The sequence below is a fragment of the Panicum virgatum genome, chromosome 6K, assembly GCF_016808335.1.
Source record: "Panicum virgatum strain AP13 chromosome 6K, P.virgatum_v5, whole genome shotgun sequence".
Taxonomy (NCBI): domain Eukaryota; kingdom Viridiplantae; phylum Streptophyta; class Magnoliopsida; order Poales; family Poaceae; genus Panicum; species Panicum virgatum.
In genome coordinates, this window is record NC_053141.1 from 17,304,472 (window position 1) to 17,375,432 (window position 70,961).

The window sequence follows — 70,961 nt, forward strand, 5'->3', positions numbered from 1 at the left end:
ACACACTAGATTAGTTAGATGCAGGTTTGAAAACCAAAAGAAAGTATGCATGCATGCGAGGTATGAATGCAACATGACGTCTCCTCACATCGTGAGCACGCCTTAACGTTCTAGCACTCACTTACGACCCGCAACAACCGCATTGTCCAGCAGCGCTACAACCCACCTACTAGCGCTCAGGACAATGGGTGATTCTCACCCTCTCAACCCCGGTAAAAAGGCTTAAAAGGTTTCCAGAGGGTGAAAGGGTTTTCCTACGCTCCCATTACTCATGCAGACAAGAGAGGTTAAGCACATCTTAATTAAACAAGTGAAGCAATAAGGGAGAATTAGCTCTAAGACAAGGAAGAAAGGTAGCATTCCATCTTAAGTTCAAATTTTTTTAACAAAAGTAAATCTTAGTTCAAGTAGTCAAATTTTATTTGACTCTCAACCCACTAAGCCAATTTTAGGTTCACTTCATGAAACCTCAGCTCTGATACCCGTTGTGAGAACCGTCCAATTTGATACTATTTTAAACGAACCGCCAGTCATTATCATCCAGATGAGAGTTAACACGTACTTGCCGGAGAGCGTGCCACGTGTTATCCCACATCTAGAGACACGAATAACCGACACGTCATTCATCCAAAATAATATCAAATCCGGTAGTCCCGGTATGTGCTCCAACATACGCCCAGAATCAGCATATGCACATACCGTTTACAATCGAATACATCGCCAAAAAAAATCCACAAAGAGCAGTTTTATATTATCAGAGTTCACGACTTAATATTACAAGTTCAATATAGATGGGTTTCAAACTTCTCTTACAAGCCTTGGGCTCATGAAAGTCATTTTAAACAGAAACATAAAGTTTATTGCATTTACATTCTCTCACGTAGCTCAATTACGGTAAAGACTTACTAAAGTAATGACGCCTTGCTCAAGGACATCATTACAGCCACCATGACCTATTCTTCCCCTGCGTTTGGATCAGCGGGGTAGGAGTGGTCGAACACCACTTCTGACTCACCTGCAACTAGGTTTAGAAAGCACCCTGAGTACAAAAGGTACTCCGCAAGACTTACGCGATTAAATAAACAAAGATCATGCAAGGCTCAAGTAAAAGCTTTAAGGTTAAGTATTTAATGCAGAAGCAATAGCTCTCTACACTATCACCTATCAGAATTAATTAACATTGCCCAAACCCCTAAACAATTTTAGTACATTAAGAGTATACAAAATAATGAGGCACAGAGGTGCCATGAACCATTTCCAACATAACCGAAACTTTCTACGAAGAGTTCAACGGACAAAGAGCTTGCTCATAACCGAGAGCGCGTCAATTCGAATTGATTATAACCTTGCAAGGTTGTACTACTTTACCCACATGATGCGAGGACCATGCGACTCACCCAACCGGCCAAAGTTGAATAAGGGGGTACTCGCGTCAACCGTTCCCAACATGGCTCGATCATTGAAATCTTCACACCTAGCTTACACGTAGAGACTTAGTTTCCACCGGGGACATCTCTAAACTTTCCTACTCGTGGGTCCACCCAGGGACACCTCTAAGCCTCTCTGCATAGCCCTTGGCCACGTATCTAGGACTGTACATCAATGATCAAGTCAAGGAAGGTAATTAGCTTATCCGTTCCAATATATTGGATATGTGGTAGCACGAAAAGGTGCTCAAAGCCGACGTCATCCACGGACGGTCCTTAACCGATCCAAGCGGACCTGCCTAAGTGACTCCATTCACTAGGCCCTACCATTCCGCTTGAATCTCGATACTACCAAACTCGTAACAACCTAACCGAACCCGTGTGATCAAGGATTATCGGTAAATGTGATCCTCCAAACCTTTCCTGTCTAGCGAGCAATAGGAGTACTCTAAGCAGGGCTAAGCATCTAGTCAATTTAAGTAATTAACTATTTAACTAGTGCCAAGGATATGAATAACAAATCAAGGATGGATTATGCATAAAGATAGGTATAAAAATGCAATACATACATAATATATATAACCCAACTTTACCCGGTGAGATAGCTAAACTAAATCAGATTAAATAGGTGCAAGGAATATGCTTAGCTGCTTGCCTGGGTTAGCTTCGGACTCGACCATTGTAAGGAACATGGCACCATTTATGCCATTTCAAGTGATTTTGGTGATCAAATGACAACACAACACTTGGACTAATATGATTGTTAAGATGATCATTCTCAGGCTTTTAGGTTCAAGTGATGACAAAGAGAAAGAGAAGATAGGCGTAGCAAGGCACCGGTTGAACCGACGGTCCAAAATAGGGCATCGGTGCAATGGCCGTCCTTTGTACCAGAGACGATGTCAAGTGCCCAGAAGAAGTTTCTTCAGCACCGGTTAAACCGACGGCGCATCGGTGCATACCACCGGTGTAATGACGTCAGCATCCAGGAGAAGATTCTTTCAGCACCGGTTGAACCGGTGAGGCATCGGTGCATTGCATCGGTTCAACCGGTGGTCTCTGCGTCAGCTGTCAGGACTTCAACGGCTACTTCATGTTGTGAGTGACCGGATGAACCGACGCTACCCCACCAAGAGGCATCGGTTCTTCCGGTGATACGCAGATTTTCAGCTAACCGTTGGAGCAACGGCTACAAGACTTGGTGGCCTATATATATGCCTCACCCCGTCCATTTGAAGTGTGCTGGAGTTGCTGAACATCCCAAACACACCCAAGAACATCTCCAACCACCATAGAGCTTCATTGTACATCATATAGGCTTAAGTACACTTGTGAGAGTGCTTATTGCTTGTAATAGGGATTAGTTCTTGCGAGAGCTCCCTTGAGAGAAGTCTTGCTGCGGCAAGCAACTTGTGATCCGTCGTGTGACCCTCCGTCTTGGTGTGGAGTGGCAACGACACTTTGTGCGGGGGAAGAGGAGGCCCCCTCCTTGGTGGAGAAGCTCCATAGTGGATTTCGGCCGGGTGACCGAGAGAGACGGTGGCGGTGCACTAGACTCGGTGTCTTGTGTGCACTTGCCTTTGCTTGCCGGCATCGCCTTGGTGGCGTAGTGCAAGACGGTGATCGGAAGAGCCTCGGTGTCCCGTGGACGTAGGCGTTTGTGCCGAACCACGTTACATGACCGTGTCTACTCGGGAGTTTGCATCCCTCTTGCACTTACCTCTTTACTTACCTTATTACGTTTCCGCATTTACTCTTTCTTGTGTGCCTTTACTTTCCTAGTTAGTTTGATTAGGATTGGCTATAGGTTGCAAGTTTTTAGGGGTAAGTAGAGAGTTGCATAGATAAACCTTAGTCATAACTAGCATGTGTAGGACGTGTTAGGTTTATCTTATGCAATTAGATTGAGCCCTAGGTTAAAAAGCGATTAGCGACCCTATTCACCCCCTCCCCCTCTAGGGTCGGACACCCCGGTGATCCTTACAACCATGAACGGGACTCCAGGCTTAGGCTCGGCGGACTCGGCAGGCTCCACGGGTTCGTTGTCCGACGGTTCGGTCACTAAAATGCATGAATGCGATGCAAGAATTAAGAAATGAACTTAACAACAAGCATAAATCATGAAACAATTTGAGCATGCAGAAGACATTGCAAATAACTCATGAAAATTGGTTTTGCAGCAAAAGCATTTTCCTATAAGTAAACATAAATAAATGAGTTTTCAGCCACTCTAAACAAGGTAAATCAGAAAAGGAATACAAACTGAACTAAAAAAATCCAAGAAAATTATCTTAGATACTAGGCAAGAAAACAAAGCTAAAAAAACTAATTTTTCCATTTTATCACTTTCCAGCAAGAAGTTCTAAATTAACCCATTTTCAGACAAAGCATATGAAAACAAACTAAAACTTTGATAAACAGCAAGAAAGAATGTGAACAAGTCACACCACTGAAATCTACACCTCACAGGGATTCTAACACAATTTAGTTTGAGATTTTTCTAGCAATACACAAATAAATAAGCATTAAACTCACTTTTGCAAGATAAAATTATAAATAAATCTACAACAAAGTAACATGCAAAACAATATTTTTCTTGAGTATATCTCAGCTAGAGGAATCTAACAAAACAAGTTTCATAATTTTTGGAGCTACGCATGAATTTCTAGAGGTTTTACAAATTTGCAGACAATAAAACCTAAGAAAAACCCTAGCAAAATGCTAGGTATACCCGGGCCTGGCCAGCCCAGAGGCCGACAGGCCGGGCCCACTGGCCAGCGTCCAACCAGGCCGGGTCAAGGCGAGTCCCGCGCCTTGACCCGCTCGTGGGCGCGACCACGGCGTCGCGCACCGCGTGCGCGCGCACGTCGCACATGGCGACGGCGGCGGCGCAAGGCGGCGCCGGCGTGGCAGGGCCGGAGACAGGCCGAGGGTGCGCGACAGCGTGGAGGGAACGGCGGCGAGCCCTATCGGCGGCGGCACAGGCGAGGGGCGGCGACGAGGCGGCGTCCCGGCGGCGCTGGGCGGCTGCGGGCGGAGGCGAGCGGCGGCGGCCCTGCGCAAGCGAACGAGGAGGCCGGGTGAGGGGCGAAATCGGAGGAGGAGGGTGAGAGGGAGCTGCTCCCACGAGGAATCGGCGAGGGGCTCACCATGGATGGCGAATCGCGGCGGCGGGCGGCGAGCAGAGCTCGGGGCGGCGCCGGTAGTGGAGGTGAAGGGCTAGGGTTTGGGGCGGGGAGCGAGGCCGGTTGTGAGTAGATAAGGAAAGGGCGCTGAGAGGAGGGAGGGGTTGGTACGGAAGCCAGGGATGGCTGGCGTGTGGCACGGATGCCGGGGTTGACCGGCGGCGACTCGTGCGCGCGACGCGCGGAGGAAAACAGAGAGAGAGGAGGAGGAAGAGGCTGACAGGTGGGGCCTGGTGGGGATTTTTATTTTCTTTTCCTTTTTTTTCCAGGGCTGTGACAACTGGCCTGCCTGCCATGCTTGCTTGCTTGCTTGCTGGCCGGCCGGGAGTGCTACTCGTCATAGGGTGCTAGTGGAAGGGGCCTGGAGGTTGGGGACAAGAGGAAACAGGGGAATTAACAGGCCATTTTCTTCCATAGCTTCAACAGAGACATATACTTGCGATTTCTATCTGATATATGCTTCGATGTGATAATGCAGGGAGGAAGATGGAACCCTGGATGTTCCAGATGCTTGGAAGCAATGGTGGTGGCAGCCATGATCTGGAAATGCTTGGAACCAATGCTAGGGGCAGCCATGATGTGGAAGTGGTTGATACTCAATATCTCAATATGGTAGCCCACAAGAGGAACAAGTTTTCAGAGAGGCTGCAGTTGTTGAAGCTAGAACTGGTGTGAAAGGTAACAAGAAGAGATCTAAAAATTTTAGCGTTAAGGAGGACAATCTGCTGGTGGCAGCATGGTTAGAAATTAGCATGGATGCATTACAAGGTATTAATCAACCTCGTGCAACTTACTGGCAAAGAATTCATGAGCACTACCACTTGCCCAAGGATTTCGAGACTGACTGTAATTGTGGTTCTCTTGCTCATCGTTGTGGTATCATTCTAGAAGCAGTTGGACCATAGACTGGATTGTCCGAAAAATAATTGTTGAACAACCTCCACGCTCCGCCCAATCAATCACGATAGATATATTGATGACCAACGACAAAGTCACCCCGTCTTGGAGCACTTGTACCCTCATACTGCATCTGAGCTATGTGCAGTGCCGAAAGGATCAGTTCATCATCGTCATCCGACGACAATGAGGAGGAGTCTAAACGAAAGGGAGAGCTCATTACAGCAAAAGAACAGAGAATGGTTTGGTGTGGGAGCCAGGGGTATAGACATCCATATATATATATATATATATATATGTAAGAAATCTAGCCGTTTGAATACTAGCCATTGTGAATAGTGTCATCCGAAATATTGCCGTTCGAAAATAGGGCATTCAAAATAGGGTCGTTCAAAAACAAGTCATTTCATCATCACCCAACCCCCTAAAGTACCGATTCGAATTAGGCTGTGTCCACCAAGCAAAATGGCCCCGCTGAGGAGGCTAACCCTTCTACACCCAGAGAATTGTACCCACATTTACTAGTCCATCAAAATCTACGACTGAGATTCATCCCATGATGGTCCAATCCAGATCAATGGCCAGAATTGCTGGGATCATCCCGACTCAACGCAACCCCCTGCTGCCCCGCCTCCCTCTCCAGCGTACACCATGCGACAGCACCCATCGGTCGCGGTTCGAACCCGCTCTCGCTCTGGAGCACAGTTCCTTTCTTTTTTTTGTCCCCTCCTGTCACTTCGTTTTTTTTCCTCCCATCACGCGTGCGCGCTAGGGCCACTGCCCCTTCATCTTCCTGCGGTCCTGCCGAGGGGCAGACAACAGCACCGCTGCCGAAAGCCCCCCCCCCCCCCCGGCCGCTGTCTGCCTGGACTACGCCCGCCGCCGGCACCGTCTCCCCCAGCACCCGCGCCACCAACGTCTACCCCCTTCGTCATCTGCCCCCCCCACCCTATGACTTAGGGCTGGCAGCAAGAGTAGGGCGGCAGCAGGAGGAGCTGCGGTAGCGGTGGCTCAGGTGAGCCCGACGAGAGCGCCTCCTCCTCCTTGTGTTACTTCACCCGCGAGCTGAATCACCCAAGGGTCACACGCTCACCCTCCCCCGGTCTTCATGGTCTCGATTGGAATCCCTAGGTTTGGATTACTCTGATTCGGTGTTGTGGTGGCTTTCTATTTCTGCAGTGTGATCACAGAGGTGATGCTCAGCACCAGCATCGATAAATTCTTCATAGCGATGGAGGCCCTCATCAGGAGAGTGGTGAGACCGCCTTTTACTTTGGTTATGTGGCCCCATTTCTCGATTCCGAAGCTTCAAAGTTCATAGGATTGGTTATTTGCTATGATGTGCACCCTTTAGGCTGTTTATTCTTTCCTCCATTTGGTTGTGTTGACTATGCATAGGATTTGGATTTGGTTCATTTAATTCAATCAATTGACTAACCAAGAAGTTGCAAACATGCTTAAATTACTTCAGTCACTTTTGGTTTAACAATTACCAAGTTTTTTGGCTTTTATGTTACTACAACAAGTTAATTCAGAATCCTAAAATCCTGCAAATTGATTTCAATTTTTTTATATTATTACATCAAGTTCTTGTTTAACTCCCGAATTATGTGCACTATAGGGGCATGGTTCTGATGGGATGCTATTTTTTGAGGATGCACTTTTTCCCTGAAGGATTGTAGACCTTTTGCCTATCTGGTCTTTTTGAGGTCACAAAGCTAAGGTGTCGGTTGTATTGAATAGCAGACTAGGTGCCTGGAATTGTAGTAATATCATTTACTACTTTAAGCTACTAGCAAAATCTGTTCTTTGATTTGATTGCTTCAAACTTTTTGTTTGTACTCTTTTGAGCTCCTAGCTACTGAATATTGATTTCTTTGTGCCTTTTTGCATGTCCAGTTGATCTCTACCACTCTGCGATTCTGTCTTGCATTGCTGACCTAGATCTCTAGGGGCTCTTCACTTCACTTCCTGCTGGATTTGAACCTGGGACCTGTGTCAATGTTAGTGGGACTAATATGTCAAGTCAATTCAATCTCATGATTTCCTACCTTGGTCTCAAGAATGAAGAAATAAAATTCCAATTGGGGGCAATGATCAACAAAGATGTCTGAGATAAGCACTTTTGAGGAATCAGGGCTGCTGTTGTCATTTAAGTGGAATGCTATGTCCTCTCTTGGAAACCTTTTCAACTATGCTCAAATGGTTTTGTTCTTGGATGCTCATGCCATTTTTCATGGATGATAACCAGGACAGCTCCACTTATCTGAATAGGTCGATCTGGTGATAAGAGAAGGTGCGGATACAGTTATATGATCAAGCAAAGGCGAAGCTGAGCCCACTCAAATATTTTACTGCTACCCACACAGTACCTTATGTAATTTGTTTCTTTAGTTGAATATGTTTTTGCAACGTGTTTTTTTGTCTAACCTTTTTGCTAAAATAGTTTCCTTTTCTTACACCTGCCTAACTTCATGTAGTTACCTTCTACCTTGCTGCAATATCAGTGCTTCTCCTGCATGAAAATACTTTCACTTACCTTATTTTATCTAAAATTTCTTGCAATGATTTTTTGAGTTATGTTTAGGACCTGGGTGAGTTTGGACTCTGAAGGCATTGTGCTTTTGGCAATTACCAGTAACCTTTGGGCCATCAGAACTATTATGTCTGTGTTGTGTTGGTCCATTCTGGCAGTTCTATACATTCCTTTGTTTATTCAATTTTCTTTCCCACTTGTGTCTGTTTATCTTCCTTTTGTACTGTTCTTCAGCGCCAGTGGATCGAATGCCCCATAGATCTATTGCTTTTTAGAATCCCTGAATTGTTGTTACCTTTGGTGTTTTGCTCAATTTGCTGCAAAACTAGGATGGCTTGTACCATTACAAGTAACCAGTTTTGCAACTAATTGCTGTCATTTCTGCCGATCCTACTTAAAAAGTTCATTTGCTCAATTTGCTGCAAAACTAGGATCATGTATTGTTTGGTGTACGTCTGAATTTTGTTCGTGGCGTTAGCACGGGCACCTTACTATCAACATAATAACTATGTACTTTGTGTCAAACATATATTTCACAATTTGGACTATGGATAATATATTGTTTGGTGCACATCTGAAATTTGTTCGTGGCATTAGCACGGACACCTTACTAGTAAAATATAGTGGTTCGAAATATAGCCGTTGGAAATAAATCGTGCTAAAATAAATTGGTAATTCAAAATAATCCTCGTGGTAGTTACTTCATATGAATAAAAAATTAGGGAGTTGGAGACACAGGAGTAACTGTGAGAGGTCTGTTGGAGTTGATTGTGAAATAGAAGAGAGAAATACAATGAAAGACTCTCATATGGGTAGAATAGGAGGCCAAAAGTAGGAGTTGGATTGGTGTGTGCTTATTTGACTACTGCTCATCGCTGACATTATTTAGTACAACTGTACTTGGTGCGTGCTTGCTGCAAATAAATGTTTTAGACTTTTAGTGGATGCCCTGTGTTTAAATTGTGCCTATCAAATTGATGAACTGCTTCATTTGAATTTCATGCGACGTACGTACCTGTCGGTGGATGAGAAGATCGTGATTCGTGGAAGACCAAAAACAATAAAGGCCCAGTAGATCGTATTCACGGTGGTTTGATTTGGAGATTAGAATCTTCAGATAAAGGACTTCCGTTTGTTCTTCGGGTTGTTGTCCGCACTCGTCGTACTCTAAATTCATCACATAAAAAAATATTTTATTTTATTCATCAATATTTTTTTATATTCAGTTCTTCCACAGCCATTCAGCCTCTATATTTCTCTTCTATATCAACTAATAGCTGCGGGACCCACACTTTAATTTTTTTTTATCTCTTTGTTTTTACCCCTGCCCCCTCCCTTCCATTCTCTCTCCTCTGTCCGTCACCCTCTGCTCCTCTTCCATCTCGGCACTCGCCGCCGCCCCCTGGATCTCAGCGCTCGCCGCCGCCCCTGGAGCTCGCAGTCGCGCCTCGCGACGGCAAGGTGGAGTCAGGCGGCGGCGGGCATCACGGCGGCTCCCTCCCTCCCCGGCTCCGCGCCCCCGCGGCCCTGGGCGGACTCCGCGCTGCCGCGGCCCTCCCTCTCCTGGATCCGACGCTGGAGGAGTAGTTGCGGCGGCCACGAGCTAGCCCAGCTCCTCTGCTCCCCCACCTCCGCCGCAGCCCCAGGTCCCTCTGTCCCTATCCCCTGCACGCGGGAGCAGCCAGCGAGCCGCGAGCCACGCGCGCGGTGGGCGCCCCTGCTCCTCTCCCACGCCGGTCGCGCCCTTCCTTCTCGTGCCACGGCCACGCCGCGCGCTGCCGGTCGCCCTCCTTCGGCCACGCTGCTCGCGGAGGAGACGGATACAGTGAGGAGGCAGGGGTGCAAGCATCCGTGGGCGTGACGAAGGTGGAGAAAGTCGGCGGATCTCGGCTTGCTGGCGGCGGCGCGGCCCCGGTCGGTCCCGGCAGATCTTGGGAAGCTGCTCGAGTCCGGCGGCGGATTGAGCGCGGACGGCAGGGAGTCCCGAGCGTAGGCGCCGCAGCTCGTCCCCGACAGCGGGCCTCAACGACGCAAAGACAAATGGTGGTTGGGCCCGACGGACGCATACCGTTTCCTGGGGATTGAGATCCGCTGCAGTTGGCGTGGCTGACTTTGAGCCACTGCATGTGGGGCCCACTAGCGCTGGGGTCCGCTGGCAGTGACCCAATGTCAGCAGCCTCAACGTCAGCTGATCCGGTTCCGTTTCCTGGACTGACGTTGAATATTGCGGACGGGGGCTGATACTTTGCTTTGGCGCTCGTTTCCCAGTACGCCAGTGCAGCCTTTTTTCCTGTAAACCGGTGCATATGGCCTCAGACGTTGCGCAGCAGCGCCCGGACTGAATTCAGTTCCACTAACACGTCAGCGTCACGCTTCTCAGCCACATGGCTGGCTATGGTTGACTGGTTGCCACCGGCGCCAGTCAGTTCCCAATTTCCAAACCAGCAACCGCAACATTTAGATGGGCCTGTTTAGTTTTTTACATGTAAACTTAAAAAAACCGTAAACGCATTAAAGTGAAACCGTATCTTACTAATTTGAAGTACTAAATAAAGTCTATTTACAAAACTTTTTGCATGGATGGGTTGTAAATCGCGAGACGATTCTAATGAGCCTACTTAATCCATGATTTGCAACAGTGATGCTACAGTAACCCTCCGCTAATTATTGATTAAATATGGATTAATTAGCATCATTAGATTCGTCTCGCTATTTACAACCCATCTATGCAAAAAGTTTTACAAATAGACTTTATTTAATACTTCAAATGCTATGTTTATACCTTTACAAAATTTTGCAAAATGAACTAAACACACCCATAGTCAAACAGAAAAAATTTATGCGCCCTACTGACGTACACTGTGGCCGCTCTACTGACGTGCAGATGTGGTTCTGGAGAGCACAGGGAGAAATCCTTGCCCGGCTTCAAGCCGGCCGGCAATGGTGCCGCTTGTTGCGCCGCTATTCTCCTTGGAGACTTTGTCGATGTGCTGTTATACCTGCAGGTCCGTGGATTTTAGGTGATACGGGAAACCGTTTGAGAAGATTCTTGTTTGGCTTTACGCTGGCATCGACATTGGTGACACTTCTTGGTGCCACTCCCTCCCTGGAGGCGATGCCGACTTCTCATCACACCTATGCGCCAGAAGGAGGTTTCTGTGAAAATGAAAGGGCAAGCAATTGATGATCCGGACATCAAGTTTCTAAGCAGACGAAATGTGACAGATTGAAGCTACATGAAGACGTTGCAAGATTGAAACGGGAATGAAGAAGAAGATTGAAGCTTAGTCTTCTAGTTTTCTTTCTTGGTTTTATAGTTTTCTTTCTTGTATTTGTGAAACTCCTCGTTCGAGGTTCAGAGTCTGAAAACTCTTTATAACTCTTTTTTACTGTAGTCATTCACATATGGATGATAATGCCAGAACTTTTCCATAACCTAAAAAAAAATGGCATCTGCATTTGCCTTTTCAGGCTGGACAGCTAGTTTTTCTGAAGAAGTATCAACAAAAGGTGAAACTAACTGAACCAACTGAATGGCTATCTTCTTTCCCAGTTTTGTAGCCCTCGGCCGCTGTCTACACCGGTTGTTGCGGCCGTCAAGGACGGCGATGATGACAACGGCTTACTTTCCTCTCCTCTTCTTCGCCTTTGCGCCCTAACCAACTGTCTAACACACCCTAACTTCCCTTGATTGTTTTTAATGCTTGTGCTAAGTGTCGTCAACCACGGTTTAGGGGATCATTTGAGCTTCAGCATTCACCATTAACATTCCTGCTGTTTGGTCTCTCTCGCCAGTTCTTAATTTTCAGGGAAACAAGTAGAGGAGTCACTCTTCCATGCTGAAATGTTTAATTGCTAACCACTAGGCTTGTTTTTCCTCTAATATGAAACATTATCGTAGAAGGCCAAAACAGAAGGAATCAATTTTCAGACTTTTGTGCAACAAAGCAGACAGTACCACCTGCATAAGGGTCAGCTGCCATACTTGTCAGTTTGAGCTCTGCTGGAGCTTTATCTGCTAAAATATCTACCTTCAGTCTCAAAATTTTAATTTCAGGGGAACAGACAGAACCACAGTAACGGGGAATCCTCGTAACATTAGGATACCATCCGGAAAATTTTTATTTGCTAGCATGTTCTGAGCTTTGTTTTTCCTCTGAAAATGACACCTCTCGCAGAACGCCAAAACAGAAAGAATCAAAATTTCAAATGTATGTACAACAAGGCAGACAGTACTCCCCTTCATACGGACCAGGAATCAGGATACTTGCATTGTCAGCTTCAGCACTGCAGGAGCTCTATCTGCTCCTACATTTTTCTCTTCCATCTCAACCGAGCCTTCGGCGAAGATTGGCTCTACAGACCAAAACAAACCAAATGGTGTAATTTAATTCAGTGAATGGATTAGCGTACGTGGTTTACGGCATCATCAGTACATGATTCCAACCTTTTATGTTAACATTATCTAAGGACTTGTCAGACAGCTCCAAAGAAGAAACAATCGGGTGAGCGTGCAACGGAAGCAGCCGATGCTGAAGCCTTCGCATCGTTTCAGCTTTTCCGCCAGCGAAGCTGGCAAAAGCAGATAGAACAGAAACAAATATGAAACATCATTACTGTTAGAAGCGACGGCGAACAAAACGATTAAAAATAGAAAGATTAAATCGTAGAAAGACACGAGGATTTAACGTGGAAAACCCCTCCAATGCGAAGAGTAAAAACCACGGGCGCTAGCCAGTAAGAACTTTACTATATCGGGTGTTTGTGTACAACGCCTAGCGGTGGCTTACAAGAGGAATAATAGGATTGATGTTCTCCGGTGAAGCCTATGAGTTAGATATATAAAAGAGTCACGTGGTCTCCTCAACTTCTACTATCAATGTGGGATTAAAAATTTGCACAACATGGGCCTCAATGGCCAAGCCCAAATTCCAACAATCTCCCATCAGAATTTGGATCACAATATAACATATTCCACCTTGAGACAAATTTCTTCTTGTAGCATATCAAAATCATCACCTGAACACAACAAAGAACAGAACTTCTGGCGCCAAATAGCCTCTTGGGCTAAACTGTTAAACCAACTAAGCTTGAGCAAAACTCAAACTTAACTACAGGAACTGGTTTAGTCATCATATCAGCTGGATTATCATGAGTACTGATCTTACATACCTTCAATTTACCTTATGAAATAACGTCACGAACATAATGGTACTTGACATCAATATGCTTTGTCCTTTCATGAAACATCTGATCTTTAGTGGGGCAAATAACACTTTGACTGTCACAGAATAGATCAATGCAAGAATCAACTCCACACAGCTCAGCAAACAAACCTTTCAGCCAAACTGACTCCTTGCACGCTTCAGCAATAGCCATATATTCTGCTTCTGTGGTAGACATAGCAACAACAGGCTGCAAAGTAGCCTTCCAACTCACAGCACAACTGCTAACAGTGAACACATAACCTGTGAGTGACCTGCGCCTATCCAAATCAGCAGCATAATCTGAATCCACATAACCAATGAGTCCCTGATCAGTTCTCCCAAACTTCAAATAAGAATCTGTTGTTCCTCTGAGGTACCTGAAAATCCACTGAACTGCCTTCCAGTGTTCTTTACCAGGATTAGACATGTATCTGCTAACCAAACTCATAGCATATGATAAATCTGGGCGAGAGCAAACCATGACATACATCAAAGAACCAATAGCACTAGAATATGTGACTTTTGACATGTATTCAGCATCCTCCTCAGAATTAGGGCACTGAGCAGCTGACAATATAAAGTGAGGTGCAATAGGAGTACTAACTGGCTTTGAATCATGCATATTGAAATGCTGAAAAACCTTGTTAATGTAATTATGCTGACTAAGAAATAATAAACCAGATTTTCTGTCTCTAGTAATCTCCATACCTAGAATTTTTTTAGCAACACCAAGATCCTTCATATCAAATTCACTACTCAACAATTTATTTACTGTAGTGATTTCTTTTCTGCTCTTGGCAGCAATAAGCATGTCATCAACATATAACAGCAAGTACATATGTGATTGCTCAACAGTCTTAATGTAAACACAGCTATCATATTCAGATCTTTTAAAACCATGTAACAACATAAATGAATCAAACCTCATATACCACTGACGAGGAGACTGTTTCAAACCATACAAGGACTTCTTTAATTTGCAAACATAATTCTCTTTGCCTGGCACTATGAATCCTTCTGGCTGATCCATGTAAATTTCTTCCTCAAGCTCTCCATGCAAAAATACAGTCTTCATATCTAACTGCTCAAGCTCAAGATCATGCATAGCAACAATACTAAAAAAAAGACCGAATTGAGCTATACTTCACAACTGGAGAGAACACATCATTATAGTCAACACCAGGAATCTGACTGAAGCCCTTTGCAACAAACCTTACCTTAAATCTTGGAGGCTCACTAGAAGACAAACCCTCCTTTCTCTTGAAGACCCATTTGCAGTGAACAGTTTTTTTTTTCTCAGGCAAGCTTACAATCTCCCATGTGCCATTCTTCTCAAGAGACTGCATCTCCTCCTGCATAGCTGAGATCCACTTCTCCTTATCAACAGAATCAATGGCTTCAGAATATGTTGCTGGCTCACTAGCATCCTCCACCTGTTCAGCACAACTCAAAGCATAATAAGTCGGATTACACTCCTCAATTAAACGGTTTGGAGGTCCACAACTCCTCTTTGATCTGCGAAGAGCAATAGGTAAATCTACATCCTCCTCATGCTGCAAATCAGACTGTGAAACTGGAGCTGAGTGCTGAACAGTATCAAGAACACTATTTGAAATATCATTACCAACAATTTTATTTTTCTGGTCATCCATAAGCTCCACCTGCACACTAACTTGTGACTGCAATTTCTCAACTAAAGCATCATCTGTGGACAAACTATCAGTAAACATCACAGATTCATTGAAAACAACACTTCTGCTCATGAAAGTCTTTCTAGTTTCAGGATTCCACAATTTATATCCTTTGACTCCCGAACCATAACCAAGAAACAGACATTTAATAGTTCTAGGCTCTAATTTTTCATTATCAACATGAGCATAAGCAGTGCAGCCAAAAACTCTCAAGTGTGAATAATCTGCAGGTGTGCCAGACCATACCTCAATAGGAGTCTTCTTATTGAGTGGAATAGAAGGCGATCTATTGATCAAATAACATGCTATATTAGCAGCCTCAGCCCAAAAACGCTTGTTCATATGGGCATTGAAAAGCATGCAACGAGCCTTCGAGATGATAGTCCTGTTCATACGCTCGGCCACACCATTCTGCTGAGGAGTGTATGGTATGGTGTGATGCCTAACAATGCCTTCTTTTCTGCAATAATCATCAAAAGCATCCGAACAGAACTCTCCACCATTATCAGTTCGAAGCACCTTGACCTTCTTCTCAGTTTGCCTTTCTATCATAACTTTCCATTCTATAAAAGCAGCAAAAGTATCATCTTTCCTTTTCAGAAAATAAGGCCAGACTCTTCTAGAGTAATCATCAATAATGGTAAGCATATATCGAGTACCACCATATGAAGTCTTACGTGAAGGACCCCACAAATCAGCATGAACATAATCAAGTGTACCTTTTGTGGTATGAACAGAGGTATTGAATTTGACCCTCTTATGCTTACCAAATACACAATGCTCACAAAACTTCTTGCCACTCAGAATGCAGCCATCCAGCAGGTTTCTCTTCATCAATTCTGCCATACCGAGTTCACTCATGTGTCCAAGACGCATATGCCAAAGGTCAGTCTTACTAGGTTCAGCATTAGCAACATTAGCAGCAGAAACAGAACCATGCAAAGTACAACCTCTGAGAACATATAAATTTGAAGGATTGAGATCACCCAACAAACATACAAGAGAACCTTTAGATACCTTCACAACTCCACCTGAACCGGTGTATTTGAGTCCTTCTTTATCAAGTGTGCTCAACGAGATCAGATTTCTTTTCATCCCTGGTATGTGCCTTACATTCTTCAGTATGCGAACCATGCCATCATGGGTCTTGATCTGAACAGAGCTAATGCCAATAATCTCATACGGGTTATCATCTCCCATGCGCACAAAATCACAGTTCTGCAAAGACTCATAGGAACTGAACCAATCTCTATTAGTGCAGATATGAAAAGAACATGCAGAATCAAGAATCCACTCATCATGACCAGCAACACAACCAGCAAAGACAACCAAACAATCTGACTCAGAGTTTTCACCAGCAGAAGCAACACTAGCCTTACCATCAGATTTATTTTTCTTCTTCTTCTTATTCTGTAATTTCCAGCAATCCTCAATCATATGAGATTTCTTCTTGCAATACTTACAGAATTTCTTCTTGGGACCTTTGGACTGGGAGCGGCCTCTACCATCATTGCTCTTGCCACGATCGTTATTATCACTTGAGGATCTTTGCTCTGATCTGCCTCTGACATGCAAAGTGTCGCCCCTAGAGGACGAGCCATCTATCTGCACCATGCCCTTTCATCTTCTCCTTAGACTGGAGTGCCTCACAAACTTCCGCAAGGGTTAGTTCATCACGGCTTAATAGTATGGTGTCACGGAAACTTGCATAAGGACTTAACAAAGAGCATAATAAAAGAAGACCTAAGTCCTCATCTTCATACTTAACCTCCATCGACCCTAGGTCAGCAATGATCTCCTTGAAGACAGATAGGTGACCTATCACCGAATCACCCTCCTGCATCTTAAGCGTGTACAGCTTCAACTTCATATGCAATTTACTGGTAAGATCCTTCGACATGCAGATCGATTCCAGTTTTAGCCACAATTCTGCAGCAGTCTTTTCCTGCAGCACTTCTTGTAGAATATCATTAGATAGATGAAGCTGAATAAGAGAAAGAGCCTTACGGTCCTTGGCTTCTCCTCATTGGTCCACTCATCCTTCTTTTTCTTCCAGAATTTTTCCAGCGCCTCATCAAGATCATTGGTTTGCGCCAGAATAGCTCTCATCTTGACTTGCCACAGCGAGAACCTTGTTTTGTAGTCCAACATCGGTAGATCATACTTCATCGACGTCGTCACGAAACCCTAACTTGAAACCACGGCTCTGGTACCACTTGTTAGAAGCGACGGCGAACAAAACGATGAAAAATAGAAAGATCAAACCGTAGAAAGACACGAGGATTTAACGTGGAAAACCCCTCCAATGCGAAGGGTAAAAACCACGGGCGCCAGCCAGTAAAAACTTCACTATATCGGGTGTTTGTGTACAACGCCTAGCGGCGGCTTACAAGAGGAATAATAGGATTGATGTTCTCCGGTGAAGCCTATGAGTTAGATATATAGGAGAGTCACGTGGTCTCCTCAACTTCTACTAGCAATGTGGGATTAAAAGTTTGCACCACATGGGCCTTAATGGGCCAAGCCCAAATTCCAACAATCTCCCATCAGAATTTGGATCACAATATAACAATTACACTCGTCAGCTTAAGTGCACCGTACACTGATTTCGTTATAGTATTCGAATTTGTAAAGGTCTAATCTGAAAGGAGCTTGGGTTCTTGCTTTAGCTGATCAGACAGTGTCATTTTGTCTAGATGCATTCGTGCTGTATCCCATTAGGGGTTGTTGCTTACTTACACTCCGCAATATCCAAACAGCTAACACGTATGAGCTCCTGCTCGTGCAAACATCCGGATATGTCTCATTGCTAATGAACTTCTTTGTCCTATTCCCAAAGTAACTGCCAGGTTCTTCCTTTCCCCTGTGTTAAAAAAATGTTTGAATATAATGAGATTAGTTTCAGTGCAAATTCTTCCTCCTGTTATTGGCAGTTATAAACAAAGAATTGTTTCATTCAGAACCAATACGAGTCAATCCTGTCCTGATGTTCATTCAGAACAAAGAATTGTTCTTCCACATGGACGACACCATGCGACGACAGCATTGGTTCTGAATGAAACAATTCTTTGTTTATTCCCGGCAAAGAGTTGCGCAATCGATCGGTGTTTTTTAACTCCCAATCGACAGGGTTATTACAGAGAGAAGAAGAATACCAAAAAAAAATTACAGACCCCTCTTGAACCAATTCCTACTTGCTCCTAAACAATCCATACAAGAACTGCTTCTGGTTACAATGTCCGTGCCTTCCCCCATTTGCCCATCGCCTTTACGCATGCAGAGCTTGACTCCGATGCCCCAGCGCTTGCTGCGACCTGTCCGCCCGCGCACGGTCTTCTCGGCAGCGCCAGCCGGGCGAGTCGCTTTCGTCTTTCTCCCGCGCGCTAGCTGCCGCCGCCGACTTGCTTGTTTATGCGTGTGCTCGCAGTCTTGCACAGTTGAAACGAATCACCAGACGAGCTTCTCGACGGCCATCCCCTGCAGCAGCGGCCGCGCGTCGCGGCGCGTGACGGCCGGGCCGCAGCAGCACGGCGAGGCCGAGGAAACGCGGTGGAGGACGTCGAGGAAGTGGTCCTCGTCGCAGGGGAGCGCGATGGGGCCGCACGCGGCTGGGAAGCCGTACTGCTCCTCCGCCTGCCGCAGCAGCTCGAGGAACGCCGGATGGGTGAGGTGCGCCAGCCGCACCACGAACCGCTGCCTCGGCACCGTCGAGCCTTCGCCGCCGCCGATGCCCCCCACGCACACCGCCACGTGCCCCTCCGGCACCGTGGCGTCGTCTCCATTATTCTTGCCGGAGCGCGAGGAGGCGGCGGTGCTGGAGCGGGACCGCCACCGCCGCACGGCGCGGCGCAGGCAGACGAGCGACGGGATCGTGATGCTGGCGACCCTGCACATGGTTGCTTGGCTGCGTGCTGCTGTGCCTTGGGACTTGCTTGCAATGCAACCTTGTGGACTTGGGCAGGGATAGGATGGTAATAAATAGAGCTCGAGCTGGGCATCGGCCACGGCCACTGGAGTTGGCGGAAATTGGCGTGCCGTGCGTGCACCGGACCGGCCGGGACACCGTCAGCATACGACGCCACGCGTGCGGCGAATCGGCGGGCCGCGGGCGCGTCTGGCCGTCGTTGAAGCCGTGAAGGCCGGCCGAGACGACGCCAAGTGTTGCCTTGCTATAACCCCGGCCCACAGAGGTTCAGAACCTGCGCCACATGCCGTTTGTTCTGTTTCACCTGCGTGCATGATGCTATGAGTTTTGGGGGAGGTACCTGGACCTGGGGGCATGTGTGGATTTTAGAATGCCAGTGGCACGCAGGTCGTGTGTGTGTGGTGTTGTGGTTTGACGATAGCTGCTGACACTACAATGCTCGAAAAACGATAGCTGACACCAGCATTCAGGGATTCAGTCCTGTCGACCGAGTTCCTCACGTTCTCGCCTCCTCCGTTTGCGCTTGGCCGGCGGCCCCGCCCAACGGCCTCGCCACGCATGCATGCGCGCATCTCGCGCACGGCACGCACGACGCGCAGCTCCCGCACGAGTCTGGCTCCACGTAGCTCGCTCGCCCGGTGTGCTCGCTGCACAACCGCATGCACAGACGCTACCCTAGCTCGCTCGCCCGGTGTGCTCGCTGCACAACCGCATGCACAGACGCTGCCTGTTGTAACCTATATATTGTGACTTGAGATCAATACAGCAGATTGTCTTGGCTCTCACTCTTTCATTGTATCAGTTGCTCAACTCTGATCCTCCTCCTCCTCATCCTTCCCCGCCATGGCCTCCGCCGTCAACCCTCTCTACGGGATCGACAGCTCCGTCCACGACGACGATTCCTCCTCCTCCTCTTCCGCTACCGACAGCGGCGCTGCTCCGGTGCCACCTCCTCCGCTCTCCGCCAGCACGCTGCAAACGGTGAACATCCGCTCCCATGTTCCGGTGGTCCTCGACGTCGCCGAGCCCAACCACGCGGAATGGCGGTGCTTCTTCGACTCCGTCATCGACAAGTTCGGCCTCGCCGCACACGTCGCCGTGACCCCGACCCGCCGACAACGCTGCAATCAGGAGTGGATGATGGTCGACCAGTGCATCGTCAGCTGGCTGTACAACTCCGTGTCCCGGGATGGCCTCGACTTCGCTCGCGCCCCCGACGCCACCGCGTACGAGGTCTGGGAGCGCATCGACGACATGTTCCGCGACAACCAGCTCCACCGTGCGGTCTACCTTGAGGCGGAGTTCCGCGGCCTCTACCAAGGAGACATGACGATCGGCCAGTACACCGCCCGGCTCAAGCAGCTCGCCGACGCCCTCCGAGACATCGGCCAGCCCGTCTCAGAACCAAGCCAGGTTCTGAACTTGATCCGCGGCCTCTCCCCCAAGTACCGCCACACCGTCTCCGCCCTCACCGGCACCCGCCCCACACCTTCCTCTCTACACACTCCTACCTACTCCTCGTGGAGCTCTACGACAAGGAGCAGTCCAAGATGGCGTCCCACCACGCCCTTGTCGCCACCGCCAATGGCTCCGGTCGGGCCTCTGCCCCGACTGGCCAGTCCGGCGCTCCTGGCAAGGCATCGTCATCCTCCAAGAAGAAGAAGAAGATGGCTCCCTCCAGGGGTCTGCCGGGCGGCAGGGGCCTATATGTAATTAAAATTTTTGTTTTATCACATGAAGGCCCCTACCACCCGGCAGGGGGGCGGCAGGGGGCCTACCGCTCGGCAGGGGGCGGCAGGCTCCCCCAATATAAAAATCGAGGTCCCCCCACACCTGCATTTACAGCAAACAACATCCATAGAGGGAAAAAAGAGAGACGTGGGGTAAGGGAGGGAGTTGCAACAACGAAACCTTGCTGGATTCCGCACTTGTGATCTGCAGGTAAGTTACGTATGAATCCATTAATATTGTATTACAGACTTGTTTCTAAATGAATTATAAATTAAAATAGAATTAAGTTCCCATGAAGCCACGGTATGAACCGTAAGCGAATGAGTCTTTGGATTCACATTGAACTTCCCGTGAAGCCACTTGCGTTTAGTACCAAAACTCCTCTCCAGGGGTTTATCTAGACTGCACTATCTTCGTTCCAATGATGATAGATTTACTGCATAGGAATCACGAGTAATTCTATAGAAATCACCGTAATGAACTTGAAACGCCACCTTGCTCGACATATCTGGCCATCCAAAGACTTAATTTTAATTAAACCAGTTTCTAAAACCATGGTACGACTTCAATTATAACTACTAATCCGAACCCTAAGCGGCTACAATTATAAAAAAACACTAACTATAGAATTAAAAATACAAAAAAAATAGAATGACAAAGTTGAGAAATATTGGTTACCTGCGGTTCGGATCCAAAATCTGGCAGGACTTCGCTGTTGCAACTCCCTCCCTCACCCCACGTCTCTCCTTTTTCCCTCTATGTATGTTGTTTGCTGCAAATGCAGGTATGGGGGACCTCGGCTTTTATATTGGGGGAGCCTGCCGCCCCCCCCCTGCCGGGCGGTAGGGGCCTCCATGCGATAAAATAAAAATTTTAATTACATATAGGCCCCTACCCCCAGTAGGGGGCGGCAGGGGGCTTGCCGCCCATCTGCGGGGCGGCAGGACAAACCTGTAAGAAACCGAAAATATATTTACGTAAAAATTAATTTTAAAAAATATAAAAATGAAAAAAACGCCTCAAAACTGGACTTTCCATGTCTGTCACCGTTGGATCCCAAAACTAAGCACTTGATCCATCTCGGCCCGCACAGCCCTGCAACTTGCTGATGTCACCCCAATACGAATAATCGCCGTCGCCACTCGCCCGTCGGCTGGAGGGGAAGATTCGCAGTCCGCCAAGTCAGCAACCACACGAGATTCCCCACGACAACCACCACCACTCAGATCAGAGCAATGCCATCCGCGGCGGCGGCGGCGCCAGCGCCCAGGGCCGCAATCTCGCACGTCATCTTCGACATGGACGGCCTCCTCCTCGGTATCTTCTCCCGCTTGCTTCCCCTCCCCTGTTTCTTGGCCACCAGCTGAGAGGGTCCTTGCTGGTGTTCTTGTCCCAATCTCATGACGGTTTCTTTCTCCAATCCGGGGGCGCGCAGACACGGAGGGGTTCTACACGGCGGTGCAGGAGAAGATCCTGGAGAGGTACGGCAAGGTGTTCGACTGGTCCGTCAAGGCCAGGATGATGGGCAAGACGACGGCCGAGTCCACGCGCATCTTGTTCGAGGAGTGCGGCCTCACCGGCCTGCTCACGCCGGAGGAGTTCCTCGAGGAGCGCGAGACCATGCTCAAGGAGCTCTTGCCCACCTCCGTTGCCATGCCAGGTGAGGAAGATGGTTTCTCAGACTTATCTATGCCTGGGACAACTCTGTCATGGTATTTTTGCCGTGATTGCAGAAAAAAGACGTCTGAAAAAGAACAAACATCATGCATTGCAGGATAACGAAGGAAAAATATTGATTTTGTAGTGTGCTGTGTGCATACCATATTCTAGTGTTATAACTTTTCAATTTTCCATCTTGTGATAAAATAAAACCATACAACAACTGTTCCTTTATGGCAATGTATCACAGTTGGTGGTTATCGAGAATTCATACACAGTCAATATTGGCTCCAATGTCGTCAGGATTGGAAACATTGCGGGAGGTCTCCGGAGGCACCTCTGAGGCCGTAGAGTCGCTTTCTGTTACCGGGGTGGCGTTTAGCTCTACTGATCTTTGTTTGTTTAGCGGACGCACTTCGAATATGTAATGCTGAACGGTAAAACTTTTGAACCTTGTGTGCTTTGTTCCATGGAATAAAAGCGGGGAAACCTTTCTTCAAAAAACAATGTACCACTCGATTGTAGGCGCACAGGCCATTTTGGGCAAGGAGTGTTACAAAATTTCAAATAAAGTAAAAGTAGATTTCGCACCGATATATTTACTGTAAAACTGTGTCTTGTGGACCCTGTTCCACTAGGCGCATGACTAGGCGCGATTTAGCGCGCCTAATCGGTAGGCGAGGCCCGTCGCCTCAATTAGGGGGGGTCGGCGGCGTCTGGGCGATAGGCGGCGCTGGGCGGGGTTAGGCGGCGCGTAAGCGGGCCCGAGCGTCATGGGCCGTGAAATTTTGCGCCGCGCGCGAAGAAATCCTGCGCAGAGGCAGGCCCCGCGGCCGAGCGCGCGCCAAAAAAACAGGAGCCGCGGCCGAGCGCGCGGGAGGGATAAGGAGACGGGCATTTCCCGCCCGCCATTTGCTCCATCCGCCGGCGACGACAGCATCGACGAGGTCATCCCCGCCATTCGTCACCCGCTCCCCTGCTCCACCGGTCGTCCCCATTGCCAGGCGCCGCGCCAGGAAGGTCATCCCCGCCGGCGCCCCGCCGGCGCACCCCCAAGGTCAGTCCCCTCCCCTACTTCTTCCCTCCCCTGCTCCTCCCCTGCTCCCCTTCTTCTTCCCTCCCCTGCTCCTCCCCTGTTCGGCTGCTCTGAAGTCTGAATGACTGAATAAACATCTGAATGACTGAATGTGTAGCATACTAGCATCTCTGTTGTTCACTTGTTCTGCTGTATGGCAGTCTGAAAACTGAATGTGTTTCAATTTCCCTAGTCAAATGTATGCCAGATCTGAATGCATGTATCAGGTATGTCTACTGACCCTATCTTTTATTTACTGTAGCCTATATATATTCAACATTTTTTTGTTATATATACATAATATATTATATATATAAGTTGTATGGCAAAACGCCAAAACGCCTAGAAAAATGCCTAGTAGCACCTAGGCGTGATTACTCCCGACTAGTCTCTACGCTGAGGGTCGTTGCCTAGATTGCGCCTAGCGCCTAGCGGAACAGGGCTTGTGGATATGCTTTCTCTTACATCAAAGTGTAATAACTAATAATGTCCCTATTTGAAGCATTCCTAATTAGATGCAAGTATACATATGGTTTTGTGTATGCTGCTTAATGAATGAGTTGTTTTTTGCCCTAAAAAAATGAATAAGTTGTTTTCTTGCAGGTGTCCTACGCTTGACCCATCATCTCCATACTAATGGAATACCAATAGCTGTTGCAACAGGGTAATTATTTCTTGACATGTCACTATCTAATTAACTTTGTCTTGTATGCTGTCCAAGTGCTCAAACAGCTTTATATGAACTAGAATTAGAATTCCAATGAATGATCCTTTGTTTGCTGTGCCTTACAGAACCCATAAACATCACTTTGCACTAAAGACTCAAAACCACCAGGAAATTTTTTCCCTAATGCATCATATTGTCACGGGGGACGATCCAGATGTCAAGGCTGGCAAGCCATCTCCTGATATTTTCCTTGCTGCCGTTAGAAGGTTCGAGGTATTTGAACTCACTGAATAGAAAACAATTCTACTTGGATTCTTGGAATAGGATGTTGCATCAAGTGATTGTCTTTCTGCCTTGATGCAAAATTGTGGGCTTTATCAGTGTGATGTACGACCCAGTAATTGCTTGGTTTTCGAAGATGCACCATTGGGTGTGGCAGCAGCTAAAACTGCTGGAATGTAAGTGTTCGTCTCGGTTTAGGTATATTTAACCTTTTGGTGGAAGACTTAACTTTTTCTTCCTTTTGCAGGCATGTAGTCATGGTCCCAGATGCACGGTTGGATGTATCGCATCACAAAGAAGCAGACCAAGTTCTCAGTTCACTACTGGATTTCAATCCTAGTGCATGGGGCTTGCCAGTTTTTAAGGATTAGAATTTTCATAAGAGATATGTCATGCCTCACCACATATTTGGTGAGTTGATGTGGTTGGCATCCTAAAATTCATCTATGAATAGTGGCATATTTCAAAAGATTCTAAAGGGGCAAAGAAAACTCGCGTCTAGGCTAGTAGAAGGATAGGTTGCCTTTACAGGTTTGTTGCTGCTTCAGCAAGGTACAGTATTTTCAGATTCATCATTCACTGACATTTTATTTGTCAAAAACGTGAGAACAGTTCGAGCATTCTGGCAGCTTATTTGACAGAATATACTGCATACTCCATTCTGTAGAATGGCCCCGTATCAACATCTATTTTGACCTGAAGTTTTACGTTTCCTTTCAAATGAGAAAATATTAGGAAAATACTAGCATAGGTTTGTCAAAGCTGGGAAATGCTCATTTTGAGTATGGAGGAGCCTCTAAGATGCCTAGATTCGCATGAAGATATGGATGCAAATGATGTGGATATTCCAAACTACCCGACTGCCAAAAGAGGGTCAGATAGTGATGCATAGCTTTTTCTACAGAATTAGATATTATATTCTCTAGGATATTGGATCCAAATATAAGAAAGCAGCTCCATTGAATAACAAATGTCCTATTTGATAATTTGAATAGTTTTTTCTTTTTTGAAAAAGGTTCCACCCTGCTTTTATAGAAAGGTTGAAACTTGATGCAAAGACATGGTAGTGTATCTTCCTTGGCTATGGATTGGATGAGTTTGGATATAAACTATTTGATCCAATTTCAAAGAATGTTGTGAGAAGCTGTGATGTTGTGTTTGTTGAAGATCAAACAATTGAGGATATTGTTAAGACAAAGGTGTTGGTTCCTCAGCAAGATCCATTGGTTGATTTATACCCAGCTCATGCAGCTCCAGCTCCACAACAAGCTGAAGGTGATGTTGCAGATGATTCACAAGATGATGTGCATGGTACAGGTAATGAAAATCCTCCCCAGCAGCATGAGTATGATGCTGAAATTGATGATCCGGATTAGCAGCCACCTGTACCAAAAGATCCACCAGCAGTTCCACTCAGAAGATCTAGCAGAGATCGAGATCCTTCCACCAGGTACCCCTCAGATCACTATGTGGTGTTACTATCTGATAGTTCGGAACCTGAGTGTTTTGCAGATGCAATGGAAGATGAGTATAAAAAGGAGTGAATGGAGCGTAAGAAGAAATGGATTCCTTGCATAAGAATTACACATATGAGTTGGTGAAATTGCCTAAGAACAAGAAGGCTTTAAAAAATAAGTGGGTCTACATAATAAAGCAAGAAGAGCACACGCCACATCCAAGGTACAAGGCCAGGCTTGTTGTGAAAGGATTCAGCAAAAAGAAAGGTGTTGATTTTGATGAAATTTTTTCTCATGTGGTGAAAATGGCATCAACTAGAGTGATCCTTGGCTTGGCAGCTAGACTCAACTGGAGGTTGAGCAAATGGATGTGAAGACAAATTTCCTTCACGGTGATTTAGAGGAAGAGATTTACATAAGCAACCTGAGGGGGTTTCTTGTGAAAGGCAAAGAGGATTGTGTGTGCAAACTAAAAAAGAGTCTCTATGGCCTGAAACAAGCACCAAGACAATGATATTTGAAATTTGATTCAGTTATGGGGGGAGAAAGGCTACAAGAGGAGTAGCTCAGACCATTGTGTATACTTCCAAAGGTACTCAGGTGATGATGTTATCATCTTTTTGCTCTATATTGATGATATCTTGATTGTTGGCAAGAATATTTTAAGGATTGCAGCGCTGAAGAAACAATTGAGCAAGTCTTTTGCCATAAAACACTTGGAGCCAGCAAAGCAAGTTCTCGGGATGAGAATTGAAAGAGATAAAAGTACCAACAAATTGTGTTTGTCTCAAGAGAAGTATATTGAGAAAACACATTGCAGGTTTAAGATGGACAATGCAAAAGTGGTGAGCTGTCCACTTGCGGCTCATTTCAAGTAAAGCACCAAGCAGGGCTCTTCTACTCATGAGAAGAAGAATGAAATGTAGCATGCTCCTTATGCATTAGCAGTTGGAAGGCTAATGTATGCTATGGTGTGTATAAGACCTGACATTGGTCATGTTGTTAGTACTGTGAGCAGATTTATGTCTAATCTAGGAAGACCACATTGGGAAGCTGTGAAGTGGATTTTGAGGTATCTCCAGGGCAGCACTAATCTGAAACTTTGTTTTGGGAGTAGTGAGACTGTGTTATTTGCATACACAGATGCAGATATGGCCGGTGATGTTGATAGTAGGAAGTCTACTTCAGGGAATTTGATTACCTATGCAGGAGGAGCTGTGTCATGGCAAAGCAAGTTCCAAAAATGTGTTGCATTTTCCACAACTAAAGCTGAATTCATTGTAGCGACAGAGGCAAGCAAAGAGTTATTGTGGCTAAACAAGTTTATTAATGAACTTGGGTTTGATCAAAACAAGTATGTGTTGTTTTGTGACAACCAAAGTGTCATTCACTTGAGTAAGAATGCAAGTTTTCACTCAAGGTCAAAGCATATTGATGTGTATTATCATTGGATTCGTGATGTGTTGAATTCAAAGCAAATGCAACTTGAGAAAGTCCAGACTAATGACAATGGGGCTCATATATTGACTAAGGTGGTAACGAATGAGAAGCTCAATGTTTGCTGCCAGCTCGCTGGCATGGCTGCTAGAAGGCAGTGAGATCCTCCATGATGTCGGGAGGGGAGTTTTGTTGGGCTATCCCTCCACATGGAGGATGATTTGGAGCCCGTCAAACTCATGAAAACAGCCCACAAGCCCAATGCTTGTGCACCGTAGATGTGGTGCTTCATCCAACAGTTGAGGACATCTCTAAAGGAAGAAAAAGGCACAAAAGAAACCCTAACTCCTCTCTTGTCAGTGCTGGGAATCACTTGTGAGAGGAGCAGAACACATACAACACAACTTGAGAGAAGAGAGGAAGAAGAAGGAGAAGGGGTCTGACCATATTTGGTGGCTCCGGGCAGATCGACTTCAAGCCAGTGATTGGAGGCTCAAACGTGCTTGGATTTGCGCCAAACTTGGTGAGCTCGCTCTACACTTAGAGTACTTCAATCTGGTCAGTCGGTTAAGGTTCGGTTGAGCGGAGCATCAGATTTGAGAGGGGTTTTGTCAGTTTGGGTGACTGCTGTCTTAGCACAGAGCAGTTTCGGTAGATGAGCAGTTTGGGTGGTCAAATGGTGTCCGATTGAGCTGAAATTTTGTCAGTAGTCAAAGTACTCATATATCTACTTGCCTACTAAAATTTGTGCCTAGTGGACCTGTGGTTTGTGAGATATGAACTAATTACCAAAGGGGACAGAATCTGTTACTTCTCCGTTTGACAGCATTCATTCCTCTTGTTATATAGTTGTGGTTGTTGTTATTGATGCTAAGTTTGCATCATGGTAAATGTGTTGTTGCTGGTGTAATCCTCTAGAGGTCCTAGAGAAGACTTCTTGTAACTATTTGTTGATTATAGTGGAAGCTTGGAGTAGGCCGATTGGTCCCGTGCGTTTTTACTCGTCACATTGAGGAGGTTTTCCCACGTAAATTGTTGTGTCTTCGCGCATGTGATTGCTATTATTCTGCTGCATATCTGTTGCTAGATGTTCTTCTCAATGTTCATCACAAGATGAGAGATTAATTAGTGCATTATTATTGTCTTTTATCCCAACAGATTTCTGATGGAAATTGGAATCCATGGCCGCAAGTTGGTGCAGTCTGATCCAGGGAATGGCGACGGCAACTGGCTTGCCAAGTTTGGGACGGACCGTGAGCGCACAGGGAAGGAGCGCAAGGGGTGGTTGACGGTCCATGACCTGTCGAGCTCACCGGTGGCGCTAGCGTCGATGGTGACGCAGTTCGTGGCCTCCTTTGGCTCGGACTAGGCAAGCTACTCCAACCCAGGCTGCTGACTCATCCTGCGTCCCGTTGACGACACCTGGACGCCATGGGTCCACCTCGAGTGCTAGCACGAGCACAGCGCGGGTCCACAGGCGACTTCTTGGGCTACCGCTTCGAGCTTGTCCCGGCCAAGAGGGCGATGTGTGTCGGCAGTGTGCGACGCACCACGTCGCTGTTGTACCGTGACGGTGGGTGATTATCGCAAGCAGGAATTCTAGGGAAACCCCGTTTAGAGATTTGTCCAGGGGTGTAACACACAGCGAGATCTCACCCTGCGATGAGATGGTTGGAGATAGTGGTTTAGACAGGTTCAGGCCGCTGGAGAGCGTAATACCCTACGTCCTGTGTTCTAAGAGTTTATTATCTAGGATCAAGAGCCAATCCCCTTACATGTGCCCGTTCCTCTCTATTTATAGATGACCAGGGGTCCGCAAAATATTTCTCCTGTAGTGTGAACGCTTGCCCCAAATGGGGGGGGGGGTTGTCGTCCTGCAGTTATTGACCTGAACCCCGTCACGCGGTATGATAGATTGTTGGGTCCACCCAGCCAATCTCGGGGTGAGCCCCAGGGCGACCCAGGATGTTCTAGGTTCTCCGTAGTAGGGACCTTCACCCGGGGTGCCCTGAGTCCACCCCAGGCGAGAGACCAGGCTGTTCCAGGGTGGTTTTGATGTGACGTAAAGTGACAGGGGCGGGCCCCTCGCCACCTTCCATCGCCAGCCGATGGGACACGGCTCAGAGGTCAGTTCCGCCAAGACGGCTTCCCCGATGGCTTATCTTGACTCCCCTATAATCATGATGTTTATACGAGGAAGCCGCGCCTCTCTCGGGCCCCACACTTGGGGGAGGGCGGCGCGGTGTTGTGAACCCCTAGGGTTCCGGCCTCGGTAAAAAAGATTTTTTACCTAGCCGCTTCCTTCTACCCGAAGGAAACATTCTGCTTGGGTCTTCTGCAGCCGCCGCGTAGTGGGCCCCTGCCAAGAGGAGGACGGCCCACATTTCAGCCTCCTTCCGTGGCCCGGGATTAGCGAACATGAACTCGCTAATCAAGCTTTGGTCTGGGGGTTATGGGTACCCCATTCCCATTCCGCTGACATACCGCCACGAGGGAGCAGGCGCGGGTGATTGTGTCGCCGCTTAGGGTGAGTGCGAGAGATATTGGAGAGGGAGAGCGCGAGGAGCAAATAGGGGAAGATAAGATTATGCAGGAGTCTTTTGTAAATATTTGTCAACCTGGCACCATGTGGCATGCCACGTCGACGTCGGAAGCTCGTGTGGCACGTTTAGGATCACGGATGGACCGTTTAACAACATTTAGGAATTCGATGCACAATTTGAGAGTTTAGGGAGCTAGGTAAAACTTTGGAAATGTTTGGTGATCTGGAGTGCAACTTACTCTAACAAAATTATATATCCTGCAGAATGCATACAACTAGGAAAAACGACCATCGCACACTATTAGTGCGAGTCATCCTTTACCTGATACTAAAGGTGGCATAGAGCCATTTTATTACCGACTCTAAATTTGAAAGCCCCGAAGCTATTTTAGTATCAAACCAAAACAGACCAGTTGTTTTGGTCTAGTACTAAAATGACGTGAGCATTTGTACCAGTCAATGACATTGACACCACCCGGTACGAAAGAGTGACATTTAAGTATCCGTCTATGTCTTAGTCTAGTATTAAATGGTCCTCCACGGGTTACTTTATAAGAAAAGCATCTCTCACTGAGTCACATGTGATACGTAGGTGGGATGGTAAGGGAGTTATATGAGAGGCCGGAGGTCGTGGATTTGAATACTCATGACCGCGCACGCGTATTTATGTGTAAAAAAATTGCATGACTTATGGGTGACGTGTTTAGTACCTGTTGCTGCAACCGGTATTAAAAAGTCCTCTATTTGACTGGTACTGGTATGATAAAATTTCGGTTGCAGCAAATTGTACTAATGCTAAGTTTTCCAAGCAGTGACATAATTAAATTTCCTAAATTCTCTTGCAAATCAATGGTTAGATTTAATTAATGTTAGCAGGGACGGATCTAGTTAACATATTAGAAGGTGGTTGTACATAATTAATGTCTACAGTTTCCACAAATATGTACGGAATAGAAATAATAATTGAATGGCTATCAGGATGTCCTAGCTAGTTAGCAGCACGTTATAGGTGCCCCTAAGAATTGCGTGATCAGAGTTCAGACACATCTTGAACGAACCTTTACCAACCGCTACTAAAGAAGACTTTTGCGAGATATTTAATCTTTTGTGAGATGTTTAATCTGGGTTTCATAATACCGATTAGGAAACGGGGACTGAAACCTTTACCAGCCGGTACTAATTAGTAGTGTATGCAATGGGCAGCTCTAGGTGGCGTTGGGCGCAACAAAGCATTGGAGTTGGCTTCCTTGACATACCTGACATCTTCTTGAGCCGATGTTCTTTTGTGTTTGGATAACCATCTACTGTAAATGTGGGGAATGATTTTGCTGGGAATTATGCTATTAGTGATTTTAACTATACCTCAGAGCCCGAGAGGCTGAGAAAGTACACAAGTCCGGATCTTCTGTGATTTGGACCAAATCACTGTTGAATCAAGTTTGTCACGATCAATTCGGGACTAGTAGTACTAATTGCCGGCAATTAAATTAGCCATGCTTTTTCTCACGACCAGTTGAAGATGGGTATATTTCTCGCATGCACCTTTTTTTACAAACAGTGAGCTCTGATTCTCTTAGTGTGACGGTTAGGACAGTCCCAATGATAGAAACCATGCACAGTTTCCATAACGACCACATCAGCGAGAAATCATCTATAGAAACTATCATCTCCACTGCAAAGTGTCTAGCCTTCAAAACCATTGGATGGCCTAAACCACCTTCAAAACCACCTCGGGGACCAAATTTGTCCGGTTTTGATAGTTGGATGACCTATGTTGTCCGGTTTCGTAGTTGAAGGTTGAAAATCGGTTTTTTACGATAGTTGGAGGGTGTAAGCGGGACTTTTCCCAATAAATAAATGTCTTTTATCTCTCCTTTATCTCTTCCCCTTTCTCTTTCTGCTCTCTTTCCCTCTGCTCCGTCGCAGCCGGGCGGACGCGAGCGGCGCAGTCGAGCGGGGCGGCGCCGTCGCGGACGAGCAGGGCGGGCAGGCGCGGAGCCGAGCGGTAGCGCATGAGGCAAGCGCGGAATAGCGAGGGGCATCCCATAAAATATGAAAATAGGTATGCGAATCATATAATCCGAACGGTGGTGCATCTCATAAAACACACGTTATAATTCGGATCATATCCAACAACTAACCGTCCATTCCCCTTCCAGAATTCAAAGATATGGACCAAATTACTATTAAATTACGAGCATTGTGAGATTTTTAATTTTAGAAAAGGCATCATGGAAATGTTGAGGTACCAAGATTGTTTGACAGTAGAAATTACTTTGCAAGCCGGCTACAGCATGAAGCGTCCCCTCATAAGAGAGAACTTAAATGTGATACAAAACATCAGTCCCAGGAGGCTGATGCCACATTTATTACATCAGATGGTTCAAAACCGTACAAACCTTGGAGGACACTCGATACAGATGATGATAATAACTAACCAAGCTACGACATAACACCAGACTGCAAACCACATAGGGTCTACCACGGGCTCAGAGTACTGCGACAGTGGAGGCATCTCGACCGGTCCGGTTCCACAGGCAAGGTTGGGTGTAGAACGATAACCCTACTCGGTGTCGTCTGGCACGAAGTCTGGATCTTCTTCTGTAAAAGTAAGAGTGGGGTGAGTACAAACGTACTCAGCAAGTCCAACCACACCCACGGAGGGGGTTAAAACAGAATAATATGCATAGATAAATCAAGGATAAGGTTACGGTTTAATTTGCAGAAAAATGATATTTTATGCAGGGGTTTATTTTAAAGAAAACCTTTATGAACAACCAGTTTCAGGAGTAACACGGGGTTTCAAATTTTAAACTGCTACCGGACTCCCCGTCCGTCGTAGCACACGGCACAACTGCCGGACACAATTCCAAAACAACTCACACCAGCCCGTCCCAAAGAAACACTAGTTATGTGACCACACCATAACTCGCCCAATACCGTGGGCACGGCTATTCGAATAGATTCTTAACTCTGCAGAGGTGTGCAACTTTACCCACAAGTAGGATACCACAACTCGAACACCGTCGTATCGGTGTAGATCCCAACATAGCCATTACCCACCATAGCTAAGCCTGACTAGCCATCACGGGATGCACCAAGGGGTCATCGACCATTCACTTAGGTATAACCAGGCATAAGTCACTCTGGGCTTATCCCTTCTCCTTAGTCACCCGTTGCTCTCAGCTCTCCTGATGGCTATCACACCAACTAGTGGGATTTATGCTACGCCGTTGCCCATTCAACGGTCGAGTGGCTTGCACGATAGTGGAGTTAGGTGAGATGACACACCAACTCGGTCCTTAGACGCGACAAGATGGATATCTCCCTTCTTTTCCTTGCCACACAGGCACAAGCACACCAATCGGCAAATCACACAGAAATGCCGTCCATCTCATCCATACTCATCTTTCGAAAATCCACATTTTATCCCTTCCCACACACACACATTTTCTTTGTAAATCAAATAGTATTATGGGTAGAGCCCTAAGCGTTATAATATCGATTAACGTCCAAGCAAAATTAGACATTAGTCTAGGTAGTCAAGGAATGGTCATCACAAATCAAGGGGTGGCTATCCAACCGTGTTTTCATGCAAGTAAAACATATGCAATTTTGTAAAACAGGCCATTGGGTTGTGTTTATAAAAACTAGGACAGAAACATGCATCAAAGGATGGGATTGAACTTGCCGTCTTCAAAGCCTTCGGGGAAGTCTTGTCCTTCGGGCTCGGGGTCGTGGAATTGGTCCTCGTTCTCCTGCTCACAGCACGGCTCGTTGACGGGTTCTCCTTCGTTCACTCCGTGGTCTACAGCGCACACAAACAAGCACACAATCAAAACAAAGATTTGTCGTCGAGCTCGAAACGGGAACACATGAAATATAGAGCATAGAGTATTATTTTTGAATGGTTTCTGAATGGTAGGGCCAAAACTGAGTTAAGAGAGGCCTGGTAAAATTTTAGGTTAATCCGGGGTCATTTGGCGCATGAAATGATAGGTCAAAGGAGTGTTCAGGGCCTAAACAGGGGTCTAGGGACCTAATTGTAATTAAGATTAAGTAGGCAGGGGCTTGGTTTATATTTTAGAAACTTCATGGGTCATTCTAAAAGAGTCAGGGGTTTATTTGTAATTAAGTTTATCTGGAAGGGGGGCTTATTTTGAAATTAGGTAAAAGGGCAGGGTTTACTTTGCAAATTGGTTAAAAGGGGGGGACTCTTAACCAAATAAGAGGGAAAGGAGGGGGCTTGGGGCAAATTTGCCCCTTCTTCCTCCTCCCGTCGGTGGGGAACAGAGGAGGGGGAGGGGGCCTCTGCGCCGGCCAATCCCGGCGGCCAGGGGTTCGCCAGCGGCCCGGATCAAGGGGAAAAGAGAGAGGGCGGGGAGGCGAACCGATCCCCGGCCTCACCTTGCGCCGGGGTGGAGCGTGGCGGTCCGGCCACGAAAGCCAGCAGCGGCAAGGGTGAGTGAGCGGCGGCGGCGGTGCAGGGTTGCGGAGAGGGGGCGTGGGGTGGCGGCGCGGTTCGAGGCTGTAGGTGTGGTGCTCGGGGAGGGCTCTGCGGCCTCTCTTATAGGTGGCCAAGGCGGTGGCGAGATGCTGGCCGGCGGCAAGCTTGCAGGCGGTTTAATGGCGTGGGGCGGCGAGGCTCTGTGCGGCGTCAATGGTGGCAGCGAGTGAGGCGCGCGCGGGGCACTGGTGGAGCATCAACGGTGCGCGGAAACAGAGCGGCGAGGCGACGTGACACCACGGCCAGGCGGCGACCGCTGCAGGCGGCTCTGTGCCGCGGTCGACGCCGCTGTGCAGCGTCAACGGCGGTCGGCCGTGGCGTGACGTCGCGTCGCGGCGTGCCGTGCGCGCGCACGCGGGAACAAGGGGGGCAGCAGGCGGCCGGCTGGGCGCGCTCGTGCGCGTTCGCGGGGCAGGCGAGCGTGCGGAGCAGAGCGGGCCGTGAGCGGCGGGGCACGGGCGCAGGGCGAGCGGAGCGGATGGCGCGGTGCGGCCGGCACGGGCGTGCGCGAGCGCGGCCGGGCGGCCGTGGTGGGCGTGCGCACTGCTCGGGTCGCCGCGGCGTGATGTGCGGCTCGGCGCGCGGGAGAGTGGGGTCGGGGGCCGGGCCTGGTGTGCGCTCGGGGGAAAAGGAGCCGGGCACGGCGTGCTTCGGGGAGGAGAGAGGGAAAGGGGGCCGAGCACGCGAGGAGGAAGAGAGGAGAGGGAAGGAGAAAGAAAAAAAGAAAAGAAAAAGGAAAAAAGGAGGGGAGAGAAATAAAGAGAGAAAGAGAGAGAGAGGGGCGGGCGCGTCGGCGCCGATCGCGGCCGCGGTCGGCCACGCGTGGCGTCCGGGCGCGCGCGAGCGCGATGCGCAGGTCGGGGGGGAACAGGGATGGGACGGCGAGAGATTTGGATGTCGGCTCGATTCCTCGGGGGTATCAGGAAATCAGGCGGGAGATGATTCAAGAAGGGGATTGAGCTCAACGACGAAACAAAGTTTTTAGCGCATGATTTATTTTAGTAAATTTTCGGGATGCTACAAACCTACCCCACTTAAAATGAATCTCGTCCTCGAGATTCGGCTGGTTCCTGAATAAGTGGGGAAATTCCTTCTTTAGAGCGTCTTCGCGTTCCCAGGTCGCTTCTTCTACACCGTGTCTGCTCCACTGGACTCTGCAGATTCGCACTTCAGAGTTTCTAGTTCTTCTGGTAACAGTATCTAGGATCTTGATCGGTATTTCCTGGTACCGTAGATCTGGCTGTAAATCTATTGTTTCTACTGGCATGTGTTCTGCCTCGGGTACCCTCAAACATCTCCTTAGCTGCGAGACGTGGAACACTGGATGTATATCTGACATTTCTTCTGGTAGCTCCAGACGGTATGCTACTGTCCCAACTTTCTTTAGAACTTGGTATGGTCCAATGTATCGGGGAGCCAGCTTTCCCTGTACCTGAAATCTTCGGGTTCCTCGAATGGGTGACACCTTGAGATACACGAAATCTCCTGGGTTGAAATTTACTTCCCGTCTTTTCTTGTCGGCGTAACTCTTCTGTCGGGACTGGGCTGCTTTCAGCTTTTCTCTAATCTCGGCGACTCTTTCTTCTGCTTCTTTTATGAGTGCGGGGCCGACTAGGGCACGTTCTCCGACTTCCGACCACATCAGAGGGGTTCTGCATTTTCTTCCGTAGAGAGCTTCAAACGGTGACATGCCCAAGCTTGCTTGGTACCCGTTGTTGTATGAGAACTCGGCATAGGGTAAGCTTTGTTCCCAATCTTTGCCATAAGTGAGGACACACGCTCTCAGCATATCTTCCATAATCTGATTCACCCTTTCTGTCTGACCATCTGTCTGCGGGTGATAAGCGGAGCTAAAGTCTAGCTTGGTGCCCATAGCTTTATGCAAACTTTTCCAAAATCTAGAGGTGAACTAGGTCCCTCTATCTGAAACAATTCGGCTGGGCACACCATGCAACTTCACTATGTTTTCCACATAGAGCTTGGCTAGCTTCTCTCCGCCGTAATTGGTCCGTACGAGTATGAAGTGAGCTGATTTAGTAAGGCGATCCACTATTACCCATATGGAGTCATGTCCTTTCTGGGTTCTGGGCAAGCCCACTACAAAATCCATTCCTACTTCATCCCATTTCCAAACCGGAATGGGTAGGGGTTGCAACAATCCTGCCGGCTTCTGGTGTTCAGCTTTGATTCTCTGGCAAGTATCGCAATGGGCGACGAATCGTGCAATATCTGCCTTCATCCCATTCCACCAATATTTCCGTTTTAAGTCCATATACATTTTGGTGGATCCTGGGTGGATGGAGTAGGCTGAGTTGTGGGCTTCATCCATGATTATCTGCCTGAAATCTCCTTTCTGGGGCACACAAATTCTGTCTTTATACCACAACGTTCCCTTATTATCAACTCGAAAGTCTGGGGCCTTATTTTCTCCGGTTTGCCTCCGGATTTCCATCAGTCCCTTGTCCGATTTTTGGGCTTTCCTGATTCTTTCTTCTAGAGTGGATTGAACATTCAGCACTTGGCTGGAACCTCGAGGGACAATGTGCACATTTAATCGTGCCATTTCCTCTCGTAAATGGTCATTCTTGGGCCCGTAGGATTTCCGACTTAGGGCATCGGCTACTACATTGGCTCTACCTGGGTGATAATGAATTTCCAAATTATAATCTTTGACTAATTCCAGCCATCTTCTCTGCCTCAGGTTTAGGTCTGGTTGGGTGAAGATATACTTCAGACTTTTATGATCGGTAAAGATTTCGCACTTATTTCCAATCAAATAGTGCCTCCAGATCTTAAGTGCGTGCACTACGGCTGCAAGCTCCAAATCATGAGTCGGGTAATTTTGCTCATGAGTCCTGAGCTGACGGGAAGCATATGCAACGACTTTCCCATCTTGCATCAGCACACAACCCAATCCTTGTCGGGACGCATCACAATAGATGACAAAATCCCGATGAATATCCGGCAGGGTTAGCACTGGGGCTGTCGTCAATCTTCGCTTCAACTCCTGGAAACTTCTTTCACACGACTCCGTCCAGGTGAATTTCTTCTCTTTCTTGAGCAGCTCTGTCATGGGCCGGGCTATCTTAGAAAATCCCTCAATAAATCTCCGATAGTACCCAGCTAATCCGAGGAAACTCCTGATCTCACTGACATTGGTTGGTTGCTGCCAGTTGGATACTGCTTCGACCTTCTCGGGGTCTACTGCCACTCCTTCTGCGGTCAAAATATGACCAAGGAAGGCTACTTTCTCCAGCCAGAACTCGCACTTGCTGAATTTGGCGTATAACCTATGCATTCTCAGCTTCTCTAGAACTACCCTCAGGTGTTGCTCGTGCTCCTGAATACTCTTTGAGTAAATAAGTATGTCGTCAATGAAGACTACGACAAACTTATCTAGCTCGTCCATAAACACTTTGTTCATGAGGTTCATGAAATAGGCCGGTGCATTTGTCAGTCCGAAAGACATCACTGTGAACTCAAACTGTCCGTATCGGGTGACAAAGGCTGTCTTTGGGATGTCGCTTTCCCTAATCTTGAGCTGAAAATATCCGGACCTTAGGTCAATCTTGGAAAAGTACTTGGCTCCTTTTAACTGATCGAAGAGATCATCGATCCTGGGAAGGGGGTACTTATTTTTTATAGTGACTTCGTTTAGTGCCCGGTAGTCTACACACAACCTCATACTTCCGTCCTTCTTCTTGACGAATAGAACCGGGGCTCCCCAAGGAGACGAACTTGGCCTGATGAAGCCAATCCGTTGTAACTCCTCTAGTTGTTTCTTTAACTCTGCCAACTCAGAGGCTGCCATCCTATAGGGTCTTTTGGCTATGGGGGCGGTTCCAGGAACAAGATCAATGATAAATTCTATGTCCCTATCTGGTGGCATACCGGGAAGTTCTTCGGGAAAGACATCGGGGTACTCATTCACTACTGGGACTTCTTCCAAGGACTTGGCTTCCATGCTAAACACCATCGGGTTTGCTCCACTTTCCCGGGTATGGCAGGTCACTCGGACTCCTTCTGGGTTTGTTAGGTGTACTATCTTGTCCGTACAACCTATGAGGCCATTATGTTTGCTTAGCCAGTCCATTCCAAGGATTACATCTATCCCTTCTGACTTAAGCACTACTAGGTCTGCTAAAAACTCTACCCCACTTAAATTGATCCTTACCCGTAGACAACCCAGTTGACACATGATGTCTCCTCCGGGCGTCCGGGTTAATAGGGGTGTTTTTAGTAGTACCGTAGGTATTTTATGTTTCTCCACAAAGCTCGAGGATATGAATGAGTGTGATGCTCCAGAATCAAACAGTACTGTTGCAAGAGTTGAGCTGACTAGGTACTCACCGAGTACTACGCCCTGGGCTCCTTGAGCTTCCTGTGCGTCGATGTGGTTGACACGGGCTCGTCCAAAAGACTGCTGGGATTGCCTCTGCTGGTTGTTGTTGTTGTTGCTGTTGCCACGGAGGGGCACTCGGTTGGCACCGGTCAGAACTGGCTTGGGTCCGTTCACTGTGTTGGAGAAAGCCGAAGTAGCAGGCTTGTTCTTGGCATAGGGGCAGTCGGCAATGAAGTGACCCGTCTCACGGCAGTTGAAGCAGGCTCTCACGTTGCTGTTGTTGTTGGTGACCTGGCTCGCATTATTCTGTGAGGCCCTCATGGTGTTCTGGCTTCTGGGCTGTGTGTTAGGGGCCCGTGGTCCTGTCACTTGAGACTGAGTTTTGTACTGCATTGGGGCTTGGGACCTTGGTGCGTTGTAGCTGAGACTTCTGGTCTTCTGAAAACGATCCTGCTGGCGAGACTTACTCTCCAGAAACTTGCGTTTGTTCTCTTTCCTTTCATCAATCTTAGCCTTCTCGGTGAGGATTGCCTTGTTCATCAAGGTGTTGAAATTAGGATAGATCTGAGGGGTGAGCAGGGTCCTGAGTTCTGGGTTTAGTCCCTTCTTGAACATGTCCTGCTTCTTCTCGTCGTCGTTCACTTCATCTGGCGCATATCGAGACAGCTCCATAAACTGGTGAGTATATTCTTCCACCGACATACTCCCCTGCTGAAGTGCGCGGAACTCATCTGCCTTGCGCTTCATGGTGGCCGAGGGGATGTGATAACGGCGGAACTCCCTCACGAATTCATTCCAGGTGATGGTGGAGGCATCTCTGGCAGCAGCGCAGTAATTCTCCCACCAGGCTAAGGCAGTCCCGGTGAGTTGATGTGCAGCCAGAAGAACTTTATCTCGATCCTGGCACCCAAATGGCTCGAGCTTCCTCTGGATCACGCGGAGCCAGTCATCTGCATCCAAGGGGTTGCTGGATCCGGCAAAAGTGGGTGGCTTGGCCCTCAGAAAAGCTGTCAGCTTGTCATTAAAGGTCTGCTCTCGTGGCTACCTGTTCACTAGAGCATTGGCCAGTGTCTCCAGTATGAGAGTCTGGTTATGGATTACTTGTGCCAGGTCCACGAAAGGTGGTGGTGGTGGTGGCAGCTGTGCACCATGATTTTCTCCTCTTCCCTGACTCACTTCTTGTTCTTCCTGAGGATGGTTTTGCCCGTCAGGGTGTACTCCTGCATCAGCGGCTGCAGGGTCCCTGACTCGGGAGGCCCTTGTGATGCTCCGGGAAACCATCTGCAGAACGAGTGGATTGGGACTAAGATTAGGTGATGTTTAAGTTGGTTAAGTCGTATTTTTGAAAAGGCAGTATCTATTTACTGCCGGCAAGCACACAATCAACAAGCAATCATCACAAACAACAAGCACAAGCAACTTTATTACAGCAAGGGTGGTACAACAAGGGGCAAGGCCAAACGCGTACTACACGACCGGGTACACAACTACAAAAGAAAAGGGGCACAGATCTTCGTCGGACCACACGGCTTCATCCCTTGACGGTCGCTATCACTTTAGGCTGACTCATCGGCTTGAGTGGGTTCCTCCCTCGGAAAGGAACTCACGACCTTCGGGGAAATGAGTGGTCCCGGTTCGCCATCCTCTAGACCTCCGTTTTCCCGGGGTTGCGTTGTGGCTTCTCTTGCGGTGGCGGCCGTAGACCTTCCAGGATTCTCGGGTGGGGCTTGTGGGTTTCCAACGAGTGGTCCCCATCCTACGATGGGCGTTCCGAGCAGAACATGGTCTTCTCCAATTGCTGGGACTGGGGTTCCACTTCTAGTCTATTCCTGCATACGCCGATCCCGGGCTTGCCTGAGGCTCTCTTGAGCAACTGCTTCACTGCTGACCGCGGCTGCGGCTCTTGCCTCGGCTTGGACTGCTCGGATCTGTTGCAGTCTTACTGCGAGCTCTGCTTGCTCGGCTCGATGGGTCTGTTCCCTCAGCAAGTTGGCTTGCTCGTCAAAGAGCTGATCCAAGGAGGCTAGGTAGGTAGCTACTTGGTACAGGAGAACTTCTTCATGGCGGCGCCGTTCCAGGCTTCTCATTCGAGCTTCCCAAACTAGAGTTCTGATGGCTGGTGGGAAGAACCTCATTGGTGTGGGGGCGAGGTGTCCTTCGAAAATCCGGCACAGATAACGAAGTGCTTTCCTGACGGCTAGGGGATAGGTGTCCTGGTGCCTAAACCCTGTAGCGGTCACTCGCCATGACAGGATGTCAGGGGTAGCGGTCACTTCTGGCGACGACTAGGATCACCCTGCAGCGGAGAGTGCCTTGGTGCTCGTACTCTCTGCTGTAGTACCTTGGGCGTTCCGTGACGCCAAGGCTCTCCAGGGCATTGATCAACAGGCTGGGGAAGCCAGGTGCAGCTTGGCAATCACCCTGGGTCCAACCTTCCTCAGCCATCTGAAAACAAAGGTAGGGTAAAGGAACTTGCACAAATTTTTTTGGGGTACACAAAGGGATAGATGATTTTTATTTATGGCACCATGGTGGGGTACAACTTCATGGGTACATGATTATTATTAGAGCAAAGGTTCTAGCTTGGAGACAACTCCTATCATGGGGATTCTTCCTCAAACCTAAGGGAGCGCTTCTTCAGTGGAAGATACTGATCCATCAAGTCATCCTCGGTCTGAGTACCTTTGTCCCAATGGGTTTCCTCGGGTTCTTCTTCTTCGGTTTGAGTTCCAACATCCCAATGGGTTTCCATGGGCTCTTCCTCTTCGGCCTGAATGCCTACATCCCATTGAGCCTCTTCGGGTTCTTCTTCTGCGTCTTCTTCTATCCATCCGCCTATTCCCCAGCGAGCCTCGTACCTCCGCATACGAGCTTGAAGAGCGGCTAGCGAGTCCTCGGCGCGTGCAGGCTCTTGCCTGCTGTTCTTCCAGTTCTTCCTCTTTTTCATCCATTTGGACTTGGAGGGCGGCTAGGGAATACTCGGCATGTACGGTCCTCGACCGTTGTTCATCCAGCTCCTGGGTTGCCTTTTCTGCTCTGTGGACTTGCTGCTTCAGTTGTGCTGCTTGCTCGCGATAGAGCTCATCCAGGCCGGTGAGATAGATGGATAGGTGAGAGACCGTGTCTTCTAGGTCTTCTTCTTCTCTTCCAAGTCCTCTCATCCTGGCAATCCATGTGCGTCCTCTTCCTTCAGTCGGCGGGAAAAATCCCATAGGAGTCCGCTGGAGGTGATGCCTGTAGATCACACGCAGACGTCGTAGGGCTTTGCGGGCGGCTTTCCGATAGGTATCCGGGAAACGGAATCCAGTGGTGGAGATGAACCAAGGGTCCACATCAGGGTAGCGGGTGCTCCTTGCTATGAAGATCATCAGGTCACACCGAAGAGTGCCCTTGGAGTCATACTCCCGGTAAAGAAACTCTGGCGGATCCACAACTCCAATGCGTTCCAGGCTGAGTATCAACAACTTAGGAAGGCCGGGCTCTGCGAAACAGATTCCGCCGATCCATCCATTGTCAGCCATCTGGAACAGGGCAAGAACCAAAGGTAAGTATTTGTGTGAGGAAAGGATTAAGGATAGAAGAGTCCTAAGGTGAAGGGTCCTGAAAACGGGTTTCGCTCCTAGGGTCACGTCCTACGGCCAACCTACGGCTCTGATACCACCTGAAGCATCCCCTCATAAGAGAGAACTTAAATGTGATACAAAACATCAGTCCCAGGAGGCGGATGCCACATTTATTACATTAGATGGTTCAAAACCGTACAAACCTTGGAGGACACTCGATACAGATGATGATAATAACTAACCAAGCTACGACATAACACCAGACTGCAAACCACATAGGGTCTACCACGGGCTCAGAGTACTGCGACAGCGGAGGCATCTCGACCGGGCCGGTTCCACAGGCAAGGTTGGGTGTAGAACGATAACCCTACTCGGTGTCGTCTGGCACGAAGTCTGGATCTTCTTCTGTAAAAGTAAGAGTGGGGTGAGTACAAACGTACTCAGCAAGTCCAACCACACCCACGGAGGGGGTTAAAACAGAATAATATGCATAGATAAATCAAGGATAAGGTTACGGTTTAATTTGCAGAAAAACGATATTTTATGCAGGGGTTTATTTTAAAGAAAACCTTTATGAACAACCAGTTTCAGGAGTAACACGGGGTTTCAAATTTTAAACTGCTACCGGACTCCCCGTCCGTCGTAGCACACGGCACAACTGCCGGACACAATTCCAAAACAACTCACACCAGCCCGTCCCAAAGAAACACTAGTTATGTGACCACACCATAACTCGCCCAATACTGTGGGCACGGCTATTCGAATAGATTCTTAACTCTACAGAGGTGTGCAACTTTACCCACAAGTAGGATACCACAACTCGAACACCATCGTATCGGTGTAGATCCCAACATAGCCATTACCCACCATAGCTAAGCCTGACTAGCCATCACGGGATGCACCAAGGGGTCATCGACCATTCACTTAGGTATAACCGGGCATAAGTCACTCTGGGCTTATCCCTTCTCCTTAGTCACCCGTTGCTCTCAGCTCTCCTGATGGCTATCACACCAACCAGTGGGATTTATGCTACGCCGTTGCCCATTCAACGGTCGAGTGGCTTGCACGATAGTGGAGTTAGGTGAGATGACACACCAACTCGGTCCTTAGACGCGACAAGATGGATATCTCCCTTCTTTGCCTTGCCACACAGGCACAAGCACACCAATCGGCAAATCACACAGAAATGCCGCCCATCTCGTCCATACTCATCTTTCGAAAATCCACATTTTATCCCTTCCCACACACACACACATTTTCTTTGTAAATCAAATAGTATTATGGGTAGAGCCCTAAGCGTTCTAATATCGATTAACGTCCAAGCAAAATTAGACATTAATCTAGGTAGTCAAGGAATGGTCATCACAAATCAAGGGGTGGCTATCCAACCGTGTTTTCATGCAAGTAAAACATATGCAATTTTGTAAAACAGGCCATTGGGTTGTGTTTATAAAAACTAGGACAGAAACATGCATCAAAGGATGGGATTGAACTAGCTGTCTTCAAAGCCTTCGGGGAAGTCTTGTCCTTCGGGCTCGGGGTCATGGAATTGGTCCTCGTTCTCCTGCTCACAGCACGGCTCGTTGACGGGTTCTCCTTCGTTCACTCCGTGGTCTACAGCGCACACAAACAAGCACACAATCAAAACAAAGATTTGTCGTCGAGCTCGAAACGGGAACACATGAAATATAGAGCATAGAGTATTATTTTTGAATGGTTTCTGAATGGTAGGGCCAAAACTGAGTTAAGAGAGGCCTGGTAAAATTTTAGGTTAATCCGGGGTCATTTGGCGCATGAAATGATAGGTCAAAGGAGTGTTCGGGGCCTAAATAGGGGTCTAGGGACCTAATTGTAATTAAGATTAAGTAGGCAGGGGCTTGGTTTATATTTTAGAAACTTCATGGGTCATTCTAAAAGAGTCAGGGGTTTATTTGTAATTAAGTTTATCTGGAAGGGGGGCTTATTTTGAAATTAGGTAAAAGGGCAGGGTTTACTTTGCAAATTGGTTAAAAGGGGGGGACTCTTAACCAAATAAGAGGGAAAGGAGGGGGCTTGGGGCAAATTTGCCCCTTCTTCCTCCTCCCGTCGGTGGGGAACAGAGGAGGGGGAGGGGGCCTCTGCGCCGGCCAATCCCGGCGGCCAGGGGTTCGCCGGCGGCCCGGATCAAGGGGAAAAGAGAGAGGGCGGGGAGGCGAACCGATCCCCGGCCTCACCTTGCGCCGGGGTGGAGCGTGGCGGTCCGGCCACGAAAGCCAGCAGCGGCAAGGGTGAGTGAGCGGCGGCGGCGGTGCAGGGTTGCGGAGAGGGGGCGTGGGGTGGCGGCGCGGTTCGAGGATGTAGGTGTGGTGCTCGGGGAGGGCTCTGCGGCCTCTCTTATAGGTGGCCAAGGCGGTGGCGAGATGCTGGCCGGCGGCAAGCTTGCAGGCGGTTTAATGGCGTGGGGCGGCGAGGCTCTGTGCGGCGTCAATGGTGGCAGCGCGTGAGGCGCGCGCGGGGCACTGGTGGAGCGTCAACGGTGCGCGGAAACAGAGCGGCGAGGCGACGTGACACCACGGCCAGGCGGCGACCGCTGCAGGCGGCTCTGTGCCGCGGTCGACGCCGCTGTGCAGCGTCAACGGCGGTCGGCCGTGGCGTGACGTCGCGTCGCGGCGTGCCGTGCGCGCGCACGCGGGAACAAGGGGGGCAGCAGGCGGCCAGCTGGGCGCGCCCGTGCGCGTTCGCGGGGCAGGCGAGCGTGCGGAGCAGAGCGGGCCGTGAGCGGCGGGGCACGGGCGCAGGGCGAGCGGAGCTGATGGCGCGGTGCGGCCGGCACGGGCGTGCGCGAGCGCGGCCGGGCGGCCGTGGTGGGCGCGCGCACTGCTCGGGTCGCCGCGGCGTGATGTGCGGCTCGGCGCGCGGGAGAGTGGGGTCGGGGGCCGGGCCTGGTGTGCGCTCGGGGGAAAAGGAGCCGGGCACGGCGTGCTTCGGGGAGGAGAGAGGGAAAGGGGGCCGAGCACGCGAGGAGGAAGAGAGGAGAGGGAAGGAGAAAGAAAAAAAGAAAAGAAAAAGGAAAAAAGGAGGGGAGAGAAATAAAGAGAGAAAGAGAGAGAGGGGCGGGCGCGTCGGTGCCGATCGCGGCCGCGGTCGGCCACGCGTGGCGTCCGGGCGCGCGCGAGCGCGATGCGCGGGTCGGGGGGGAACAGGGATGGGACGGCGAGAGATTTGGATGTCGGCTCGATTCCTCGGGGGTATCAGGAAATCAGGCGGGAGATGATTCAAGAAGGGGATTGAGCTCAACGACGAAACAAAGTTTTTAGCGCATGATTTATTTTAGTAAATTTTCGGGATGCTACACAGCATCGTGGCCAATAAAATTGCATCATGAGATTATTTTAACTTTAGAAAAGGCATCATGGAAATGTTGTGTGTGGTTGCTAGTTTTGTTGGGGAAGAAACTATTCATCCACACAAAATGACCACTGGAAACAGAGAGGTCGTGAATAAAGGATAGAATTGCATGAGTACAGTAAAACATTGGATTACCTTGTATGTTTATATATATAGACACACACATCCAGTGCGAGAGCCATGCCAAAACGCAATAGGTGTAGCCTTCAGCAAACATGTTGTGCATTGACACTACCAAAGAAATACGTTCCTGATGAGAAATTGGAGTGAAACAAGCCAAAATCTAAACTCAAACCGGAACATCAGGGCCATCCATCACATGCAGAGATGCATGTGAAGATCCTGAACACAGTTCCATAGGGCCAGTGGCAAATTTCTTCTCCCCGGTGTGGACTTCTGGTAAATCTGGTGGATTTCTTATACATTACTTTGAATGTCCTAGACCTAGGAAAGTCCATGTAAATTACTTTATTGCACTTACGAACCGGAGAAAAATAAATGATTCTCATAAGTTGATTTGGTATACCAAATTGTTTTAGTTCTTTGTCATTCATGAATTTTTTTTGTTTGACAATTATCATTCATGCTTGTATAGCAGTGCCAGAAAAAAAAACAGGAGATTGTCTGAATTGTAAATGACTGTATGTTGAGGAGAGAGGATGGGAGCCGGTCTTTTCTTCGTTGTTTCTTTCGTCTACACTTTTGGTGACTAGGAAACCACCGAGTGATGTAAGAGAGTGTGACCTTTTGATTTTCTCTTACAAGACAGTAAATAAAGATAATAGGAGGCACTGTTTGTCTAAACGGTCATTTAGCCTGTTTACATGCTATTTAAATGCTACACACTAGTACACCATTTCCATTTAAGCAGTTGCTTAACTGGTTAAATTGCCATTTTGTTTGTTTAAACATCTATTTTGTCCGAATAATGGGTTAAACGAAAGGTGGCCGACTATTTACGGTTTGACGTTTAGGATAACATTATAAGAAGGCCACCCGAGAAAGTACATGTAGCCCAGATCTTACAAATCCAAACTCTATCAAATCTGACTAATTTTATGTTCGAACCGTCCGTTCCTCTTCTAGAACTCCACGATTCGGACCAAAAATCGCTGTTGAATCAAGTGCGTCACGATCAATTCGGAACTAGTACCAATTGCAGGCAAGTAAATTAGCCTTGCTTTTCTCCTGGGCTGGTGGTTGCGTTGCATCACGAAGGAGAGGCCAATAGAACCATGTGCTCCGTCGGATTCTTCCATGTTGGCGCCCAATCCCAAGAACCTTCCTTCCATGTCGCCTCCAATTCTCCCCCGCCGCTCGCAGTCAAAGGTCAAACGCCTCCTCCCCTTACAAATCCGCCGCCATGGTCGAGCCCACTGTCCTTGTGCATTCCGCCACGCGCGAGCGAGCGACCCGACTCGCCTCGCCGCGGCGTCCTCCCCTCTCCTCCCCCAACTCCGAATCCGGCCTCCTCCGGGCCCCAGCAAGGTTGAATCTTGCCGTCGACCGGACCAGCCATGGAGCCGCCGGCCGCCGCGCGGCAGCAGCAGCCGGGCTTCTTCACGTTCCTGAAGCACGGCGCCGTCGTCCCAGCCCGGAACGCCGCGCTCTTCGCGCCGCTCCTCGCCCTCACGGCCGCGCTCGCCGCGGCGCTGCTCCTCGGCAACGCCCTCGCCGTGCAGCCGCTGGCGGCCGCCGTGCTGCTCGACGCCGACGCCATCAGCCGCGCCGACCCGGCCACCGCCGCGTACCGGGACGTCGTCCGGGCGCTCCGGCACGACCTCCGGGGCCTCCTCCTCGCCGCCGGCGGGTGCCTCCTCGGCGCCGTCGTGGCCGGCTCCGCCATCAAGATCGCCACCGTCTTCGCCGCCATCGCCGCCTTCCCCTCCGCCGCCTCCTCCTCCCCCTCCTCCGGCGGGACCACCGTGGCCGCCGCCGTGGGCGCGGCCAAGGGCAACCTCTGGGGCCCGGTCCTGACCATCGCGTTCGGGTACGCCCTCGAGCTCGCCTGCGCGGCCGCCATCGTGGCCCTCGCGGTGCTCGCCGTGGCGCTCCTCGACTACTCCCTCCTGCTCCTCTTCCTCGACGCGCTGCTCGTGCTCCTCGCCACGCTCTTCCTCGTCTACCTCACCGTCGTCTGCGCGGTCGCCGTGGTGGTCTCGGCCGCCGAGCCCGGGCGCCCCGGCGCGGGAGCGGTGTCCCGCGCGTGGCGCCTCATGCGGGGCCGCGGCGCGCAGGCCGCGCTCTACGTGGTGGCCACCTGCGCGCTCAGCGCTGCCGTCTCGCCCGTGTACACGCTCGCGCTCCGCTGGTGGCCGCGGACCGCCGCGGGCGGGGCCGCCGCCGGCGCCGCCTACGTGCTGCTGCTGGGCGCCGTGGAGGTGTTCTCCACCGCCGCCGTCACGGCCTACTACTTGGAGTGCAGGGAGAGCACGGAGGAAGAGGAGATCAGGGCTGGCATCCGGTACACCAAGCTGCCCAATGGAGTCGAAGGAAACATCTGACCAAATCCATTATTTTCCCTTCTTGTGACAAATTCTTTGGACGGCATACATGTATTGTTGATACTAGTGCTATTGATTGTTTGGGTAACTTTTGGTTGCATGATAGTAGAACAAATCATAGTTTGTATGTAAATTGAGAAATTATATGTTACACTTGCCTGTGTTTTTCACAATCTAAATTCACATAATCTAGAATTGCTAATGCCATTCATTCATTGATTGAGCTGTGGTTTCTAGGTAGCGCAACAAAGCAAGCTGTTGACACTTCCTTGTCACACTAAATCCACCTTTTGAGTTTTGATGATAATATGATATGAGCTAGAAACACTTTTAAGTCTCAAAAGGCATGGCAAAATGGGCGAAAAATATCCCTGCCGACCCAAGAAGACGATCACTGGCCTTTTGATTCTTCTTCACGGGAACACGCTGCGAATATGCCTGATCACTGACTACTGGCAGGGGGAAAGAATGCAATCCGGTCGACCACTGATGAAAACCATTGTCTCCAACTCCAATGGAATATCGCTTTCAGAGACTGTCAAAATAAGGCGGCCGGCTCTAAATTCTCCGTGGAACATTTCTCCGTGTGAGCAAAGGATGATTCCGGCAGTCCTAATGCAGACTCCACTCATAGAGTCTAAGCCTCAAAGACTCTATCACAAGAAACTATACTTCCCAATACAAAGTGTGTTACTTTAGTTTATATGGCCCACTTGTCTCTCTCACATTGATTCTTGATTTGCGTGAAGACTTGGAGTCTTGATTTCTCTCCCTCCCTCTTCCATAAATATACTGCCACATCAGCAAAACACAATAAATAGAAGGCTCAGACTCCATGGTAGAGTCTGGGTTGGGACTGCCCTTACCTATAGGGTCGCTATCAGCTGAGAACAGGTTCAGTCCCCAACCTTTATATTTCGCCAATAGGATCGCTTTGATGACTTGTTTCTCCACCTTTTCACGTCATCACGTGTGTACATCTTGTAACGTGTGTTCAACTTGTCTCACTCGTTTACTCTGGATTAAAAATAGGCCGACTGAACTCATGCCCACAAGGCTCCCCTCAACACAGTGGAAAAAAACAAGGCTGGACCCTCAAGATTCGAATTTTATATTTCCCCTCGAATTAGACTAGAGCATAAAAAAAACACCAAGTTAGGTTTCCGAGCTAAAATGGTTGGCTCAGCCACAAGAACATAAAACTAGGGAGCACAAAACTCCCAGACTTGTCAAAATAGCTGACGAGGATAAAGCTGGATATAGAATAGTCCAGTGCTTCGTAAAGGAACTTTCCATAAAATTTCATGACCCAAATAAAACAAAGGTTCTTGCCAGCGGATAGATCGGTAGTACTCATGTGCACCTTCATCAATTTCTAGGAAAGAATGTCCGTATGGAAGTCAGATGGTTCTTCCCACATGAAAAACCATTGACCTCTCTGCAATCATTCCTTGCAAGCTCGTGCCCACATGTGGTCTTGCACATGTAGGAAATCACAAAAATAAGATATCACATGCATGATTCAGATCGTGTGTAATGCCGAATTGCCAACTGGCAACAATCACATGCCCATACTGGTAAGCCACTTAGTGAATTCTTTATTTTGCCAACCGACAATGTGTTTATCATCTATGGACATCTTGCAGCAAGCTATGTACTGCAGCATATGCTGCAATGAATAGTTGTCACACTAAAAATCATGGCTAAAGAAGATACAAAAAGGATTTGCATTCAATGCAGCCTATGGATAACCATATGATTTTCATATCATCCATCCGTTCCAAATTACAGGTCATTCTGACTTTCCTAGGTATATAATATTTCCTATGTACCTAGACATAGTGTATACCTAGGTGCATAACAAATACTATGTATATATAAAAGCTAAAACAACATATAACTTGGAACGCAGAGAGTAGATGACAATACCAAGTAAAATTGCATCAACCATTTCAGCAGTAATCAGACACTTTAGCTGATATGCGGTGAACTCTCTGAGTTACAAGTTAAAACCGAGCTTCACATTACAAGGCCACAATCAAATAGTAATAATCATGCCAGAAACCATGGTTATCATGTGGCATAATTCCAGCCCTCATCCCATGGTCCAGATTTATTCTTGCTAACCTTACCACCAAAATTCATTGCTCTTATCAGACAAATTGCTAGCACATAGCTCATGATGCCAATTGCATCGAATATACATGTGATAAAAAAAATGAACACAATACACACAAGACACATTGCACATGTTAAGAGGAACCAACCTCTCACCACTCATCTGAATGACAAAATAATCGCCTGGAAATAGAACTCACACAGCCTATCTGACCTTCTTCAAGAACTGTACCTTCTCAAACTCGGGACTGGCATAACTCTTCTCTACCTCCCACGCATGATGAGACATCATGTTGAACGATGATTTCACTCCCTTTTCGTCAGAGACGTCTCTTGAAAAAGGGATCCGAACAGCAAAGACACCTTCCCCAGAATGAACATGCAAGTCGAAACCTAACCTATCAACCCATATCATCTTCACATCTGCCACCTGTCACCACAGGACAATATGAATTCCTAAGCGCCAATTTTGAATATAGACCCTGACCCTGTTTGAAAAAACCCCGGCTGCTCTACACATTTTTGGAACTCTGTTCAAATTTGAACCAAATGCTAAGGATTTGGATGCACACCCTCTCTATCCAAATACACCCTACAAATAAAACTACAATAGGTGATAAGAGCGGTTCACTGATTATTTTGAGCTGACAGAACCAGTACATTTCACATTGCCTAAAAGCTGATCCTGCAAAACATGAAACAAGCGCTCCCATTCTTTTACATCCAGTTCTAACGAAGTGGGAAATCCATTACAACAGTTTACTCAAAATGAGGTGTAATTTGATTCATATAATTTGTAAGTACTACAAAACTTACAAAAAGGTAAGAGCAAGAAGCAGAGTGTTTTCATTGGTTTCGTAATAGATAACTTGCAAGAAATAAAGCTGTGGGAATGTCATTAATGAGATCAGTACCTGCAAATCGGATTCGACGTATATGCTGTATATCCTATGGACATCTTCAGCATGTTTGCTGTTAAATTCCTCCACAAAGTCTTCAGCAGAATTACGTAGAGGATCAGGTTCTGCACTGGTGTACTCCGATGGAACTACCCACATACCGTCCTGAATGGGCAGAACCAATAAGCAAGCAGCATAATTGCATAGCATACCAAATATGTAGTGCAAATAATGCAAGTGCTGACAGGATAGAAGGGAAAGCCTGGAAGCATTTTATTGAAGCATATTCAACGGAAAAATAATAAGAACCAACCACTTCGACATGCACAATCACCAACATTAAGAGCAAATTTGGGGTAATCCATACTACTTGTATGCTCAGAATCACACATTAACATTATAATGCCAAAGTTATATGCAGTTACATTGGTAATTGGCACACAAGCACAAGATAGAAAATATTTTTCAGAAATTCTACTAAATAGGTGTCAAATGCAGCAAAAAAGGAAATTTCAGTGCTAGGTGAGCCTACAGCCTTGGGGTGGCCCGCCAATCACAGAAATCAGCAATGATTGAAACCTAGTCCACAGATAAGTCGCTGCCATTTCTACCTTCTCAGAATGCCCACAAGTGTTTGGAAAAGAGAGTACATATGACTGTTGAGACATGAAGAAACTAGTTTTATTTCCTTCAGAAAATATCAGAAAGCATGTGATTTCATAGTCGAACAATCAAGCCCATAATGAAGAACAAACAAACAGCCTAGCCTGCTCCAGTACTAGATTAAGAGCTCCGAGCTTCACTTATTTACAAATACAAAAAAATAAACAATTTAACAAGACAAAAGAGAATGAATAAATCTTATATGGTCTACCTCATTGAAATCTTCCATGTGCAAGACCCGATCAACAGATATTAAATACAGAAGATCTTGATCAATCTCTTCCCCGAATTTCTTTTGCCACCTAGTGGAAAGCTTCTGCACAATTTAAAAAGGCATAATACAAAGCGTTGGTCCAACTATGCTCAAGCATGGGATGATGGGAAGCAGAGGCAGCTCAGAGCCTCAGAATGAGCAAAGGAAAAATTATTACAAAATGGAAAAGAATGGTTCATTTGCTTAAGAACAATTATATTTTCATTCACAGCATTGTGTATTAGGATATACATTTAGGGTGGACACTCTGCCATTGTAACCACTGGCTTATTTGAAAAGAAAAATGCGACACACTAATAATTTTACCTTCAACACCGACTCATCACTAGGCTTAGTTAAGGCACCAAGCATAGTGCACTGTGGTGTCCTAGCCCCACTCTGCCGAAACTGCAACCTCCAAAAGTAGAAACGGAACGGTAAGCATATAAACAAAATAATCATACAGATATCAGTGAAGGCATCAACATTTTCAGTTTGGGTATCGCCTATTTTATACACAAAAGTAGCATGTGAATTCAAATATCTGGCAAGTAGCTTCATCACAACATCGATCACTCTTCATCGGCCTTGTTTGGTTTGCACTATACTAGGAAATGTAGTAACTTTGACCACTAATTGCGGTGTCAAACAAAGTCAGTTTGCAAAACCAACTCCAGCACCCCTGCGCTAGGAACCCTAAAGAATCTATTGAGGCCTTTGACCGCATGATTAGAGGATGATTACTGTAGCATCAATGTAGCCAATCATCGATTAATTACCATCATTACCTTCGTCACGAAAAGTTACATTCATCCCTGAAAAGATTTTGCAAATAGGCTTAATTTAGTACTCCATGCACGAGAGATTCTCTTTTCGGGAAACGTGCGCGCTAGGACTGTAGGGCGATCCAAACAGGGCCATCATGTCTTGCAAAGTCAAAGCACAAATAAGTTGCAAAGGGAAGCTTTCCATTCTTTGCATGATTTTCTAAACACGCTTAATAACACAGCAATGCAACTAGCCCTGCACTAAAAGTTCCCAAATAATATAATAATGCAGAACCTAAATCCCATTCCCACACATAGTCTGGGAAGCTTCTGTCTGGATTGCACGTTGAAACGCAGACCATTTGGTACAACCAAACGCCATATGCTTTCCAATCCTGATACATTGCGAAGGGCAGCCTCAACACAATGCAACCAAAATCGCCTTAAATTTTTCTTGTACCGAATAATGCGTTAGAACCCTAGAATCTGTTAGCATTTCGCATCGTCAATTCAATGCGGCGGAACGCCGGATCAGAAGAAGAAAAAGGAAAACGGAGTCTTTCTCGGGCTTGACACTACTCGGCAGAGCAATTGTGCCTTAGAGCTCCTAAAAATCTCAATCTTTACGGCGAGCTGGACAATCCAAGCACCCTACGGCTGCGTCCCCTCACCTCGACATGGAAGCTGGACGGCGCATCGGGCACGGCGACCTCCGCGGCGGCCAGGCAGAGCGCGGGCGCACCGGCGGCATCCGCGACGAAGCGCGCGCCGACTCCGAGCGGCCAGCCGTCGGGGCCCACCACGGAGAGCGTCCCGGACGGGGCCAGCTCCACAACCGTCCGCGCTACCTCCGCTGCCGACGGCCGCGCCCGCGACGCCGCGGAAACCGGCGGCGCTGCGGCCGCCGCGGCTGCCACAACCCGAACCCCGCGCCTCGCGGTCCCGGAGGGGACGGCGCGCAGGGACGCCGGCTTCTTGGAGAGGACGGTGGCCGGGGATGGGAGCGGCGAGGAGAGGAGGGAAGGCGAAGACAACGACATTGTGGAAGATTGGAGGTTGAGATTTGGTGGGGGATTTTTGACGGCTGAAATTAGTAGATAGGCATCGGATAGTTGAAGTCAAATCTGCTTCTTTTTCTTAAGTTCAAAAAAATGTGCTTCTTTTTCCAAATAGCCCTCCCTGCCCCGCCTGTAGCTAAAAACTTTCAAATCAATTCTATAATCCGGTTGATTTTAATCTCAACTTGTAGGAAGCATATGCTTGACCTCAAATACAGTCATACTTTTTTTTGAGCATCAAATACAGTTTTATATGTACAAATAATTAAAGTAAATAATTAGGCCGGGTCGAGCCCACCCAATTTTTTACGTACCGGCACATTCAGCGCAGGCCCCATTTGCTCACGCTACGGTAAAATCATAAACACTGCTACTATCCCTATTCAAACTATTTCTCCGGGTAAAATATGACTTCAATTCTCTGCACCATCAAAGTTTAGAAAATATAACTTTAATTTTGCTCTGACCAAACCTACTCGATGCAGTCAATTTGTGTTGATGAACAGTAAACACCTTCTGAAAGTAGTTCATCGTGTAAGGAATGAGCACTTAAAACATGGCCGCACGTCTATCCTGTGTTCAAACATTTTTTTTCTCTAGATGAAATATAACTCCCAATCCCTGCACCAGCAAAATTTTTAAAATATGTTTTACTTTATCCTCGAGAAATGTTAACACTCTCATGGTGCAACTGGTCAGCCGAACACGCCAGAGAAGCAGTTTGCTGAACCAGCCTGGGTTTCAAGTCACGGCACAAGCTTCTTAAGATGAAAACTAGAGAGACATCTCTTCCCCTGGTCGAGTTTTTTTTTATCCTCGAGAAATGTAACTTCCAACCTCAGCTCCAACTACAGATATATGTAGTACCAAACTAAGAAAAATATGGTTTATGATGTAAATATTTTGACCGACCTATTTGATGTAGTTGATCAGTGTGTGATGTAGTGAAGTTGTCGCTATGTAGACTCGTGAACACCTTCTAGAAGTAGTTTTTCGAGTTCGAGTCAACAGACATTCTCACCAAATCTATTTAATGTTGTCGATTTATGTTGATGTGCAAACTGTTGAACGTCTTTGTGGAAGTACTCTCTCTTTTTTATGTAATCTATTTTTATTTACATGTCAAGGTTTATATTAAGTCAACTTGACAAACTTTGACTAAACTTATAGAAAAAATGATAATATTTACAATATCAAAATTGTTTTATTGAATCCTCCATGAATTATATGTTAATAGTCCATATGTTGGATAGCATAGTTGTTTTGCTATATTTTTTCTATAGACCAGATCAAAATTAGTCAAGTTTAATTTAAAATAAATTTAATACGATATGTAAATAAAGAACGAAGGTAGTTACCATTCAGGGAAGGGATGAGCAGTCGTATAATTGCTCTAAAAGCACTTGATCGCCCTCCTATTCTGAGTTAAAACTTTATTTTTCAAACTTTATTTTGCTTTGGATGAAACAGCACATAGTAACAAATCAAAAAAAATTATATAAATTTTTTACCGGTAGTTAACCTGTGTTGATGCAGCGAAGAAGTTATAATTGTGCAGACTCACAGACACCTTAATGCGTGATTGGTTTTCGCAGCTGTAGCCTGTAGTGCCTGGCTCGCACCACGCATGCAGGCCCGGTTGGCCAGGCTCAATAGGTACGATAGTTTTTTGTTTGGTTGATGCATACATGTAGGTAGTGATTGGTAAGCTGGATAGAATCAAAGCCTGGCTCTGGGTAGTGCAAGGCTCCCTTTAGCCTGATTAAAGGAGTACATTCAGCCCGTATTTGGTTGGGCGCAAATCCACTTTTGTCTTGTTCGAGATTGTGTTTAGGTGGTTGTATTGGGCTCGGCCAAGCGTTTGTATAGGATAGGTTGTCAGATTCGGGACAGAACCTTATCCTCTTGCTGATCAGGAGTAGGACTAGTCGCAATAGAAGGAAACTACTCGAGCGGGCTCGAGTAGGACTCCTGCAACAGTATTCAGATAGAATTTTCATGTAATCCTGTTCTCCTAGACTATATAAGAGTTGGCAAAGATCCCTCCAAAACATATATCATCTAAGGCTATACAAACCAACACACGACGCAGGGTATTCCGCTCTCGGCGACCCGACCTTATCTAAAGTTTCGTGTTCCTTGCACCTTAGATCTCAGATCCCGGCGATCCCATGCCTAAATCCTACCACCTCAGGGCATCCCTCGGTGGGCTTGGCAGTTAAATACCGACATCAGGCGCCATGTAGAGGATTTTCACCGACGATCATTGCAAGAATTCAAACTCTTTGGTTTCCATCTCACCTATAATGTTATAGCCAAAAAAATGATGAGAAATTATGGCATATTTATGCAATTTTTGTTAATTCAAAATGAACTCGAACAATAAATTAAATTTCCTTCACTTTTGGTAGAAATTTTGAGTAGGAGGGATTATTGCAATGCTGAGGCATACGTAAATCCATATGTTCTCATAGAAGGGATTATTGCATTGAATAAATAAAGTCATATATATAAAACCAAAGAGTTATAGGGTGTTGAATGCAAATAAACTGTCTCTGATTATTCACAAAATGTAAATTAAATAAAGTTCAAGTAATGAAATGTAAATTTCTGATGGAAATAATATTCTGAAAAATATATAAAGACAACTCGGCGTGCGGTGGGCTGAGACAATCTCGATTTCGGACTACCGCTTCTTTGGGTCCAGGGGGCAGGGGGGAGGAGGCCGACGGGGGCGTTAGGCCGGTGAAGCCGGCCCATGGCAGCCACGCCAGAAGACCTGAGGGCCTGGCTTGGGTAGGGGTTAGGGGTAACCCTTAAACTGCACCCGCTGCCGCTGCGATGGTCTGCCACCACGTGCGCTGCGCCAGCCCATCGCCGATGCAACCGATGCGCCATCGCGCTGATGCACCACCACCACGTCGGTCCGCTGCCGCTTACCTCTGCCTGGACCCCGTCTCCCCCGCCTGTGCTCAAAGCTCCCCCTCACCAGAGGATGGGAGGCGTCGGGCCACGCCATTGCCACTCATCTCGGTCAGGAAATGCCCGGTCTTGATGATGCAGCAGAGGCTGGGGCGCGCATTGGCCACCGCAGTTGCGGTCGGGCGGCCAGGAGTCCAAGAAGCTAGTGGTGGTGGTGGTGGATATGCGAGCTCGGGCTCGGTGAAGCCAGGCAGTGTCACCAGGGCCATGCTACTGGAGCTGCCCGCAGCCATGTAGAAGGGTGGGGCTCTGCGGCGCGCAGAGATGGTGCCTCTGAAGAGGAAATCCGGTGGCGTGGCCGAGATTGGAGAGTTTGGCGGCGTTGCCAGCGTGTACTCTGGTGAAGAACGACTGGCATCGCGACAAGCGTAGGTCGACCAGCCATGGCAAGGACAGAACGCCATCACCATGACAGGCCCCTCCTTCGGCTACCTGTCAAGCATCACCGAAGGTCCGTGATGAGTTGCGCAAGTGCTCAAGTTGCTGCTGTCGGCTTAGGCAGTTCTACGAGCAGTGGCGTTGCCTTCGCGACGTCAGCCTCCACGGCTAAAGAAGCCCAAGGGAGGAGAATGGGGGCCATGGTCGGCAAAGCCAGCGGCATGGCCCCTACCGCATTGAGGATGATGCACATGAGCTCGGAGAAGTGCAGCGAGCTGCTGGTACAAGAGGCAACAAAGGTGGTGGGCATGAAGGTTTCGAGGAAGGGAGGAAACAACATCAAGGGGAATAGATCGACGAACCATCTGTTGAAGGCCAAAATTGGCAATAACCGAGGCCGACCGGTCAGACCGGTCTGGGCCTATGATCCGAGTAGGGTTAGGGTTTTGTGTTTAGAGTCCTGTTGTAACCCGATTTGGAAGGGGTATGACCTCCCCGGCCTATAAATATAAAGTCTGTGGCCGATTGAGGGTTTCTAACCGCAATCGAACCAAAATTATTCTCTTTACTCAATTCTCCAAACCCTAAACTTTTCCAACCCCTTTGATGTTCTTTGCTCGTCTCTACGGCGTTCAAAGGCGTCTTGAGTGGTCTGCCGACCTCAAGGCAACCCTAGATCTTCAAGCTCCGACGGGATCCCTCCTGAGCTTGAGATTTTAGGTTTTTGCGAGTTTCTGCGTCCAACCGGTCTGACCGGTTGGAGGAACCGGTCGGACCGGTCCTGTTTGAAGCCCGCTGGTGACGATCGTCTGCGATCCGTGCGTTCTAGCGCATTGGTGTGTTGACCAAAAAAGGGTCAACATACTTTTTGGCGACTCCGCTGGGAAAGGAGCAATATACATCGGTTCCAATGGCCGGTGAAAAAGGAGATGCTTCCAAGGTAGATCCTGCGAACATCATCAACATCAACTATAAAGATCTGCCCGAGGAGCAGCGCCAAATATTCGAAACCGACTTAAAGTGGCAGAACAAGAAGATTAAGGCAAGGATGCTAGCATGCTATGGGAAGACTCGACAAGGCTTGATCGAGAAAGAAAAGTTCGTTATGCCGTCGATCCCATCTTCTACACCGCCTGTTCCTCCAGTTGTCAATGTAAGTTCCTCTCCTCAAGATCTATACGGCATGTTATTATCCGATCTTGGGAAGAAGATTTAGGATGCACACCTATCCATGCAAAATACTTTGATCGATCTTTCTGAGTGTATGGATAGGTTAGAGAAGGGTAAATCCATAAATACGGCATATTATACCAAGGATCTTACCCCTAGTTCGGCAGCTCCTGCATCTACAGCTAATGTGGAATATGGGATGCCACCGAATTATTTCGCTGGGCAGTTACCACCGCCAGGCACAGTTCGGCCATCCACGGCCGAACCGGCCAGACTGGTCTCATCGATGGCTAGACCGGTCGGACTGGTCAATCAAACCGGTCAGACCGGTGCTATGGTGCTGGCCTCAGCGTCCACTCCCGCACTCGCGCCAATTCCAAGTTCGGCTGCCCCTGGCCGAACAGATGAATTGGAGGGCTTTGCACCGCCGTATACCACCAAATCATACAGCGAACCACCTTTCTCGCCTGCTATGCCACAAGATGTTTGTGATGATTTGATTAAAAATAATCCCCATTATGCTACACAGACGATGAGTACTACTGAACCAGCAACTAATCGTCTAGCGACCAATGCCCAAACATCTAGCAGTGGGAATTACGAGGCCGATCTTGCCAAGATGAGAGCGGATTTGAATACTTTGCTTGGTACCAAACTTAGTCAATTGGGCATAAATCCTGGTAGAAATCGGTTGTATCAAAGACCGTACCCCGATGCTTTCGATTTGGTTCCTTATCCCATGGGGTAGCGCGTTCCCGATTTTATTAAATTTTGTGGGGACAATAATCGGTCAACTTGGGAGTACATAAGTCAATATGTTGCTCAATTGGGTGAGGCTAGTTCTAGTAATTCTTTACGAGTTCGTTTATTTTTTTTATCATTAACTAGAACTGCATTTTCTTGATTTTCTGCATTACCTCCAAATTCGGTCCGCTCTTGGAACAAATTAGAACAAAAATTTCATGATCATTTTTATAGCACGGATAATGAAGCAAAATTGACAGATTTGACATCGGTTAAGCAAAGTAGAGACGAGTCTGTTTCTGATTATTTCAAAAGATTTAAAGAGGTAAAAATCCGATGCTTCAATTTGTCAATTTTGGATAAGGATTTGGTAGATGTCGCTCTTAATGGTTCGCGCTCATATTTGAAAGATAAGCTCGAAGGGTTTGATTACTATAATCTTAATGCTTTGCAACTTCGAGCAATGAACCAAGAGTATAAAATTAGTAATTCCAAAGATGCATATAAGCCTCATCGTTCTAATACTCATGTTGTTGAATATGATTCCGATTCTTCGAACGATGAGGATAACGAGGTTTACACTGCTGAGTTTGTTTGGTCATCATTGGCCAAACCATGTTCTTGTGCATCACTTAAGCTGACTCAAAAGGGTCGGAAGGAAGAAATGAAATTTACCTTTGATGTCTCTAAATGTGATCGTATTTTTGATGAATTATTACGTTTGGGACATATAAAGATTTCTCATGTTATACTGCCGCTTGAGGAGTTAAAGCGGCGTGCATATTGTAAATTTCATAATTCTCATTCTTATGCGACTAAGGATTGTAGTGTCTTCCGTCGCCAGGTTCAATCAGCCATGAATGAAGGACGATTGATATTTCTTGAGATGAAAATTGACAAGACACCGTTTCCCGTTCACACCAATACACATACTATAGACTTGAACAATGCCAAAGTATTTCTTCGGCCTGAACAAGCCGAAGGAGCTAAGGGCAAGAATGTGGTAATTGGTGAGACAAGGCCAAAAAATGTCGATGACAAGATTCTGGCCAGGGAAGTGGTTCTGATGGTAAGGATCTAATAAAAATTACTGTCAAATCTCATATGCCTGGGGGCAAGAAGGTTCTTCTTCTGCTGCAAGTCGGCCTGCTGTCCAGGACCGACCGATCACCCCCACGTCAAGGTGGTTCTCCAATCGGAGAAGGATCCAACAAGCGCAGAGGTGGTGTCGTTACTGTGTTCCCGCCCCAAAGGGATTATTCTACTATGCCATGGATGCCTCCGGCATCGAATGCTACAAATCCGGTGTGCGAACACGAAGGAGTCTGGATGCAGTGCTTTCCCATGCCATATCCTCCACATTATCATGGGGAAGGCTCCATGACACCGGTGCACGACCGATTAGGCCCATGCCAATCTTGTCAGTAGCAACATGCTGCACCGGTCAGACTGTTCCAGCCCGACCGGTCAGACCGGTCTCAGCAGAGGCCGACCCAGTTTCATCCTCCAAAGCAAGAGTATCGCATCAAGAAGAAAGAGGGTGAGTTTCAGCCCATGCAAGTTGATTCTGGGACGACCGCCGCCGATGATGTTGTGAAAGTCGGCGATGTGAATGTCGTCATCAATGATGTTGGGAAGAAGCCGATGGTGTTTGGCAAATCGGCTAAAACTGATCATCAGAAGCTTGTGTTGGCTAATGATCATGAAGCCAGCAGCAGCAGCTCGGCGAAAAAAAAAACCATCAACCTAGGTGGCGCCCGCCGGGTTTGAGCCACTCTCAGAAGAGGAGATTGCAGCGCTTGAGGCGTCAGGAGCAGAAGTAACTGGAGGCCGAGAAGCTCAGGGATGAGCACTTCAACAAGTACAGGCTAATGGTTCCTCAAGGAAAAGAGTGGCAGGCCAAGTCCGCTGAATAGTCTATGGGATCGGTCGAACCGCCCCAGGTGACTGGTCCGACCAATGCAGAGGATCGGTATGACCGCCAGGCACAACCGGTCAGACCGGTTGAGTCTGTTGTGGAGCATAAAGCCGAAGAAGCTACTTCGGCTTAGCATGAAGGAGTTCCAGCAGTTCCTGCAGCTTTAGGTGATGACGAATTGGACTATGAGGCTTCTCCAGAGTGCAACAACATGGAGATAAATGTTGTGCGTTTCTCCGAAGAGTATTACGCCGTTTTGGAGAAGGAGGAGGAGATGGCTCATCTGGATTTCGGGCCACGTGAGGCCGTGTTCCAGAAGCCCAAGGAATCGGATAATCACTTGAAGTCCCTTTATGTGAGGGGGCATATCAATGGAAGGCCGATTTCTCGTATGCTTGTTGATGGAGGGGCAATCATAAATTTGATGCCTTATTCATATACAAGAAGCTTGGGGGGACGAATGAAGAGCTGATAAAGACAAACATGACGATCAGTGATGTGGGCGGAGGCTATCCTATTGGTGCTAAGGGGGTGGCTTCCATGGAGTTGACCGTGGGGAGCAAGACGCTAGCGACATCCTTCTTCGTCTCCGAGGTGCAAGGTAACTCTAGTTTGATACTTGGACGTGATTGGATTCATACCGATCAATGCGTGCTTTCTACCGTGCATTAACTTCTTATTCAGTGGATCAGTGATGAGATCGAAGTGGTACATGGTGACACTTCATCTTTTATTGCAACCACCGATTCCAACACTCTTGGGATGCACGATGATATCAAATGTTTATCGGGCATGAATTTGTCTGATTTCGAGCCGATCAGTTGCACCAAGGATGGGTTTCTACCTGCTACTCTAAAGCCGATGGAGAATTGGCTATATTATTACAAATAAAATGAGTGCAGCAGCAGGAAGCTCAGGCGTGACCGGTTAGACCGGATGTCCAGACCGGTCCGACCGGTCACCAGATCAGTGTGCGGAGCCGACCGGTCAGACCGGTCAGTCTAACCGGTCAGACCGGTCTGACACAGATTGGTTGCTGGACAGGATTGAGCACTATCGGTCGCGGATGACCGATATGTGCAAGGCTATTGAAAATACTGAAGACATGGATAAGTTAGGCCAGGTATTTGCGTCGGCTGATCCTTTAGAAAAGGTAGATATTGGAGATGGTAGTGTTCCTATGCCGACTTTTGTAAATGCAAATTTATCGGCTGAATATAAAGCCGACTTAATAAAGTTGTTAAAAGAATATGTTGATTGCTTTGAATGGAGCTATTCTGAGATGTCTGGTTTGAGTCATGATTTGGTTGAGCATCGGCTACCGATTAAATCCGGTTTTAAACCTTACAAGCAACCTGTTAGGAGATTTAATCCTGCTATGAATGACCGAATCAAAGAAGAAATTAATCGATTGTTAGAAGCTGGCTTTATTCGGTCTTGTCAATATGCGGAGTGGATTTCTAATATTGTGCCTGTTGAGAATAAAGATTCGGGCAAGATTAGAGTTTGTATTGATTTTAGAAATCTTAACAAAACTACTCTCAAAGATGAATATCCTATGCCTATTGCCGATATGTTGATTAATGAAGCTTTCGGACATCATGTTATTAGTTTTTTGATGGCAATGCCGGTTACAATCAAATATTTATGGCCGAAGAGGATATGTCTAAAACGGCTTTTAGATGTCCGGGGTTTATCAGTTTGTTTGAATGGGTTGTGATGACTTTTGGTTTGAAGAATGCCGGTGCTGCTTATCAAAGAGCAATGAATTTAATCTTCCATGATTTACTTAGTGTTATATTGGAAGTTTATATTGATGATATTGTGATCAAATCGGCCGATTTAGGTAATCATTTGGCCGATTTGAGATTGGCTCTTGAGAGGATGCGTCGGTATGGTTTGAAGATGAATCCGCTTAAGTGTGCTTTTGGAGTATCGGCTGGAAAATTCTTGGGCTTTATCATTCTTAAGAAAGGCATAGAGATTGATCCAAAGCGAGTCGAAGCCATGAAGCATGTTGAGGCTCCTACTTGTAAGAAAGATTTACAAAAGTTTCAGGGCAAGGTGAATTACTTGAGGAGGTTTATATTTAACTTGTCTGGAAAGATTGATTCTTTTACTCCTATTCTTCGGTTAAAAGATTAAACCCAATTTACTTGGGGGGCATAACAGCAAGAGTCATTTGAGAAGATTAAAGATTATTTGTCTTCGCCACTGATACTTAAGGCGCCTAGGAGAGGGGTCCCTTTCAAGCTTTATGTTGCTGCAGAAGATAGAATTATTGGTGCTGTTTTGACTCAAGAGACCGAAGGAAAGGAGTATATCATTACTTATCTAAGCCGACGACTTATTGATGTAGAAACAAGGTATACATTTATTGAAAAGTTGTGCTTATCATTGTACTATGCTTGTACCAAGTTAAGGCATTATTTATTATCTAGTATATGCATAGTTACTTGTCAAGCCGATGTTATCAAGCATATGTTGCATAAGCCGATTTTGAGTGGAAGAATCGGCAAATGGACTTATGCACTTATAGAATATGATTTGACTTATGAATCTTTGAAGTCTGTAAGAGGCCAAATTGTAGCGGATTTTATTGTTGAACATCGGATTAATAATGAGCATGATTTAGAAGTCGGCTATGTTACTTGCACACCATGGAAATTGTATTTTGATGGATCGGTTTGGGATGATAGGAGAGGAGTTGGCATTGGTAATGTTGTTATATCTTCAAATGATGCTGTTTTTGAGTTATCAAACTGGTTAGAAGAATTTTGCACAAACAATCAAGTTGAATATAAAGCACTTCTATTTGGCTCGGAGTTTTTGCAATCCATGGGCGTGAAACATGTTAAAGCCTTTGGTGATTCACTTCTGGTGGTGGAGTAAGTATCCAGGGTGTGCCAATATTACAATAGGGCTTTAAATGCATATCTTGATAAATGCCTTGATATTATCTCTTGCTTTGATGAATTTGTAATTCGACATATTCTAAGGGAAGAGAATGGAAAGGCTAATGCTCTGGCTCAACAAGCATCTGGCTATGATGTTACAAAGAAATATTTCAACATTAGAAAGCCGATACAGATCAAAGCTGAGTCACTGGTTCTGGACGAACCGGTCCGACCGGTCTGACGGGTCAGGAGACCGGTCTGACCGCTGAGGGCAGTGTGAGCAGCAGTTCGGCTGAAAATTCTGATCAAAAGGCCGAAGCCGAAGTGCAAGATTGAAAGGTGCCTATCATAAAATATTTAAAGAATTCTAGTCATGGTGTAGAGAGAAATATTCGGCATTTGGCATTCAAATATGTTTTAGTTGACGATGAGCTTTATCGTCGGACCGCCGATGATATTCTTCGTAAGTGTTTGGGTACCGATCAGGCCCGTGTTGCTATGGGAGAAGTACATGAAGGCATCAGTGGTACACATCAATCAGCTCCTAAAATAAAGTGGCTGCTTAGGAGAGCCAGTTTTTACTGGTCAAATATGATTTCAGATTGTTTTAGATATTATAAAGGGTGCGAAGAATGTGCGGTTTGGTGATATTCATTTGGTGCCTGCTGCGTTATTGCATCCTATTGTTAAGCCTTGGCCGTTCAGAGGATGGGGTTTGGATTTTATTGGTCAAATTAATCACCCTTTTTCAAAGGGACATCGCTTCATGTTAGTTGCTACGGATTATTTTACTAAGTGGACCGAAGCAGTTCCTTTGAAGAATATGGCACATAGAGAGGTAATTGAGTTCATTACAGAGCATATTATTCATAGTTTCGGCATTCCTCAAACTTTGACGACGGATCAAGGTTCGTCGTTTATATCGAAAGAGGTATGAAAATTTGCCGAATCTTACAAAATTAAGATACTCAATTCATCTCCATATTATACTCAGGCCAATGGTCAGGTCGAGTCTAGTAATAAGATCTTGATAAAGTTTATCAAGAAAAATATAGAAGAAAATCCTAGGAGGTGGCATGAAGTTTTATCCAAGGCATTATGGGGTCATCGCATATATAGACATGGTGCTACTAAAGTTACTCCTTTTGAGCTTGTTTATGGTCAAGAGGCCGTTTTGACTGTTGAGGTAAATCTGTACGCTTATAGATTGGCTAAACAAAATGACATTTCCGCTGTTGATTATCATGATTTGATGATGGATAATATTGATGAAGTGAGCGACAAGCGGTTGTAAGCTTTGAAGGAAATTGAGAAGGACAAGCTTCGAATGGCTAGAGTTTACAATAAGAAGGTAAGAGCCAAAAAATTTCAAGTTGGTGAACTGGTTTGGAAGACAATTCTACCTCTTAGGATAAAGAGCAATAAGTTTGGCAAGTAGTTGCCAAGTTGGGAAGGACCGTACAAGATTATCAAGGTTATCTTCGGAAATTCTTATATGGTGGAGATGCTGCAAGGAGAACGTCTACCAAGGGCGCTGAATGGAAGATACTTGAAGAAATACTACCCAAGTGTTTGGCAAGACGCTTGAAGATGAGGATGGCCGGTATTTGGATATCGCCCTTAGCATTATTTTAGGCCAGTGCTTGATCTGTAATTCTGTATTCTTAAAGCATGTTTAGGTACTTGCTTTTTGGCTTGCATAGCTCACCAAAAAGGCAGGGAGCATATATTGGAGGCCAAAATTGGCAATAACCGAGGCCGACCGATCAGACTGGTCTGGGCCTGTAATCCGAGTAGGGTTAGGGTTTTGTGTTTAAAGTCCTATTGTAACCCAATTTGGAAGGGGTATGACCTCTCCGGCCTATAAATATAAAGGTTGCGACCGATCGAGGGTTTCTAACTACAATCGAACGAAAATTATTCTCTTTACTCAATTCTCCAAACCCTAAACTTTTCCAACCCCTTTGCTGTTCTTTGCTCATCTCTATGGTGTTCAAAGGCGTCTTGAGTGGCCTGCCGACCTCAAGGCAACCCTAGATCTTCAAGCTCCGACGGGGTCCCTCCCGAGCTTGAGGTTTTAGGTTTTCGCGAGTTTCTGCGTCCAACCAGTCTGACCGGTTGGAGGAACCGGTCTGATCGATCCTGTCTGAAGCCCGCTGGTGACGATCGTCTGCGATCCGTGTGTTCTAGCGCATTGTTGTGTTGACCAGAAAAGCGTCAACACCATCTTATCCTTGCAAAATTCAGATCTGTTCCTCTTGTTCTTGCTCAGTTCTTAGAGCTGCTGATAACATGTTGTGAAATGAAATTGTAGAGACAATAGATGAATGAAATTGTAGAGACAATTTACACAATACACGATTATATTTTATTTTATATTATAAAACAAAGAGAGAACTAAAAGGTAGACCTTTATTTTTCTGTTTCTTTTTCTCAACATGTTTTTGTTAGTACTAAGCAGTGATTGAAGCCAAAAAAAATCCTTATTCCCCCTGAATTAGAATTTGAGTTATGGAATTATGATGCTTAGCTTTGGATCAGATCAAACCATGTTACAAATCAGTTTTTTGTAATCCCAGGGCTTCATAAATTAGCCCAGCCTCTACCACTACTACAAAAACGGTTTATAGCAATGCCTCGAATTTTTTAGGGACGGACCAAAATTCCAACTGTTTCTACAAATGGAGCGTGGTTACTGTAGTAATAGGTAGTAATAGGACCGCCCCTAAAAATCTATTTGTAGAGGTGGGTCACCCCTCAGATGCCCCTTACAAATGGACGCCATTTGTAGAGGCGGGTCGGGGTGAATCGCCCCTAAAAGTTTGATTTGTAGGGGCAGTTCACCCCCACCCCCAATGCTTTTCTCCGGAAATGATTTGTGATAGAGTATGGGTTACCTATACATTGGTTTGAATACATTTAACTATTATATACACTGAAATGTGGATTTGATATATTTTTTAAATTTGTACATGTCACAATAGGCACATTTGACCAGCATTTAGCATTTGAGGACTGGCTGGTTAGGAAATGCTACTTAATTAGTAGCATTTGAGCGGCGGCGGGGTAGCGCGACATTGCAGTGGCGGAGGGCGGGGGTTGGGCACCGCGCGCGTAGGAGTCTAGGGACGGGGTGGTGCTGCAGGAGGAGGGGCGTCCGGCGATATCTGGAGGGTGCGCAATAGGCGGCGGCAATTTTTGGAGGGCGCGCGTCGGGCGGCGGCGATTTTTGGGTGGCGGTGTGAATTTGGGGAGATTGAGAGGGAGGGAGGAGCGGCGAGAGAGAGTCTAGGTTTTCGTCTCCTGGCCAAAGTTTGCTGACCGGTGGGCCCCAGGCCAAAGTTTTGGCGCTGGACTGGGCTGGCTGAGTCCGGCTGACTAAGTGCCGACTGACAATTCAATGGAATAGCTAAATTTCTATACCGACGGATATGCAGTCGGTACATCGTGCAATAACGACAGACAGTCGGTACATCGTGCAATAACGACAAACAGTCTGACGCACACTTGTACCGACTAACAGTTTGACTGATGTCTGATGGCATTGTGGGGCTGTGGTAGACAGTTGAGGCCCGGTGAAGAAGAGCTCCTGTCAAAAGGGATTGGCAAGGAAACGATGAGGTGAGTTTGTGCGATATTTTCGAATGCAAATATCCATGGATTGGATGGATTATATCATTTGTGATTCCATTGTAACTTTCAAGAGACTTCATTTTTGTGAAGGAAAATGGCATAATTATTTATTTGGAGATTAAATGCCTATTGTAACGTTGAAAATTTTGTTTGACAAAAATAATGAAATTTTTTTGATATATTTCATAAGGCATGTTTCACTAGAATTACCTCAAGTATGTTTGAAAGTCTAATTGATAGGCACATTCTTTTCATTCATCATGTATATAAGAATGATCTTTTTATCGACTCAGGGCCCTTGCATAGACAAGTTCTGAACTGTCAATTTAAAGTATAAGAGGAGCGTAGTAATTGCTACAAAATACATGTATTGGTGCTTTACAATGACTGGAAAAAAGATCAATTTCAGTCTCATAAACAAGTGCAACTTGCTTCTAGGCATTAGTTTAGCAGACTTCACAATTAGTTAGGAATCAAATGAACAGGTTCCTAATGTAGAACTCTATATACCCTCAAAAGTACTAGCACATGATTCTGCTATGAATTTCCATCTCCACAGTTTTAACCCAAGCAGGACGGATGGAAGAGGCGAACAACAGAAAACAGCAACAGGCTCAGCTGATACAACTGGAAACAAGACAATGTATAAGTTACACTGGACATGCCGGCAAAACTGGATTCTAGACCCTGGAGGCAACACTGTACTGATATGGAACCGCGCTTTCCTCATCACCCGTGTAGCTTCTCAATGTGTTGATCCTCTATTTTTCTTCTTGCGAACCGTTGAGAGTGCATACCCCCAACGCATGAAACTATACCACCATTTTGCCATCGTGCTCACATCTTTGGACTCTTATCGACATGTTCTTTGTAGTTCATATTGCTACAAGATTTTTCACTGCATATATTGATCCAGGCTCCATAATGCTTGGCAAGGGCGAGCTTGTCACAGATCCTAAAAGAATTGCATACAGATACATCAGAACGAACTTCTTCATCGACCTCGCAGCAGCATTGCCTGTTCCACAGGTGGTGTCCTTTTTCAGAGAACTCCACAACTGCAATCAGAAGAGAGTGGTTTATGTGTTATTGTTGAATACTAATGCACCTTCCTCACATGTGCAGATCCTTGTGTGGGCAATCCTGCCTTCTTTGAGCTTCAGATATATCGACACCTTTTTGTTTCTGATAATCTTGGTCCAATCTGCAGTTAGATTATACATTGTAATTCAGCTCAGCGTAGACATTATCAGAACAGTGGGCTTTTTGACTAAAAATGGGTGGACTGGAAGTATCTACAACCTATTTCTGTATTTGGTCGCCAGTCATGTGAGTCTTTTATTTTCTTCAATTATACTAAGACATCCGTGATTGCAGAAAAAAGTATTGAGATGGCTTGATGAGGATTAAGATTAAGCATGCCATGAACGAACAATGTGCTTTAGCCCTCAGGGAACTGATTAAAACAATGACATCGGTGTTAGGCGTTTAAAGCACATATAAGAAGCCACAGAATCAGGTCTAACATAATAACATTCTACCAGGTTGTTGGATCAATCTCTTTCTTACGATTCTTGCACCAAACGATAGCCAACTAACGTGGCCACGTCGCCGGCCGATCTCGGCCGTCGGATCGAGCGCGTGGACAGCCCAGATCAGGCGAAGCGCGGCTTTTTTTTGCAAAAAAGCCCTCATACTTAAGCAAAATCAACCCGCAGTCCTACTTCCTCTCTCGGTTTATTTTTCAAAAAAATCCTCGACTTTTACCAAAATCAACCCGCAGTCCGTGCCTTCTTATGGGCTTATCTTTTGTCTTGCTGGGCCGGCCTGCCTGGAATGGGCCAAAAACGGCCCGTGAGACTCTTCTCCTTTAATACGATTTTATTTTTCCTTTTTAAATTAGAGATCTTTCAAAATTCATACAAAATCATAGAAAAATCATAAAAATACCAAACCAATTTTGATGAGTTTCTAATGACTAGATCTATGCATTAAACTTAAAATATCATATGATTTAGTGTACTTTATTTCGCATATGAACTAAAAAAATATCTCCTCCATCTTAACAAAAAGAAAATCTAAAATCAAATCCTATAAATCCATACCCTTTTTCTTACGCTTTGTTTCCTGACTCTTTTATTTAACGCTAACCTGTAGTACAAATACTTGAACATAAATAATCACGTATATACATATAAATAGCATAGTACTTCACTATATATGGTATATGATATTCCGTACATTCGCACATACAAGTACATCATGTCACATATATAAATAATTGAAATGAAGATACACAAATAACATAACATACTTGCAATATATGCCGTAGATACAAATATATAAACACACATAAATATATATAGCGACAGCTACATCGACGCATAGCTAACCTACATACTCATCCAATCACCCTAATCCTAAAACACACACACTGGCCATATGCGGCAACGCCGCGATTATTTCTAGTATACTATATACTTGCAGTTGGTCGACAGAAAACATGCTGGGAAACACAATGTTCCATTGAGTCCCGCCGCGCCGCGTCCACCCTCCCCTGCGCGCGCCGGCCTCTTGCCGCGCCACGCCCTCCTCCCCTGCGCGCGCCCCGGCTTCCTACCGCGCTGCGCGTGCTAACCCTGCTGTGCCGCCGCACCCGCCATCTCCTCCATGGCCGGGTCCCTCACCCCCTTTGCTGCAGCCGCCGAGGAAGCCGAGGCCGCCAAGGCTGCTGCCAACGCTACTGCCGAGGCCAAGGCCCAAGGCCGGGCGGCACGCGCGGCTACTCTAGCCCCGTGCCATTCAGGCGGAATAGGAGGCCGCCACGGCAGCCAAGGCGCGCGATGCCCTAGCGCGCACCGAGCACAAGCGCGATGCCGCCCTCCCCTCTGACGACGACCGGGACGCCGACGGCGCCGCCCTGACTCCGGCCCCCGAGACTCCACCACTCCCTGCTGCTCCACGAAGCCGCGGCCATCGTCAACCTTCACACGTAGGCGGTGGCGGTCCAGAACATTCGGAGTCTGATCCCCGTCGCCCTCGACGTCTCCGGCAACTACACTCGCTGGAGGGATCAGTTCTCCCTCCGCGACCACGTCCTCTTCAACGCCCCCGTTAGTGCTGCCCAACCTAACTGGGCGTGCATGGATTGCATCGTGAAGTCCTGGATCCTTGGGTTCATCTCCGATGATCTCGCCGACACCATCTCCACGGGTGCCATCTCCGCGGCGTCGCCGTGGAAACACAGTTCCTCGGCAACCGCGAGATGCGCACCCTCTACCTCGACGCCGAAATCCACGGTTTTCTCCCAAGGTGATCTATCCATCACGGATTACTGCAGGCGTCTCCAGCAGATGGCCGCTGATCTTGGCGCTCTCGGCGAGGTCGTTTCGGATAGGACTCTCATCCTTAACCTCATTAGAAGCCTCAACGAGCGCTTCGCCAACATTGGTCTTCACCT

The 70,961-nt window shown here is 47.1% G+C and overlaps 4 protein-coding genes and 1 long non-coding RNA gene across 8 annotated transcripts in view; 2 read left to right on the plus strand and 3 right to left on the minus strand.

The window, feature by feature from the left end:
- Positions 1–17,992: 17,992 nt before the first annotated feature.
- On the minus strand, positions 17,993–18,871 carry LOC120639119 (auxin-responsive protein SAUR24-like). Its single transcript, XM_039915154.1, has one exon. The coding sequence runs from the start codon at positions 18,835–18,837 to the stop codon at positions 18,391–18,393; it is 447 nt and encodes a 148-aa protein (XP_039771088.1). The 5' UTR covers positions 18,838–18,871; the 3' UTR covers positions 17,993–18,390.
- A 2,884-nt stretch (positions 18,872–21,755) lies between these two features.
- Positions 21,756–28,183, plus strand: LOC120711926 ((DL)-glycerol-3-phosphatase 2-like). 2 transcript variants are annotated; one of them, XM_039997602.1, is made up of 6 exons: positions 21,756–21,916; positions 22,035–22,259; positions 23,937–23,997; positions 24,126–24,273; positions 24,382–24,458; positions 24,530–28,183. In XM_039997602.1, exons 1-6 carry the CDS (start codon positions 21,835–21,837, stop codon positions 24,651–24,653), a joined length of 717 nt encoding a protein of 238 aa, XP_039853536.1. In that variant the 5' UTR covers positions 21,756–21,834; the 3' UTR covers positions 24,654–28,183. The 2 variants fall into 2 exon arrangements, with proteins under 2 accessions (XP_039853536.1, XP_039853537.1); XM_039997603.1 differs by having other exon boundaries at positions 24,126–24,266.
- Positions 28,184–46,654: 18,471 nt separating this feature from the next.
- On the plus strand, positions 46,655–48,236 carry LOC120711927. Its single transcript, XM_039997604.1, has one exon. It carries the CDS (start codon positions 47,035–47,037, stop codon positions 48,019–48,021), a length of 987 nt encoding a protein of 328 aa, XP_039853538.1. The 5' UTR covers positions 46,655–47,034; the 3' UTR covers positions 48,022–48,236.
- A 1,718-nt stretch (positions 48,237–49,954) lies between these two features.
- Positions 49,955–53,810, minus strand: LOC120711929 (glutamyl-tRNA reductase-binding protein, chloroplastic-like). 2 transcript variants are annotated; one of them, XM_039997606.1, is made up of 5 exons: positions 53,393–53,810; positions 52,282–52,362; positions 51,913–52,017; positions 51,054–51,203; positions 49,955–50,824 (listed from the first exon to the last, which is right to left on the minus strand). In XM_039997606.1, exons 1-5 carry the CDS (start codon positions 53,759–53,761, stop codon positions 50,774–50,776), a joined length of 756 nt encoding a protein of 251 aa, XP_039853540.1. In that variant the 5' UTR covers positions 53,762–53,810; the 3' UTR covers positions 49,955–50,773. The 2 variants fall into 2 exon arrangements, with proteins under 2 accessions (XP_039853540.1, XP_039853539.1); XM_039997605.1 differs by having other exon boundaries at positions 49,955–50,569; positions 53,393–53,802.
- Positions 53,811–67,915: 14,105 nt separating this feature from the next.
- The window catches only part of LOC120711931, a 12,100-nt gene continuing 9,054 nt past the window's right edge, over positions 67,916–70,961 (minus strand). For both annotated transcript variants that reach the window (XR_005690546.1, XR_005690547.1), the window contains exon 4: positions 67,916–68,705. This is a non-coding gene — a long non-coding RNA (uncharacterized LOC120711931). The remainder of the gene's footprint in view (positions 68,706–70,961) is intronic.

What these genes read in the sequence shown, in the direction of transcription:
- LOC120711926 (XM_039997602.1), top strand. Translation starts at nt 21,835, where the DNA reads ATGCCATCCGCGGCGGCGGCGGCGCCAGCGCCCAGGGCCGCAATCTCG. An exon ending in CACCTCCGTTGCCATGCCAG is followed by an intron (nt 22,260 to 23,936) that starts GTGAGGAAGATG and finishes GTTTTCTTGCAG; the next exon opens with GTGTCCTACGCTTGACCCAT. An exon ending in GCAGCTAAAACTGCTGGAAT is followed by an intron (nt 24,459 to 24,529) that starts GTAAGTGTTCGT and finishes TTCCTTTTGCAG; the next exon opens with GCATGTAGTCATGGTCCCAG.
- LOC120639119 (XM_039915154.1), bottom strand. Translation starts at nt 18,837, where the DNA reads ATGTGCAGGGTCGCCAGCATCACGATCCCGTCGCTCGTCTGCCTGCGC.
- LOC120711927 (XM_039997604.1), top strand. Translation starts at nt 47,035, where the DNA reads ATGGAGCCGCCGGCCGCCGCGCGGCAGCAGCAGCCGGGCTTCTTCACG.
- LOC120711929 (XM_039997605.1), bottom strand. Translation starts at nt 53,761, where the DNA reads ATGTCGTTGTCTTCGCCTTCCCTCCTCTCCTCGCCGCTCCCATCCCCG. An exon ending in CGTCCAGCTTCCATGTCGAG is followed by an intron (nt 52,363 to 53,392) that starts GTGAGGGGACGC and finishes TGGAGGTTGCAG; the next exon opens with TTTCGGCAGAGTGGGGCTAG. An exon ending in ACGTCGAATCCGATTTGCAG is followed by an intron (nt 50,570 to 51,053) that starts GTACTGATCTCA and finishes CTGTGGTGACAG; the next exon opens with GTGGCAGATGTGAAGATGAT.